The sequence below is a fragment of the Coffea arabica genome, chromosome 5e (assembly GCF_036785885.1).
Source record: "Coffea arabica cultivar ET-39 chromosome 5e, Coffea Arabica ET-39 HiFi, whole genome shotgun sequence".
NCBI lineage: Eukaryota > Viridiplantae > Streptophyta > Magnoliopsida > Gentianales > Rubiaceae > Coffea > Coffea arabica.
Genome location: NC_092318.1, coordinates 41264522 through 41336610, shown reverse-complemented (window position 1 = coordinate 41336610; position 72089 = coordinate 41264522). Strand labels below are relative to the sequence as shown.

The window sequence follows — 72089 nt, the reverse complement described above, 5'->3', positions numbered from 1 at the left end:
ACTTGCAAATTGGGCCAATATTATATGGGCTATTAAATCAAATTAAATTTGCAATGTCCATTTAAGTGGAAGTGAATTAATTGATTTATTAATTCACAATGGACTATTTGGGTTGGCTCATTATTTAAGCCCAAGTTAAATGGATTTCTTGAGTAACAAGTGATCCAAAATGCAGGAAGATTCTGAGGGTTTTCTTAAAAATTTAGCTTACATATTTTGGCTATAAATAAAGGTCTTCCCTCAAGGCAAAGACACAAAAAAAATCCCTAACTTTCGGAGAAACTCTGTCAAATTTTCTCAAGAGCTTTCTTCCTCAAATCCAAGTCCAAATCAAGTCAAACAAATCCTCCTGCTATCGGTGTTGAAGACTTGAAGTTCCAAGTGTTTGACACCATCATCAAATCAATCGTTTTTTACGCCGAAATTGTAGGAAACACTCTTTCGATTGGAGAACAAGTCTTTTCGACCCTTCAATTGAAGCTATCCGAAGAAAAGAATCAGGGGATTAATTTCTTTGATTCAAGAACTTTTAGAGATTATAACCCGCTTATTATTTAATTTAATAAATTTGATATTTATGCAAGTTTTCCTGTCTTTTATTTTAGGCAACAAAATTTGTGCTTACAAACTTATAAGGAATAGACCATTGAATTAGGATGTAATGTTGTGTAGTGTAGTGTGGCTATATTAAAATGTTGAATACTCTTTTACTTATGTTTCCGTTGGTTGAATGGGCTTGTGGGCCCAATCTGGATGCTATGTTATTTTCTTCATTTTAAATATGTATATGTATTTTAAGTGATATGATAATACTTGCTACAGTATTACTTGGTTATGAATGTTGCATTATATTCTCAAGAGTGTCTTTTAAGGATTCAGCGAATGTCTCACATCTGGCACATGCAGGTCAGGGGCGTGACAAACAAAAAGCCTTTAACCCTCAAAAATTTAAAATTTAAATTAACTACAAAGTGTTTATCTATATGAAATTTGCTCCCTCAAAATACATGTTCTAGTTTCGTCATCAATGTTGGATCTAGGGGTGCAAACGAGTTGAGCCGAATCGAACTTTGGCCTTATCGATTCGAGCCTCCAGTTAATTTCATGTAACTCAAACTCGAGCTCAAACTCGACGAGTTCAAAATGTCAAGCTCGTCGAGTTCGAGTTTAAAAAATAAAAAAATAATTATTTTTTTTAAAAATGAATAAAATAATAATTTTTAACAAATAATAAAATATTAGAAATATATATGTAATTTTACTATTAAAATAAAAAATATATATATATATATATATAATTTGGCTCACGAGCCAATGAGCTTAATGTTTTTGAGCTCGAACTCGACTTGATTAGTTCGAGCTCGACTCGAGTTCGAATTGATCGGGCTCGAGTCGAACTTTCATGAACAGCCCTAGTTGGATCACATGCACTACCAAGCACATTTGACAGTTTTGGTTCCCAGTTTATTGTATGCTGCAGCAAGATTGGTTCACATATATATAAAGTTGTAATATTTTTTTAATGATTATTAAATGATTTGAGCATTGGAGTTTTAACTTTCTCTTCGTTGTTGATTAGAACCAGATTACACAGCCACGGATTTAAGGGGGGGCCGGTGGGGGCTTAAGCCCCCCCCCCAACTTGTAAAGTTGATCCTATTGACAAATTTGCCTCTAACTTGTTTTCTCGTAAAACCAGTATTATACCATAGACCTACAACATATACATTAGGCTAACCAAGAGAGTTTATACACGAAGAGAATAGACACCAATTCAAGCCAAACATGCAATCCATACACGTATGTGCATGTACAGAGTTGCCTACAATGATGGAGCCAAGGGGGGACAGAGGGGGCCATGAGTTTTGAAAATTTTAATTCATAATATGTAAATATGTGTAAAATAAAATTGGCCCCCTCTAAATTTTTACAATTTTAGTTTATATTATGAGAGTTGAGATATATATATATATATATATATGAATTAGTCATCTTTGAATTACCTTTTTTCTTCAGAAAAAGTTATTTATTTTTTATTGTACTAATTATTTAACTTTCAAAAATTAAACATATAATTTGATGTTCCATAGTAAATTGACCCAATGTGATGTATTAGAATAAAAAGACCCAATTCATAATTGTTAATGGGCTAAATAGACCCAATTCATAATTGTTAAAAGCAAGAACTAGTACGTCTAAGAATAGAACTTCAATATTTTGAACTCGACATTCCAAATCATCATCAATTGCAAGAATTATCTGGTATTCATGAGTTATGTCAAGACTTGGTGAAGATAAGAAAATCAGTGATATATCCTCTTATTGAAAGATTTATTAGACTTGTTCTTACTCTTCCTATGTCAACTGCAACTACAGAGCGGGCATTTTCAATTATGAAAATAATCAAGATAAAGCTCCGAAACAAGATGGAAGATAGTTTCTTGAATGATTGTCTAACTGTGTATATGGAAAAGGAAGTTGTTGAAAAATTTAGCAGTGATTCAATCATAGATGAATTTAGTTCTATGAAAGAACGTAGAGCTCAATTTACTTCTAAGAAAAGATGTTGAAATTTCAAATTATGTTAACATAACTTTTATCTTTTTTCAATTGAAAATAGTTACATTTATATTACATGGTTATATATATATATATATTGCATAGGTGACATATTGGAGAGCATCTTCTCATAACGTGCAAATTGGATGGTTTGTGATGTTATAAGATATTTAATCAAAAGTTATCTTTTTTGTTAATTTTTGTTATGACTATACCGCATATTTATGAATAGACATACCTTTATAATTAAATTTAATATTTGATATTTTTAGATGTCATATATTTAAATAGAAGAAAGTTATTTTGAACATAATATATTAAGATAATTTTATTAGGAAAAAATTTTGGCCCCCCCCAAAAAAAATCCTGGCTCCGTCACTGATTACACATAACATACATGTCAAGAAAGTATGGAACTCTGGTCAGGGGAGGCACTTCCCCTTGCCAAGTCCGGGGATCATGCCCCATGCTTGACAATTTAGAGATGGGAACCCTTTACATGTAAGTGTACTTAGTAAATTCTATGAGCAAGAGATTACCAAGTAAGAAACTATTGATTGTAAGTCCTATGATTAGAGCTTTTTATATCCTAAAGTAAGATATCTTGGATTTGTTTGTCATCATCTTTTACTCACCGTTTTGTAATATGATTTTCCTCTATTCTTGGATCATATGCTATACATATGTTTATTTGTAATTAGGTATTAATATTAGTATACAAGAAGTTTGACCCATTGCGGATCAGTAGATCACTACCAAAGAATTCTTGCTTGCTTCAGTTCAGTCACTTTGTCTTTTAAAATTAATAGTAGATTCTTCTTCTTTCCTTCAGAAAACCAGGTTTAACATATTTATACAAGTTAACTGTTATAATGCACATACATATATACTAATCCTAAATTACCATCTCTCACAATTCTACATAATAATATAAGTAGTTAGCTTCATGTATCTTGACCAAATTGCACAATGTGTTATGTGTTTTGCAAGCTCTATTTGTTTTAAATATAGTCCCAATAACTCTTGCGCAAAAATCACGAATTTTAAATGGTTAATTCAAATTATTAATAGTCCGATATGCCTAGGACTTAAATTCCAAACTATTTTCCTTCATCCTACTGATGTGGAACAAAGACTTGGGGTATCACAAAAAGGCCCCTAATTATGGTACATGCTAACTTACATTAAAATGACGATTATGACGATAAAAATGAAGCTGATATCTCCTTTTTTTTTTGGTGGTAAGAATAATTGTATTCATCAATTGTGCTCCAATTTCGTAGTCAAGTTCATTAGAATAGTTACTTTAACTGCAGAAACCCTCCAGCATCTTACAAAGCAAAAAAGAGGAAGACAAAAGTAAATTCACCGCCCACAATGCTTATACAATTTGTATCCAATGGAGTTTGTTTGTCAACAAGCCTCATTTAAATGTCCAAATTAGTCTAAAAGAGGAAGTCGAAATCCCAAAAACCTGTTCGAAAGTACATTTACTGTTAACTTACTTTACAAATTGACGATTGTGATGATGGAAATAGAATTGATATTCTTTTTTCTGATAAGAGTACAGAATCATAATCAAAACTCACAATTAACTCTTGTTGTTCCTGATATTTTAATAGAGTTTAGATCACGTGAGTTGCAATGAATTTGCTCCAATATTAACATTTGAATTTGACTCGTTTAATTTAACAATTGAATTCAAATTCAAACTCAAACTATACAAATTAATGAGTCGAATTTGAAAATGGCGAATACCACTTATAGTACGTTTAATAAACGAATGAAGTCAAATCCTATTAAGCATTTAGCCCATGAAAAGCTGGAATTATTTAGCTCGTGAAGAGCTCTAGTCATGCTGGAATTATTTCAATAAAAGTGCTCATTTATTGGTGAGCAATCTTGGCCTCAAAATTTGAATCCTGCACGAAAATGGAGAGCCTGAAAGGAAATGTGCATGCTAAATAAATAATGAGCTCGACACAATCTTAAGCTGAATCCTGGTGCAGATGACCTTGAGATTAGGTGGAGACAGCCTTTCAGGGAAACATAAACGTTAACCAATGAAATTAAAATTGAGAGCAGGTGCTAAGTCTCTTTCAATAGTCAGTTTATAGTAACAAAAATATTTGTAGGTTGTAACTTGATAAGTCTTAGACTAAGGCCCTGTTGGCATTTGAATTTTTTGCCAAGTTTGTCTGATGTCCGTTTGGATTTGGTGTTTTTGGAATTGTTTTGAAAATACACATTTACTGTAACATTTGGAATGTAAAAAACAGTTTTTCAAAAACAGAAGCAAAAACAAGGAATCCAAACGGTTTTTAGAGTTGTTTTGGAAATACACATTTATTGTAGCATTTGGAATGTAAAAAACAGTTTTTAAAAAACAAAAGCAAAAATAGTTTTTTAAAAACTTTAGTTACAGTAACTTCAAAAAACTTTTTAAAGTTTTTAAACTATACATTTCAAACGATTCAAAAATTTATACACTTCAAAAAAATTTTAAAAAACTTTTACAGTAAGTTACAGTGAAATTTTAGACAAATATCTAAAAAATTCACTTGCCAAACAGGGCCTAAATCTATTGTTCATATATCCGTGCAATGTATGTGCTCTTTTCTAATTACCCCAAGTATCTTTCCACAGTCTGTAGTAAAACATTTTGTACAAAAAATTGAAGAGAATGAAAAACTTTTGGGATCATCTTTGGAAAAAGGGAAAGGCATTTCACCTAGATCAGCCTATTAGATACACAATTTTCGGCATTCCTCTCTTCTTCTGATGCATTTGCAATCCTTTTAGAGTTGAGCTCGATGGAAGTGGAAAGACTCGCACCAATTGTACATGAGTTCAATTTATACAAAAGGGCTTTCAATCAGAGTAATTGCTTCAAAATAGTCTGTTTACAATAACAACAATTTTGTTGGTTGTAACCTGATAAATCCTTGACTAAATCTATTGTTCATATACACGTGCAACGCACGTGGCTCATTTCTAATTACTACAAGTAACTTTTCACAGTCTCTAGTCAAACATTTTGTACAAAAAATTGAAGAGAATGAAGATCTTTTTTGGGATTATCTTTGGAACAAGGGAAAGGCATTTCACTCGGATCAGACTATCCGCTGGCAGCCGCCTGTCTGCGGTGAGTAATGCACAGTCCCCGGCATTCCTCTCTTCTTCTGATGCATTTTCGATCCTTTAAAGTTAGTTAAGCTCCATGACAGTAGAAACACTCGCACCAATTGTCCTTGAATTCAATTTTTGCGAAAAGGCTCTCTTGCATTTGAAAGATCCATCATCTAGCAAAACTGTGGCATGTGTATGTACTTATACTACCATTTTTGTTCATGTGTTTTGTGACTACTTCTACACATATGTAATGCTCATGTATATTTTTTTTGTTTTCATTTGATACCTGGAAATTAATGAAGGGGGGAAAGAATAACAATGATTATGGACTTGAACTTTATTACATTGGTGGTGTAAGCATGAGTTCAATTCTGTTTTAATGCATTGGTGGGATAGGGATCATATGCTATATGTTTATTTACAATAAGGTATTAATATCCGTATATAAGAAGTTGGACCTTTTGCAGATGACTACCAACGATTTCTTGCCTTAATAACATATATCTGCCTTAATTTGGAGTAATAAAAGCTAACTGCATTTTGCAATATCTGACTGTGTCTTCCAGCCATAGATGATGGCTTCTTACCTGGAAGTTAAAATAGGACTCATTACATGTCCTATTTCATCTCACCATCTTATAAGATTCGGCTGAGAAGTATATAAAAAAGAATACAATATTATTTTGTGTTATTGTTGGAACTTGGAACTAGGAAGACCAATTTTCTAGGCATGATCTCTCAATGATCTTGTCTCCTTGTTTTCTGAAAAGAATCTACACTTTGTGCCTCAGGCCGGCTGCTGCAGCACCAGAACTTGCGAAGAATATACATGTGCCAAACAAATTTTCGGTTCTCCATAGCCTTGGGGTTGATGAAATTAAGGACACGCTTGGATTACCTTTTTTTTTTTATATAGAGTTTTCATAAAAAAATAATATACTGCAACGATTTAATACATTTGAGATAAAAAGATAATTAAAAAATATATTTATGAAAAATATAAAAAATTTTCCTTAAAAAACTGCAAACCAAAGAAGGCCTAAATTTTCATGAAAATATACATGCGAAAACATCAACTAAAAGAGTAAGAGGAATGAACATTTTTCTTTTTCTTGTTTTACTGTTGTATGTCTGCCCCTGTTGTTAAGGCTTGAGTGTTTATCTGATCATATGAGTGTTTCTTAGCAAAAAAATCCCTTTCCACTTTATCAGCTCTATAATAATTTAGATAAAAATGGCGACAAATTCGATGAAAATCAAAAGCACCCCATGCCCAGATGTTGGTGATATTGATAGGATCAGTGCCCTTCCTGAATCTCTTATCTGCCACATTTTTTCGTTTCTCCCAACTAAATAATCTGTGGCAACCTCAGTTCTATCCACCAAGTGGAGATACCTTTTTTCTTTGGTTCCTGAAATTGATCTCAAATTTGATCCAACAGATGATATTGATCTAGAAAAAGATGTGCTTGGGTTTATTGATATTCCTCAGCTCTTTAACTTCTTGAATCTCAGTTTTAGAATACTTCAATTCCGAGACATGACTCCCATCAGAATATTCAAATTCAATATCAATTGGGTTTATGAAAAGTTTTCACTTTCTGCCACTCATGGACCCAATCATATTTGCGGCACTTAAAAAAATTAAATAAAAACTATATAATGAACAAAATTAAGTTATTGCTAGTTGTATAAAATATTTATTGTGTACAAAGAAATTAAAAGTTTATTGTACATTTTACAATTATAAAAACTCTAAAAATAGAAGATTATCATATTTAAACTAAATTGTTGGTATAACATTGACTAAGAAACCATATAATAAACAAAATTAATCAATTGGTAATTGTGGAAAATGTTTATTATATACAAAGCAATTAGAAGTTTATTTAACGCTCAAGTTGGAAGATTACCATATCTAAACTAAGTGACAATAAGAAGAGGAAATTTTCTATGTTGTGTCAAGCCAGTGTACACAATAAAACCTAAGCAAAGTACATACTAAAACATTATGACTTGGATACAACAAATTTTTATCAATTTAAGTAGTTGTAAACCTTTTTTGTAATTAACCATATTTTTTTGAAGTTTTCTTAGTCAACATGACATAACATAGTGAAATTAATCATCAATTTAACCTTTTATTTTCTCATTAACTGTTTATAACCTTTTGTCTTTTTATTAATCGTGATTTTCTTCCAAACCAATATGTATATAAAATATAGTTAGCTTTAATTATTGCACATAAGAATATAATAATTGGAGATAATTTTAACACATACAATAATTGAAGATGAAAAAAAGATTGATGAATATAGTTGTAAATGGACAGTTTTCAATTTTAATTACCAATACTTTTGAGATGTAATTTATTGAAACATTTAATTTTTCTTATTAGTGTTATGATTGAAATGCAACAATTCTAATTACAAGACATGAGGGTAATTTAGGCATAACAAAAATTAAAATCAAAATATGCTTACACTGACGCTCTCTATTGCCAAGATTCATCATACTTTTTACATAGTGATGACAATGATACATATATATATATATATATATATATATATATATATATATATATATATATACTTGCATTTAGAATAAATGCTGACCATCAAATCCTCTGCTTCATTCTTTGAGTTTTAGTAAACTTTCAAACAATAAAAAGGAAATTTAAAGACAAAAGGAATGATGATATGAACAATATTTTTGAAGACAAAAAGCGAGAGAAAATGAAGCATTATATTATTTTCAAGTCGAATATGGTAAATTCTTGTTCGTTCAATTTTATCGCCCTAATAAAATAGAGTCCATTTTTTCTCCACGACTCTTTTGAATCCGATTATTTTCTCCCCAGAAAAAAAATTAGAAATTTTTGCTTGTTGTCAGAGAATATCTTTTTTCCTGATGACAAACTTTCTGTAGATTGGTCAATATCTAATGAGGCAGAATTATCTAAACCTTGATCGATTGAAAAATTGATATCGGCTTGAAAACAAGAACTCCAATTGCTTGTCAAAAAAAATGGGGAGAAGCAATGACAAACTGTACCTGTCTATTGGGCCCAATGGATTGGAAAGTTGTTACAGACTGTGAGTACCTACTGGGCCCAATAGACTGAACCAGTGTATTTTCGCAAAACGTGATTTCAATATGAAGGGAAAGAAGCCCGTCAACTATGTCATCCTTCTTCTTCCGGAAACGGAATTTGACTAACTAAACCTCAATCCTAGAAGTCAACCCAAAAGCCGGCAACGTTTGAATTGCTCCCAGGACTTAACTACCCAAACCCCAAACCCCACACCCCCAGAAGTCATCCATTATCCCACTTTTGATGTGAGTTTCACGACGTGGCTATACAATGGACACAGACATTAAATAGATTTAAGAAAAAAAAAAAAAAGAGACGTCGATCACTATTTAATATATATTTTTAGTATAGAGTAGTGTGTTGTGTGCAAAAACATATTCCTTTTGATTCGTAGTGATTCCGGCACATGCTACATGCGTGCCAAAAAAAAATTGTGTGCAAGTACTAAAAACTACGGTTTTGTTTGAATTGTAATTTTTTGGATAAAAATTTTTATGTTTTTTGGTGAATATTTCTTTTCTATAATTTTTAATCATCTTTTTATCTCATATAAATAATATCCTAAAAATGGTATAGTAATTTTTTCCTAAAAAGTTTCCAAAAAATACAATCCAAATAGGCTCTATAGTTATTTGTGAAACACATAAATTGGTAAAAAACAAGGAGTATTACGCTATAAGTTGCCATTATCATCTCTAATGATTAAGGCATGATTTTGTGTATGCACGCGTGCAAGTAATTAAATATTCTTTTGCCAAATTATTTCATAGAAATTGGTTTTACACTTTGAAAACTGATTCGTTGGAAATTTTTATGAAACTATAATAAATGAGTAGTTATTTGGTAGTAATCTACAGTTATGAATAGTTATCAACATAATTAAAAACTTATAATAAACTACAAAAAAAAATAAATATTTTGAATTATGTTAGACCATTCAATACTTTATTGTAACGGTAAAAGAGGTAGTTCAGAAAATAACCAAAAAAATTAACATCATAAATTTCCTCTAGTTTAAATATAGATATTTTGCATATTTTTGTAGCTTTTAAGTCTTAGTTCCTTCCGTTTGCCTCTACTTTATGTTTTAGATGAAGCTCAATGGTTTTTACTATCAACAAGAAAAAGTGACTACACTATTGCGAGTTGTTTCTCTTTTTTCTTTTTTCTTTTTTTTTTGCAGAGGAAAAAATATCATTTATTAGTCAAGATATTGCTAGTACAAGCCTTATGCCTAGCCAGGATTTTTGTTTAAGTTGGGGCAAACAATCAAACACACGATAATGCAAAAGAATGGAGCAAAGAAAGGATAACCAATTTAACCTTTGGAGTTTGGAAAAATAAGAAAAATGTCATCATGAAATATTGGCATTGACTTGCAAAATGTACTTTGGACTTCGGAGTTTAGACAGCAGGCTGTCAGGAATCAACCTGATAATTTCGGAAGAAAAGGGGGAAGAGGGAAATGTTCATGAGCTGAGAGAGAAATGGGAAGAAATTTTATTGAAAAAACTGATTATGAATTCTTATCTCCCGCATTTCTTTTCCTTTTGCTATTTATAGAATTATTTACACTTCATCAGTAACTAACCAACTAATTCTTGCAACTGACTGAAACAAATTGTAACATATTCCTAACTAGCTTTTAGTGCAACGGCACCATTTTTTCAAAGACTCTAAACTCGCCCCAAAACTACGTCGCATTACTCATGATTTCTGACAATTCCCTTTCCTTCAGAGTATCCTTGTCCTCAAGGATGGAATCCTGGAAATTGGTGCTTGATGAAATCGTGATCCTCCTAAGTGGCTTCTTCAAATCCAAGATTAATCCATTTGATTAAAACTTGTGATACAGGTTGATGATTTCGCATTATGGCCCTTCTCTTGAGTACCATTTCTAGAGCAATCTGAATCTGGTCATCAGGACCAACTAATGGTAATGCAGGCATGACCACCTGAGAACCTCCTAACTTCTTCTTGAACATAGAAATGTGGAACACTGGATGAATCCTGGAACCCTGAGGCAACTCCAGTATGTAAGCTACTTCTCCAACTCGAGCAATGATAGGGAAAGGACCATAATAATTAGAAGCAAGTTTCAAGGAACGCCTCACTTCTACTGACTGTTGGCGGTAAGGTTGAAGTTTCAGATAAACCATGTCGCCAACTTCCAAAACTCTTTCACTCCTTTTCTTATCTGCAAAATACTTCATTCGCTGCTGCGCTTGAGCCAGGTTTTGGGGAAGAATCTGTAACACAATCTGTCTATCCCGGACAAGATCACTGGTTGCAGGAACAATAGTGTCAGAAATGTACCCCAATGGTAGCTGATTAGGTTTATAACCATAAAGAGCCTCAAATGGGGTCATTTTAAGGCTAGTGTGGTAGTTAGTGTTATACCACCATTCGGCCAAAGACAGCCATGACTTCCACTTCTGAGGTCGATCACTAGTCATACACCTCAAGTATGTTTCCACACACTGATTGACAAGCTCACTCTGACCATCTATTTGTGGATGGTAAGCTGAGCTGAGATTTAACCGAGTCCCAACCAGTTTAAACAGCTCTTGCCAAAAAAGACTGGTAAAAAGCTTGTCCCTATCTGAGACTATAACGTCTTGTAGCCCATGGAGCCTGAAAATGTGTGTTAAGAACAGTTTGGAAACTTCCACTACTGAGAAGGGATGTTTAAGGGGGATGAAATGGGAAAATTTTGTCAACCTGTCTACAACAACCAGTATAGTGTCAGAACCTTCAGAGATAGGTAAACTTTCTATGAAATCCATCCCAATCTGAGACCATGCTTGGTTAGGCATGGGCAAAGGCTACAATAAACCAGGGTAAGGAACATTCTCATGTTAGTTCCTCTGGCAGACATTATACTATTTGACAAATTTAGCTACATCCTTCCTCATCTGGGGCCAGTAGAAAACTGCAGCTAGCCTTTTTGGACACCCCAACTGGCCAGAATGGCCTCCTACTGCAGAAGAATGTTACTGTTGAATGATTTGGTGTCTCAGATTACCATGATTTCCAACATAAATTTTTCTTCTGAACCGTAGGATCCCATCTGCATACTCATAATCAACAACAAAAGTAGGGTCTGTTAGCAGTTGAGCAATTTTCTCTTGACATAATGAGTCATCTTCATAACTCTCAGAGACATCTACCAACCATTGTGGCCTTATTCAAGTGATGGCACAGGCTACTCCTGCAAAATCCTCCTCTTGGAACCCTTTTCTGGACAAAGCATCAGCAGCTTTGTTTTCAGCTCCCTTTTTGTATTGGAATTCATAATCCAAGCCTAAGAGCTTTGTCAAGCACTTATGCTGCAGTGGAGTATTCAGCTTTTGTTCTAGTAAAAACCTTAGACTCTGGTGATCAGTTCTTATGATAAAATGGTACCCCAGCAAGTAATGTTTCCATTTTGTCACTGCAATCACAACTGCTAATAAGTCCTTTTCATATATGGATAGTCCCAAGTTCTTAGGACTTAGGGCCTTGTTGAGATAGGCTATGGGTTGTCCCTCCTGCATTAACACAGCACCTATGCCTTTGCTACAAGCATCAGTCTCCACCACAAAAGGTTTAGAAAAGTCTGGCATTCTTAGCACAAGAGTAGTGCTCATGATATCCTTCAGCTTCTGAAAGGCTTTAACTGCTGATTCATTCCAACAAAAAGAATCCTTCCTCAACAATTCAGTCAAAGGCTTGCAGATTTGCCCATACCCTTGTACAAACCTCCTTAATACCCTGTAAGGCCCAAAAAACCTCTCAAGGCTTTAACAGTTTCAGGTACTGGCCAGGCTCTAATGCACTCCACCTTAGCAGCATCCATTTCAACCCCATTGTAGGATATGACATGGCCCAAGTATTCCACTCTCAACTGAGCAAACATGCACTTGGACATCTTTGCATACAACTGGTGAGATCTCAGAATTTTTAACATTGTTCTCAGATGGTTTGCATAGTACTGCAAGTCTGTGTTATAGACAAGTATGTCATCAAAGAAGACAAGGATAAATTTTCTAAGATAAGGCTGGAAGATCTCATTCATGAGGGCTTGGAAAGAGGTAGGGGCATTAGTTAAGTCAAAAGGCATAACTAGGAATTCATAGTGGCCTTGGTGAGTTTGAAATGTTGTTTTATGGATGTCACAAGCTTTGACCCTGATCTGAGGTCAATTTTGCTGAAGAACTTGGAGTCAAATAGTTCATCTAAGAGCTCCTCAATATTGGGTATAGGGTATCTATCTTTAATGGTATGGTCATTTAGATCCTATAATCTACACAGAAACGCTAGGTACCTTCCTTTTTTTTGACTACCAGGACAGGAGAAGAAAATGGGCTAGTACTAGGCTTAATGATCCCAGTTTGAAGCATGCTTGACACTTGATTTTCAATTTCTATTTTCTGGGAGTGTGGATACCTATAGGGTCTGAGTTTAAAAGGTTGAGCCCCTGGTTTCAAGGGTATGGTATGGTCATGTGCTCTTTCTGGTGGTAATTGTGTAGGTTCAGCAAACACATCAGAGAACTCATGTAATAATTCAGAGATTTCACTAGGGAGTGGACTTACCCCATCTGAGTTACTATTCTCAGATGCTGAGCAGATTGATGTCAAGGTTTTGTGTTTTTGCTGCATGAACTTCTTCACTGCCTTCCCTCTGATCAGCTTCATTGAGGGTTGCTTAGCTGCACCTTCCAACACCATCTCCCCTCCTTCTTCTGATACTCTGACCAACAACTGCTTGAAGTCAAAGGTGATGGGGCTGTACTGCACCATCCAATCTACCCCAAGTATCATATCCCACATTCCCAGTTCCATGATCACCAAGGGAAAACTAAAGTTATACCCCTGGATGCTCCATGTTACACTTGGACAAAACAGTTCACTGGAAATGGTGGTTCCATCAGCAATGGTGGCTCTTAGGGGTGTCATCTTAGCTATCCTTAATTCCATTGTCTTCAGTAATATAGCATTCAAAAAACTATTAGTGCTCCCAGTATCCACCAGAATAGATACAGTTTGCCCCTCTAATACCCCTTGCAACCTTAGAGTTTTTCTCTTGACAGAGGTTGTTAATGCATGTAAGGATACATCTACTGATTGCCCCAGGTGACCAGTATACTCATCATGCTCTCCAATTGCATCAAGAAATTCAGGTTCTTCATCTCCTTCTAGAATGAAATTCAAGTACCCGTATTTGCACTGATGACCGGGATAAACCTCTCCCCACATTTGAAACACAAATGATTGTTCTTTCTGCACAAGATTTCTTGGGGGGAAATCTTCCTACTTTCCCGGTTTGTGTTCTCAGAATTCACCTTTCTTTGGCCAACAACTTCTGAAGTTTTTCCTCCTGTATTAGTTACAGAAGAAACACTGGAGGACTTCGAATTTTCCCCAGGCTCCCAGTTTCTAGTGTTTCTGGTGTACCTCCTATTCAATGCCAGTGATTGCTCCTGCCACTCTGCAATCTCGAAAGCCTCTATTAAGGTAGTAGGCTTTAACATCTTAACCATAGGTTTGATTTCCTCTTTGATCCCACTGATGAAACTAGAAACAAAATAAGATTCAGAGAGATGAGGATCCCTTATCAACATCAAGGAACTCAGTTCTTCAAATTTCTCCTAGTAGTCCTTGACAGTGGTGGTTTGGTGAAGTTTGTTGAATTCTTCCACCTCATCCCTCCTTCCTCTATCTCCAAATCTCCTGGTCAATAGTTCGCAGAATCCTTCCCAAGAGGTTCTCCCCTTGCTCCTCTTGATCCCTTGAAACCATATCTCTGTTTTCCCTACTAGATACATCTCCACTACTTCCTATTTCTGGTCTTCAGAAAGTTGATGAACTAGAAACTATTTCTCACATTTCCTGATCCACTCCTGAGATCTGTCGATCCCCTTCAAAGAAATGAAGTTCTACTTTGGGAAGATTTGGAAATGTAACCTTACGCTCCTTGCTTGCTGTTGACTGATCACCTAATTCCCTGCATCTGACATATGGATTTGACAACAGTGGAGTCTTTTCTTGTGGAGGGGACTCTCCCATTTCAGCTGCTCAGTCTCTGTTGAGAGCCTGAAGAAATGAAGTCAACTTCGTCTCCATTCCCGCCATTAACGCATCAATCTTCTTATCGAGCTCCTCCATTCTGGTATCTACATGCATTCGAGCTTCATGTATCTTCGCTTGCAGGGAATCGACTTGAGACTGAACCCTAGTCTCAAGTTTCCTGAGTTGTTCATCCAAATTCTTGAGTCTAGTACCGTCTGCCATTGAAATTTACGCTGAATTTCACCGAGGATTGAAGGCTCTGATTACCACTTGTCAGGAATCAACTTGATAATTTCGGAAGAAAAGGGGGAAAAGGGAAATGCTCATGAGCTAAGAGAGAAATGGGAAGAAATTTTATTGAAAAAATTGATTATGAATTCTTATCTCCCACCTTTCTTTTCCTTTTGCTATTTATAGAATTATTTACACTTCATCAGTAACTAACCAACTAATTCTTGCAACTAACTAAAACAAATTGTAATAGATTCCTAACTAACTTTTAGTGCAACGGCACCGTTTTTGCAAAGATTCTGAACTCGCCCCAAAACTACGTCGCATTACTCATGATTTCTGACTAGGCCTTTTATGCCCAAAAGTAGCAGTGTTTGCACAAGAGCCTTCCCTATAGCAACTGGGATAGGAGCAGATAATGTGCAAATGGAAATTTTTTTTTTTTTTTTTTGAAAAAGCAAATGGAAAAGTTCAAGTAAAAGAAAACCCAAAGACAAATGTGTAAGGTTAAATAAACAAAGCAAGCAAGTGTGATGCGACAAAAAGTTTATATCTTATTATGTCTCAAAATATAATTATTATAAATGACTTTAATTTTTACAAATGATTATCTTAGGTTTCAAACAAACTAAGTTTGATATAATATTAAAGCAAGACAATACAATAAAAATTCATATACTATATTCTAATATTCTATGAAAGTTAAATATTAGGGTAAAAAATAAAAAAGCCCCCTGTGATAAACCTAATACACAGAAAAGCCCCCCATGGTTTCAAAATATACAACACAACCCCTCATGCTTTGAACTAAATTGTAAAGGTGACGGAATCCGTTAAACTTAACGGAAATGGTCAAAATGACCAAAATACCCTGATATAATTCAACAAAAAAATAGCTCAAAAAATCATTTATTTTATTTTCTAAGTAGAGAGAATTGAGAGTTAAGGGGTAGAATAGGTATATTTGATAAAAAATTAGGTATAAAAAAATTTTTTTAGGTTCCAATATGTCATTTCCGTTAAGTTTAACGGATTCCGTCACCTTTACAATTTAGTTCAAAGCATGAGGGGTCGTGTTGTATATTTTGAAACCATGGGGGGCTTTTCTGTGTATTAGGTTTATCACAGGGGGCTTTTTTGTTTTTAACCCTAAATATTATAAAGTATAATCATTTATGATGAGAATAGTTCTATAAATAATTAATTATGAAAATTCTATGGAAGAATTTATAAAGAAAAAAATAATAATGTATCATTTAAGAATCATATACTCTGAGGTATGCATTCATAGTGAATAGAATTTAACTTTCTCGTTCAAAAGTTTTTTTTTTTTTGGTTTGGGGCATTCTTGAAATGGTTATACTTTGATAAAATCTAAGCTATGCTTTCCGATATTACACACTGTGGATGATAAAAGAATATGTTTTTTAATATATAATCTATACTTTATGAGTTAAATCTTTTGCACAAATATCCAAGGACAGACCTAGAGAGGGCTCACCTCCCAAGTTTTAGAAAATTTGATTTGTCTCTCGTAAAAATAATTTAAAATTTTTAAAAATATTCTATAAAAATGTTAAGTTTTTGCATCTGCAAAAGTATAAAATTATTTTATTTTATATACTTAATTAAATTTAGATATATTAAGATTTGTCCCCTCAACGTGAATTTTGCTTTATACCCTTAGCATTGATATATATATATGTGTGTGTGAGTGCATGCATGCGTATGTGTAGGAAAATATTCACAATTTTTAACTTAGACCGCCATATTAAATTTAGGTTTTTTTAATTGTTGTAACTGAGTTCAGTCATGCCAATTTTTTTTTTTTTCCTCTTTGCCCTGTTTCATACTATACTTTCATATATCATGAACTAATGTCACAATACAAATGAGCACTTTTGCTAGGAACTCTTTTAACTGTACTAATTTTTAGTTTTAGTTCATAGTTACCAGTGTGATGCTGTTCAGTTTCTGCTGGAAATCGAAGCATTCCATTGTAACATGGAGTTGAGTAGTTTAAGTACATTGACTTTCATGTACAAGATAAATCGTTACTTATCAAGAAGAAACCATACCTTTTTCTCCCCATTTTTTTCCCTTTCCATCTCTGGCGTAAAAAATTTGCTCCATTGAAATTGGTAATTCCCAAAAAAATCCATACACGATGTTGGGAAAATAACAAAGAAAACCATTATTTAGGTCTTCTCTTAGGCATGTCATAATTTTTTTTCTAATACTAATTTTTTTTTTTTGTCTAGTACTCTATTCCATTACTGCAGCTAGGACACCTTAATATTTATACCCCTTACTCCAAACAAAAGCTGATGATAAAGCTCTTGCTCGAATAAGGTGGTGACGGTGAAGTTTTTAATATAGTTTTTGGATTTCATAATCCATAGATAATGTTTCTTTCATTTGCATGTTTCTAATTTCAGGAATTTCAACGGATAGCTAGCCAATAAAATGTTGTGTACCAAAATATTAAGACACGGATAGCCAATCAAATATTATCAAACCAAAACTTATTAGCATGTAAGCGATTTTTCATGTAGCTATCAACGAAAATCTTGAAACTTTTTTCTTTAATTGTATAACCTAGAAAAATGACAACAATTTCATTTTTTTTTTCATTTTGAGTAATTGACAAATGGGCTAGGAATTTCACCCCAAAAATCTTTTTTGTAATAAAGATTCTGTATTCCAAATTGTACTTGCACTGGTCCTGCACAAAGAGACCATCCGGTCACACCTTTGGCCCTAACTCTTAACATTTGTACCCATCTCCTTGAACCCTCCTTATCTTTTCAAAATTTGTCATGTAAGAATCATATATATGAGGTATGCGTTTAGAGTGAATAGAAATTATATTTTCACTGCATTTTGCCCCTGGGCCAAGATTTTCTTGTTCAATTTTTTTTTTTTTTTTTTGGTTTGGGGCATACTTGAACCTATGCTTTCCAAATCACAAACTATGAATGATAAAAGAATATGTTTTCTTTATAATTTACACTTTAGGCGTTAGACAGTTTCCACCAACGTCTATCTCATGTTTCTTTTTTCCTTTTTTTTTTCTTTCTCATACTATACTTTCATGCATCATAAACTAATGTCACAATATAAATGAGCACTTTTGCTGTGAACTGTTTTGATTGTGCTAAATTTTAATTAATACTTACCAATGTCATGATCCAGAGCAAGCCCAGAGTGCTATACAGTTTCTGCTTGAAACTGAAGTATTCCAAGGTGCCTTAGCTGGATTAATAGGGGTACTGGAGTAATCTAGATTTGAGTAGTCGTGATTGGCTAATATTTCTACTAGTTAAGTTGTGTCTTAAAAATATTATCGAAAACTGGTAATTTGAAAAACATCTATACACAATGCGGTCAGAAAAGAAAAAAGAATTAAATGGGAACCTTTTTTTGCTCAAGGGGAGGGTGGGGGTGGTGGTAGTAGCAAATTTATGTGTAATATGTGTAATGCATTTATCCGAATTCTTTTCAACTGAAAATCGATCAAAGGTTCTTCAGAACTTTGTTAATCATAATAAGATCCCTCCAATTTTCATGGCATAAACGCCTTATCACGTGCACTTTTATGGAATTACCTAATCAATTTTGACGAAGAACCTGTTAAAACAGAAACAAAGAACAAAAAACTATTCCAATTGATGAAACTTAAGAGGAGACATGAACCAAAGTAGCTGCTGAGATCACAGGCATGCATAAAAGATCACACTAAATATTAAAGACCTATCAAATGAAGTTATTCATAGTTTAGATGTTGTTGCGCTAAATCTAAATTGTTGGGTAAGATCCTTCCGGGATAAACAATTAAAAATGGAACAAGGAAGGAAATTAGTTGAATTCATGGAAACTACCATTTTTGGGGTTTTGTAGGATTTCTATGTCTCATTGATTTGGTAACCCGGCCTACAATGTTTTAGAAACAAGATCAGCACGAATGTAGCACATCAAAAATTCTACAATTTTGGTATAACACCATATCAAACAAGAGTATATTGTATCCTAACAGGGCTATAGAATCTTCTACGATCTCATAGATGCAATGGGCATAGCTACATATCTAGCTGTAGCATGGAGAAAAAATTTGCTTGTATGATCATGATTTTGCTGCTTCAGACAAGCAAACGAGACAATAAACAACTTTATGCAACATGCTTGCACCAGGAGTTCTAGCAAGTTGATCCACCATGCGAGTTAAAACTCGAAGGTATTGCCTTAAAAGGGAAAAAAAAAAAAAAGATCAGCATGGGAAGAGCAGCAATGGAGCCCCTTCTCTTGGATCAGAATTTTTGCAACTTTAAGGGTTGCAACCTATGCAAGTCTACATAACACAGAAAGAAATTTTCAAGGTTGAGATCAGAAGAGAAATTAATAAGACAGGAGGATGTATAATTTAGGAATATTCTACCTCCTCACATGCTGAAATTTTCTAATATAGACACGGACAACGTCAACAGTTTCTCACAAAAATGTGGCGCTCACAATTTACGTGAAACGGTTCATGCAGACTATGATCCATTATAGAAGGTCCCTTCCTCCACTACTTGTAATTGTTGTCTCAATTGAGTAGTAATTCACTTAGATTGCACATCTGATCTCTCATGTTTTGGTTCTTACAGATGTTACAACAAAAATTTTATGGGTAAAAAATAAAAAAGCCCCCTGTGGTAAACATAATACACAGAAAAGCCCCCCGTGGTTTCAAAATATACAACACGACTCCTCATACTTTGAACTAAATTGTAAAGGTAACGGAATCCGTTAAACTTAACGGAAATGGTCAAAATGACCAAAATACCCTGATATAATTAAGCAAAAGACAGCTCAAAAAAATCATTTGTTTTATTTTCTAAATAGAGAGAATTGAAGGTTAAGGGGTAAAATTGGTATATTTGATAAAAAATAGGTATAAAAATTTTTTTTAAGTTCCAATAAGTCATTTCCGTTAAGTTTAACGGATTCCGTCACTTTTACAATTTAGTTCAAAGCATGAGATGTCGTATTGTATATTTTAAAACTATAGGGGGCTTTTCTGTGTATTAGACTTACCACAGAGGGCTTTTTTGTTTTTAACCCAAATTTTATATATCTAAATGCTATCAGGACAATTGAAGATATACAGAAACAAATTGAAATTGACCATGTTTGAGCAACGAGGCACTTACTAAATTTTCCACACAATGTCAAATTTATGAGAAATATTCTATTGTGACCAACATACCATGTCAAGTTGTACCACTAGACCCATCCGCGGAGAATTGATTACAAACTCACATGTTACATCAGTTACATGCCAGTATGGAAATTTTGGTGAGTTATGGATATGAGCAAAACTTAGGATCCGTTTTGCATCCTTGTCTTTTGCATATTTTTAATAGACAAAGGGTTCATATGGATTACGTGTTTTTTGAGATGTTTTGCAAAAATTATACCATAGCATTATATATTTAAAAACTCACTGTAGATGTATTTTGAGGGTGTTTTTAAAATTTAAAATTTTGTTGGAATAGTTCAAAAAATTTGTATGATGCCCCTACCATAACCAGGTGCATCCATCACATCCACTGCCACCACCCACCACCCACCACCTCCACCCTTTTTGTTTGTTCCCTCTTCCTCTTTTCTTCTCCCCCTCTCTCCTCTTTCCCCTCCCTTTTCCTCCCTCCACCTCCCTCTCTCTCTTCTCTTCCCCTGTACCCCCTTCCCTCTCACTGGTCTCTCCGGCCATGACCAGATATGGTCATGGAAGATCAGAGGGATAGGAGAGATATGCAAGGGAGGGAAAGAAAGGAAAAGAAGAGGGAGGGGGAGGAAGAGAGAGAGAGAGAGAGAGAAGGAGAAGGAAGAGAGGGAGGAATGAGGGAAAAAAAGGGAGGAGAGAGAAGGATAGAGGGAGAAGGGGGCAGTGGAGGAGGAAAGGGAAAGGCTTGTGGCAGTGGTAAGTGGCTTGGTATGGTGGGTGGTGGTGGATAGAAGAAGAAAGAGATAGTAAGAATTATTTTATTTTTAAAATTTTTTGGCTTTTATTAGGTATAATTAAGATTGTATGATTTAAGTATTTTTTGTGGTGTTTTTGAATTATGTCACTATAGACTCAAAAAATAAAGCTCTAAAAACAAACGCACACCAATACAAATAAAGCCAAAATTTTTCTTCAGCTTTAGTTATAGTAACTTGTTAAAACATTCTAAATTTATAAAAAGAAAACCCCCAAAATATCTAAAAAAAGACCTAAAATGCAATTTGTGTTCCTCTTCCACCACTATTCTTCCTAACCATTTCCACTTCCATTGCCACCAGCCCTACCTCATCCTGCCGCTGTTGTCACCACCTCTAGGGATGGCAATCACGAGCACCTACCCGGCTGGGAGAGTGATGCGGCGGGAGGCAAGGCATGTGGGGTTTTCCTCCACCCACTCAAAAATGGGGTCCTGCCCCATCACGTGCCAAGTCTCCCAAATAAATAAATAAAATGCAAAACAAAAATTATGTATATATGCTATAATTAATAATTGAATATTATTAGTTATAATGATCATACATACATAATACATTCATATTATATATGTAATATAATTAATATTATTAGTCATACTGATAATTATACAAGCATAAGAATTAAGACATTCAAACAACCCTTACCCTAATTCCCTCAATCCCTCTTTTCTTCTCTTCCTTTTCTAGTTCTCTTATCCACCGCCAGCCGCTAGCCCCCCCCCTTGAGTTACTGTCCATCGATAGAAATGTCAGGCGATTCTTACCCTAATTCCCTCAGTCACTTTTTTCTTCTCTCTTTTTCTAGTTTCCTTATCCGCCACCCGCCCACTTCTTGAATCACTGCCGATCGACCAACCACCAGTATTCAGCCTCTCCACTCCTTCCTTTGATCTTGTCAATTGAGCATTCCTTCATTGCTAGAGCGCCATTGGAGCCTTCAATTTCTCAATCTTCCTGAACTTAAGTTCAAAGGTGCGATTGTCCACCAATTGAAAAGGATGCATTTTTGATATGTTGGTAACTTGTTAATCTATTCTAGTACTGGAATAGCAGTAGTATTTAAGAACTTGACATGTCCTATTTTAGCAGACATTTTAGCAATTTTAGCATCTTTTAGGATTTTTAGTATATGTTGATAACTTCTTCCCTTATTTTAGAATTTGAAAACTTGACCTGCTTTGACTTGTTGCATGTTTCTGCAGCTTCTGGTTTTTTAAGTCTTTTTAAGCAATTATTACATGGTTGAATTAAGGAATTTCTGGAAATCTACTTAGCTAACTAATATTTACCACTTAGCTAATTCTGGTTTTTTTCCCAACCATGGGTACTCGGGGGGAAGCAGGGTAGGACGGGTACGAGGTAGGAATAGGGGGAATTTTTAGCTAAAAAGATGGGTTCCCCCTTTCCCTGCCCCAAAACCACACCATTACCATCCCCACTCCATTGTCTGCCGCCACTTCCGCTGCTGTTGCCACCTCTCTTTTCTCCCCTCTCTCTCGTTCCTACTCTTATTTCACCTCTTTCCCCACCTCTATGCACCCACTCTCCCCTTCTACTTCCCTACCTCCACCAGCAACTCTCTTCCTTTCTCCCCTCCTCTCTTCCTTCTCCTCCCTCTCCTCTTTCATTACCACCTCTTTTCCTTTCCTTTCACCTACCCCCTCCTTCTGGTCGCAAGAGCAAATCTGGATGAGAGAAGGGAAAGGAAAGAAGAGAAAAAAGGAGAAAGGGGAGAAAGGAAAGGGATGGTGGGTAGTGATGGGGAAGAAGAGGGTAAGAGTGATCGGTGGTAGCAGATCTATCAACGGAACGGGTACCGGCCGGAATTGGACATTCCGGACCAAACCCATTATAATCTTCCCATTCCGGATTTGACCCGTCTACCCAATAGGTCTTGTACTTATAATCTTGGAATCGGGTTTGACGGGTGCAGAAACAAAACCCTACAAAATTTTGCACTTTTTATGCAATATTAGGGTAAAGAAGTACTATTGTATTAAGAAGTATTTATATATTATAATTATTAATCTATTTAAACGGGTTCGGGTTGGATACGAGTCGAAATCCTATATTTTGTATCCAATCTGTTTTTTTTTGTTAGAGTAAGCGGGTACAGATCTTGATCCGGATAACAAATTATATCTCAACCCGTACCTAAAAAAAATTGAGGGTCCAGACCCAGACCGTTGACAGGCTTAGGTGGTAGTGAGAAAGAAGAGGAGGAGGGTAGTAGGTGGTGGTAGAGAGGGGGGTGGTGGCTGCTAGAGAAGGAGGGAGAGAAATAGGAAGGGGTACTAATTGTTGCTAATGGGTGTGATGGTACTAGTTAGTGGCACGTGATGAGTGACAGAATTTTACAAATATTCTCCAAACACTTAAAATATATAAAACTTTTTGTGAAAACTTCACAGTAAGTTACATAAAATTTTAAACAAATTCCTGAAAAACATACCATCCAAATGAATAATTTTTTAATCATGAATAGCTACTATGCCAAATAATAGAATACAGAGTTGTACAGAAAAACTTTCCAAATTCATAGCCTTTCACCAGCCATTATTACTTTCCTATATTCTCAAAAAATTTCCATCAACATCTTAGGAAAGCTAATAAGTATCACCTTTAATTTGAATTCATTAGCTAACATTTTACACCTGAGTCAACAAAGTTTTTCCTCTTTATCTTCTAGGTTCTGTACATGTATGACACCTACATACCTTATAGAAAATAAATACAAAATGTTCTAGCAAGGCAAAAAATGCTTTTAGTCATCTGCAATAAGTAGTTTGTCTAACAAAATTCAAGGCCTCTTTTTTCTTTTATTTTTCCTCTATCATCCAAAAGTTTGTTTAACTTTTCTTGCTCCCCCTTATCACAGCTGCCTTTTCACAGTCTCTAGTCAAATGTTTTGCAGATAAAATTAAAGAGAATGGATAACTTTTTGGGATCATCTTTGGAAAAGACCAAAGGCATTTCGCCTAGATCAGGGTCATCCAGCAGCAACTACCCGTCCGTTGCAGGCAATACACAATCCCCGGCATACCTCTCTTCTTCGGATGCATTTTTTATTCCTTTAGAGTTAAGCTCCATGACAATGGAAAGACTCATACCAATTCTCGATGAGTTCAACTTATGTGAAAAGACTCTCTTGCATTTGAAAGATGCATCATCTAGCAAATCTGTGGCATGTGTATGTACTTCTATACCATTTTTGTTCCTGTGTTTGTGACTATTTCTATGCATATGTTATGCTCATGTATAGTTTTTGTTTTACTTTAATTAATTTTGACGTGTAATTTGATTGTAATATTGATTAATTGCATGGTAATTAGTGGAAAGGGAAAGGATAATAATGATTATGGACTTGAACTTTATTGCATTGGTGGGACTAGGATGGGTTCAACTCTATTTTATTAATTGTAATATTGAATAATATGAAAAACAATCTGGATAATACTCAGTGGTAGTGGTTCAATCAATTGGTTTCTACTAGTTTTGACTGGTTTAGTCAAATTTTGACCTGATTGACTAACTTTATATTTTAGGGTTTAATATAGAATTGGACCGATGACATATGGGTTTGTGGTTCAATCAATTCTAACCATTTGATCTATAGTTTGATTGGTTGAACCGATTAATTCGTATTCAACTCCATTAAATTAGACAGTTCAATGTAGTTTTCAAAACACTACTTGATTGATTTTATTGTGAAAATGTTACACTACAATTTGAAGATTCTTCTATTTTTTATCATTAGATGGAATATAGAAACATGATACATAACATCCACTATTCTTTTTTTGGTCTACTTACAAATGTGGCATGTAAACGGGAAAAAACTATTGACATTCTCTGTGAATAATTAATTATATTTTATGCACATAGATTTATTCAGCATAGATACTATGCATTTGTATCTACGCAAGCATCCTAAACCGTAAAAAATGCACAAATCAAGGTTTTCTGTTGTTGAAATAATTGGACTTGGATGCCAACTGTATTATAAGACATAGAGTAACCAAAAAATAATCTATTCACTTAAATGCATGAAATGTCCACCCTATATCATCGGATCCAGATAGACATTATGGATCAAATCAACTGTCGTGTTCATGAAGGAAAGAGAGCATCATTCCACAATAGTGTTCCATCTTAGACCAAACTTTAGTAAGTAATATTCATACCCTTTGCCTAATAAGATTATGTCCAAATTCTCCTTTAGTAGTCTCTCATTTGTAGGCTAACTTTAGTTTATCTTTGCTTATAGTTTCTGTTACTACAGAATTAACTATTGCGTGTAATGCTCCAAAAAATATATTGTGTGTAATACATTTAATTTCTGTCTGAAGGCATTTAAATGGAATAGTGTATCTACTTTTCTAATCTTTTAACATGCGCAACTCGAATCGTTTCGATTTGACAATTGGAAGACATTATCCTTGTCTTTCAATCAAGTTTTATGTTTCTTGGTAACTTCCTTTTTTTCATAATGTATTTGTACAATTCGAACTTTATATATTTATACTTTAGAGCTGAAGATGCAATTTTATTGCATTGTGCTTTAAGAAATTGTCAACTGTAGACATGCTTTGTTCTTGAAAATCCATTATAAGTGTATAGCATCATGCAGGCTTATACATGCTAGAAAATTATATCAACTCCTTTAAAGGGTTTAACCAGTTAAGTATTTTCTTCCTGGCCAAGAAATTCACTACTGTTAGTTGCGTATACGGAGTTGGAAGCCGCATAGTTGGAGATCTTGACAATAATCAAAACACGTGCTATTAGTTCTTTTGGCAACTTCTATAATAATATTTCCTTTTCTTTTAAAAGGAAACAACCTCGTCTGAAAGGGCACTTGTTACTGTCGATAGGTTTTAGTCGATTGGCCGAGGTAGAAGTTGTAGTGCTGTGCAGCAATTTTGTACAACCATGCTTTTTGTGTGGAACCAACTTTGCAACCTTAGTTTTTATTGGCATAGACCTTCCGGCATCCAGTGGTCTTACTGGGCTCAAACAAATTCAGAATCAAGTACTGTCGAAGTCCTTTTGGGTAAGGACTTTTCAGACGTTATTTTCTTCATCTATAAGACTCAAATCCCATACCTTTTTTAAGGGTTATCAAACTCTTTACCATTTAACCCAATAATAGTTGGTATCAACTATAGTTTTATCAAAATTACCTGGAAAACTTAAGATAAACGAACATAAGTATCTACGTAATCCCTGAGATCCTGGAATTCCACAAAAGAAAAAAAAAAAGTTTGGTTAAGTACTTAACGAGTTACTCAAACTAACCAAACCAAACTATACCTAACCTACAAGTTTTAATGGGCAAAAATTTGACTTGTGTTAGAAGCTTTTTCTATTGCGCCAGTGACATCCCTAAAAAACAAAAAACCTAAACATAAATAATCTTATCGTTCTATGTTTAGAAAACTAGATCGAATTGCACATAAGGAAGTTCATAGGAACACCTCTAGTAAAATAGACCGAACCCGTTTATTTTTCTCTCCCAGTTGGAAGCTCTATAGCGACGAGACCCTTTAGTAGGCGATGCCACCCATGGGTTTAGTTTCAGGCCGCATCAATGTTTGCTAGCAGCAGCAGCAGCAGCTTTGCAAAAATTTGTACTTCCTCTCGAATGTTCAATTTAAGCTGGAATTTCTTTATTTCCCATACACTGCACAAAACCATGGTTGCAATTTTTGTGGTCAATACTTAACTAATTACTCAGATTTCTTGGAAATCATATGTTACGATGCAGTGGCTAAAGTTGTTTGTTTTTCAGGGCTAGGTCATCATCGACCCACCCGTCCCTTCTCTAGCTTATTCCTTCGCTAAGACATTATGAAAATAAATAAATAAAGGTTCTTCAAATTATTTGTTGCCGAATTAGACATTATGAGCAAGTTTTCATCTAGTAGTTAAGGTTCAAGTGCATGAATTAGACATTCTGAATTCAAATTCTTGTTTCTCCTCCTTGCTTCTTAAATTCCAATCCTTTTAAAAAAAAGATTTTTTTTTAAACAGGTTATAAGTTGGATTACATGCAGTTTTAACTGTTTTGGTTCGCAATTTGTAGTATTCTTGAGTGAGATTGCTTATACCATGTTTTAAATATATATTGCAGTATTTTTTTTTTTTTTTGGTGATCGTTGATTTGTGCAATGGAATATTAATTTTGTTTTCCTTGTTTGATACTTTTATTAGAGCCGGATGTCACATAACGTAGATGTCAAGAAAGTGTGGGATTCTCCCGGAACTGCATTCAAACTCTTGGAGGTTTCTTTCCTGCTCTACTCTTAGATTTTCAATTCTTTGTATGCAGTTGTACTCAGTAAACTGTGAGCATGGGATTATAATGTTGGAAACTTTTTAATAAATCAAAGTCCTATATTTAAAGGTTAATTTCAAGTTATATTTATATACTAAGGAAGGTATCCTGTACCCTTTTTGCCATCATCTTAGTCACTATTTCGTAATATAGTCTCTTGTGTTCTTATTTCTGGATTCATATGTTAGGTTTTATTGATTTTTAGGTATTAATATCAGTATACAAGAAGTTGGACCCATTGCAGATTACCAACCACGAATTTGGTCGAATTTGTGGCGTTCTTGCCTTGTTTCAGGTTGGTTCTTTTATTTTTCAAGAATTCTAATCCCTTAACATATATGGGAAAATTACGTGTTGATATATATGTACTTTTGTTAGAATGACCAGCTCGCACAATTATCTTGTAAACCAAATAAGCAGCTTCATTTATCCTTAAAGCAAGACGAAATTATTTTGGATTAAAAGTAAAATATATTTTGACTGATCTAACCACTTTATTGTACTTATTTTTTTTTTTTTTCCTTCAAGTAGATGATGGCTTCTCATCCAGAAGTGAAAATGGGACTCATTAGAGGTATTTCTTATGCTCTTTTCCTCTTTATTTATTTATTTGGCAATGGGATTTGGGAAAGTGGTGTAGGCAGTTGCAGAGTCAAGGCCTCTAAAGTTAGAGGGGTCAAACTCTGATAGCATAAGAATTGTGTAATGGTAGAGTTTAAAATAAATAAAAATGTCTATCTTAAACATTCCATTTTTCCTATGTCAAATATGCTTTCAAATCTAAATTGTGCTTCAAATTTGTAGTGAAAATTACTTTGAATTAACATCCATATTAAACTTTTGGTAGGTTTAATACTCTTGTGAAGAGTAATGATTATGAACTTTCAATTATTTAGGGAGGCAATGTATAATAGGAAATAGAATTCTAAAAATTTTAGGGGGGCAATTAAGAAACAATTCTGAAAATTTCTAACATTTCTAAACTTAAAACATAAACTTTTTTTTTTTTTAAATTGAGGAGGTGCAATTTCACCACCTCAACTGCACGTGGCTCTGTCACTGGGTGTGGGGGTCAAACTTAGTTTGATTAGTTGGTAAACCAATTTCGAATAAACTCTTACCAAACTGAATTTGATTCGAGTATTAAATAGTTTGGTTCATCTTTCAACCCTAATAATAGACGTGCATTAACAACACATAGTGGTACTCCTCCTTATCTATTGTATGCATAATGAGAACTCTACAGAATTACTTGTTCCTGTTCAATAATTTTTTCTTTTATTTCCTAATAAGTTCCTCAACACGTCTGACTTATTATCTTGCTTCAATTCTCCATCATAAAATCATTTATTTCATTTAAGTTACAGAGCTCTAAGTATTCTTATATCTTTTTTCTTTGGCATGTCATAAATATTTCTGATATTATAATTTTCTTTTATCTAATACTGAGTTTCATTATTGCAGCTAACATACCATATTATTTATACCCATTTCTTCAAGCAAAAGCTGATGACAAAGCGCTTGCTCAGATAAGGCTCAGTAGCTTGGCTGTCCTCTGCGCCTTTGTAATGGTAATTTTTTTAATATAGTTTTTGATTTCATAATTGTTACTCAATATTCCTTTAATTTCCATGTTTCTATTTCAGTCATTCTCAAAAAACTAAAGTATAAATAGACGATAAAATCTCATAAACCCAAAATTTATTAGCATGAGAAGATGTATGTTACTTCACATTCATTGTGACTTTTGTTGCCAAAGCAAGATTTTCTGCGTCAAAAAAAAAAATTTTTTTTTTGGCTTTTTTGGGGCATTGCTGAAACGTTTATATGATGATGAACTCTGAAATCATGCTGTCAAATATTACAATCTACGAATCATTGCATGAATTTTTTGTACACACAATTCATGCTGTTATGTGATTAATATATCTCTGTGTCTACACAAATTTCATACTGTCATGTGGAGGAAAATACCCACAATTGTTAACTTAGTGTACCAAATTAAAATCCAATTTTTCTTTTTCTTTTCTTCTTTTTATTTTATGTCAAAGTATACTTTTTTATTGTGGCACAATTGCACAAATACATGTAGGAAAATATCCACAGTTGTTAACTTAGTGTACCAAGTTAAAATCAACTTTTTCTTTTTCTTTTCTTCTTTTTATTTTATGTCAAAGTATACGTTTTTATTGTGGGATAATTGCACAAAGCGTGCACTTTTAATTTTTCCTTTTCTCTTTTTCTCTTTTACTGTATGGCTTCTGGTATCATTAATGATTTTCACAATATAAATGAGCACTTCTATTGTGTACTATCTTGTTACTTTTACTAATTCTGAATAAAATACCAGTGTGAAGATCCTGTGCAAGCCCAAAGTGTTGTTCACTTTCTGCTTGAATCCGAAGCATTTCCATTGTGCCTGAGCTGGATGGATAAGGGAACTGGACGTACCCAGGAGGTGAGTTCTTCATGTACATTTATATTTATGTATCCTACTTGTCAAGAAAAAATTTGTTGTGTTGGGTACTGTTTTTCATCATTGGAAGCATTCTGTTTGGATTGGAGATTATTTGAAAAAAAAAATTTAGAATAATACTTTTAATAATGTGATATATGTGAGACAAAATGTTGATTAAAAAACTAAAAACGTGATCACAAACCATGTTTATGATGCAAACAAAAAAATTTTTGCAAAAAAATTACAAATGGAGGATAATAACCATGGAAAAACATGATTTTATTATAGTCATTAGCACTTTATGTCTTGTTATTAGAATTGCGCTTACTCGAATTCACATTCATGTCAATCCAGAGTTCTTATTTCAATCTAAGATTTTGAAAAAGCTGACTCAAATTGGTAATTTATTTTGTGCCCCAAGTGGTAGGATAAGAAATGGGTCGAATATCAGTTTCTCCCACCAAAGTAGTGAAGTTATTTTACTTCAGTGTTGTACTATAGGAGTGGATGGCAAATTTAGAGTTTTCATGTTAAACTCAAACCCCCCCCCCCCCTATGTAAAAAAAAAGAACCTTTATATATAGTATTGCAGATAGTACGTGTGTTTTTTCTTTTAAAAAAAATGAAGGTATAATAGTATCTTTTTATCCTTAATTGTTGCAAGGGTAAAATTGCGAGTTCAAAAGGTGACAAAAAGTTTCAACATTGAATCCTCTTCTTTGGCTTTATATCCTAGTATTAGTATACTAGCACGTATCATGCACTAAGGATGCACAGATTATCCTGTCTTAGTAATTTTTCTGTTGATCTCAATCTTGAAAATTTCTGAGTGTGCTACTTGAACTTGCACAGCTTGCAACCCTTATAGTTGCAAAAATTTTGATGCAAGAGAAGGGGCTCCATTATTGCTCTTCACGTGCTGACCGGCTTTTTGTGACGCTTCAAGTTTTGACTGGCATGGTGGATCAGCTTGCTAGAAGTCCAAGTGCAAGCATGTTGCACAAGGTTGTTTACTGTCTCGTTAGATTGTCTGCAGCAGCAAGATCAGACGAGTAAAGTTCTTCAAATTCTACTTGCTACCTTTAGTGATGTGTACACCTTTAGTGATGTGTACACCTTTGCTCATTGCACCTATGAGATTTTCTTTTTTTTAATAGAGCATTTTGGACAGATTTTTGCTGATTTTGATTCTTGAAATACTAAAAAATTTCAGGCTTACTGAATCAATGAGGTCTACCATCACTGCAAAGCTAAGAGATGATAGTTTCCGTGAAATCTATCAGGTGAGTTCATATCATCTAGCCGTCCTTAGTTTCGTGCAACATAACATGTTATAACTACTTGATGCTTCAGAACCTTTGGAGCAATCAAAATCTCATTACAAAAAGTTTGTATTTGCTGATATGGAACTAAATTTTGCATTAATTACTTGCATATTGATCAGTGTAACTTGACTAGCAAAATGCATTGAAAGAAAAGAGATGTGGATTTTTAATGGTTTCAAGAATGTGAAAAAAAAAAAAAAAGAAATACGTGCAATCTTTGGTCTTGTACTGGATACCCGTCCTCACCTTATCCCTTCAGTGACTTGAGATGATCAAGTAGTCTGGAACTCTCATCCTTTAAGAGTCTAAATTGCTAGATCAGCTTTGCAGAAGTTAAAAGTCCGGTCTGATAAAGTTCATTGTTGTAAGGTTTTGTGGGGGAATATACAGATGCGTGCTCAAAATTTCAGTTATTTTGATGTTGTCGTGTTAAAACTTAAAAGTGAGTGAAAATTAAGGACAGATTAATCCGATGTTGGAATGGCATTACATCCTCTTCACCTATCCCTTATCCCTTGTACAGAATGGCTGGAAACTGGGATTCTGAACTCCTATTGGCATAGCAGCATTTTGTTGGGCAATCTTTTGTCTGCACTGTGTGTAGGATGGTCTTGCTGCCATGGTTTACTAGCTGTCGAGTTCTAGAATCTTGTAAGCTTTTACAAACCTGCTGCAGGATATGCCAAATGTTGTTAGTAGTTTGAGAAGTGTACCAAGGTCTCAAGAGAATTTGAATTTGTGCATTAAATTGGGCTCGTTTACCTCTTTGAATGCATACAATCTGTCATTGAGATAAGCAGCATTTAGTATTGACATCAGAATTTGGAATCCCTACAAAACTAAATGATGCCAACTCTTCTTTCGCAGGGAAATCCAGAGATCTCAAGTCTGGTGCAGCAACTTGCTCGCAACCTGACTCCGGGATTCAGGCCTAATCCATAGAGAGCTTAGCTTCAGAAATGGTTGAAGATTATCAGTCTGTTTGGACGATAATCATGTATCTGTTCTGTAGAATATTATGGGGATGAACTAATCATTTTGATGTAGAATGTATTATTGTTGAATCCATTTTTCTGTGTTCGAAATAAATGATTAAAAACTCTACAACTAATCGTTTGATTTAAAATATATTATGCTTGAATCCAATTTTCCCTATGTTAGAAACAAATGATTAAAAACTCTCAAATTTTTGAACATCTATTGACTTTTATATATTACTCGTAACAACTCACGTGCTTTGGACGTGAATATTATGGGGATCAACTAATCGTTTTGATTTGTATTATGCTTGAATCCAATTTTCTCTGTGTTAGAAACAAATGATTAAAATTCTCAATTTCTTGGACATCTATTAACTTTTATATATTACTCGTAATAACTCTCGCACATGAATATATTTTTTCAAGATATAAAACCTTTAATATACTAAATTTTAGTGTAAAATTTTGATTATTGGCTTAATATAAACTAAAAAACTATATAATGAATAAAATTAAACAATTGGTAGTTGTACAAAACGTTTATTGTATACAAAGCAATTAAAAGTTTATTGTGCAATCTATAATTAAAAGTTTGTTGTATACAAAGCAATTATAATTTTTTATAATTATCGATAACTTTTTTGGGAGCTTTCTTAATCAATATGACATAATATAGTGAATTTAATCATCAATTTAATCTTTTATTTTCTCATTAACTATTTATAACCTTTTGTCTTCTTATTAATTGTGATTTTCTTCTAACCAATATAATAGTTGGAGATAATTTTAACACATGCAATAATTGGTAATGAGGGAAATGATTGGTGAATATAGTTCTAAATGGATAAGTTTAATTTTAATTACCGACATTTTTGAGATGTAATTTATTGAAACGTTTTATTTTTCTTATTAGTTTCATGATTGGAATGCATGAACTCTAATTAAAAGACATGAGGGTAATTTAATCATAATAAAAACGAAGATTAAATATGCTTACATTCTTACACTCCCTATTGCAAAAACTCATCAAACTTTTTATATAGTACTAATAATGATAATAATATGGTTTCAATTTCATATTATTCTTATGCCAAATCATAACCTTTGATCTGAGGCAGACGCAAGAGTAGACTTTTGGGTGGCAAGACCTGTGTAGATATATATTTGGAGGGGAAAATTAGGAGGTAAAAGTAATTTTATCCGAGGACACAGCTGAAAACTTCAAAATTTCCAAAGGAAAATGAAAGTAACTTCTAAAAGATCCACGGGAAAAGAATAGCAATAAGCAATTGTTTGGCTATAATTCAACCATAAAAACTTTGTTAAGGGCCTTTTTAAAAATTATAGCACACTTTTTGGCTATAATTAAGCTTCTTCCATCCCATTATGTTTTTCTTCCTATCAAGTGTAGTTAGATGTAGCAATTGGTTCTAGTATCAGACGACCTTGGATATCATCACGTAGTTGCATCTCTCTGTATTACAGTATTAGAGCTCAGTTAAATTCTCTAAATACATTTTTGTCCACGATTTCGGTTTACCAACTCTACAAGCCAAATTCTTGTGCCCTTATATTACGTTTCCAGCTAAAAAAGAAAAAAGTGTACAAAGGCAGGGATGCAGCTGTACAAATCAACTTACCGGACGAGTTGATCAATAACACCTACACAACTCGCTCAGAAGGAGGACATTCCTCTTGCTGTGAATACTAAAGTTTGACAAAGTATCATGGCCAAAATAAATTTTGTGAGTCCCCATTTGGAACATGTACCAATTTTCTTATGTTCTTACGTCCATCCAGCTTCAAAACAACATGCCAGTTTTCCTGTAGCTCACAGTTATCCAGCTCCAAGCAGCAGCCCTCACAGTGGTTACAAGCAAATTACACCAAATGTACAATCAATTGACAAGAAAAGATCATTATTTCTGGCTGTCAACAAAACATAGACATCGCAGAAGGCAACTAAACTTCAGACACTGCGATCAAAATATATGCAGGTTGAAATGAAAAGAATGAAGTACATCAGTCCATGGTTGAGCAAGTCGCGTAAACCAACTCAGAGCTAGAACATTTTGGAATTGGCAGGAGGATATCAAGCAGGAGACAATCAACTGTTTCCAGTCGAGATTGGTAAAACACACGCCAAAGATCCACCAGCACCCCCAATGCATGAAACGGTCCTCAGTACAATGATGGTGTATATTATGGCAAATGGAGAACTAATTTATGTCCAGGGAAATGTATAATCTATAACGGCTACTTCCTTAATGATCAAAAGAATAGCTGTAAGATACAAGAAATATCTGTTTTTTTAAAGCAGGATCACTCAAAAGGTACATGTATTTCTAAAACTCAAATACATGTGCACAAAACACAACGCAAGTTACAAAAGAAACCCATGATGAAGTTTAACTTCATGGAAAAGAATTAACACCTTCAGATTTTGCTGGGACTGAAAGCTTATCCTCTAGCATGAAAGAAAGATCATGCATCTGTGACAACAGCATTTCCACGTCTTCCTTGGTTTGGGTGGAAGCAATGTGGACATCTCCAATAGTGTCAGGTGCTGCCGAACCTTCACCCAAGTCACTTTTGGTGTCAATTACCCTAATGATGAAGTAGAAGGCACGTGAATTCCACAAGTAGAGCATATGTAGGCAAGTAAGACATATGCAAGTTTAGTGTATCAAATTGTAACCTCTATTAGAGCTACAAGCAAGTATAATTTTTTTTTTCCAACCCACCATCAGAACATGCTGAATGATTGAAATATGCCAAACCACCATCAGAACAACTTTCTCCAATGTTGATTGAAGGATTTCCAGCAATCTTAGAGATTACTAAGAAAGACAATAGGATCATGGGACTATATCAGAAGTAGCACCTCACATACAAGATCCCAACAGGATCTTCTGGGCAGCCAAGTGGGGAGGTTATGGAAGGTGAGGGGGGAAATACCCAAGGGGCATCTCCTTGAAGATCTAACTGCAATCTCTCTAAGGCTTCTTCTAACAATCAATTTAAAGTATATTGCGACTATCACCAACAAAGCAGATGGACTCTAGACCACTACTTCTTGCGACTCAACTATGAATACCCTGTTAGGGTCAAACTAGACAAAGCCTTAAAGACAATCCAAAATTAGAAATTTATTAAGCCTCTCACCAATCACTTCCTCAAGTCTCTTGTTCACCCAGGTTACTTGTAACCCTCAAAAGTCCACTTCCTCTCTCTTTTAATATTCCTCCATGTATCCACACCAGTATACTACTTGGTGTTGTTTCTACTGTTAAAAAATTTTTGGCTATCATCTTTAAGTGATGATATATTAGGTATCTTGAAGTGATTTGATTCCCTATTCTCTAAACCATAATTAACTGTTGACCTAAAAACTTCCCCAGAAAGGATACCACTATCATGGCCTCAAACATGCTCTCTTATAAAGGCTATGATATTGCACAACTAGGACAAGCATATGTTCAAAGTTTCATCAGACAGAAGTATCTATTGATACACTGGTTCTGGGTAAAGGGATGGCATGGAAATCTTCATAACTGTTTCCTATGTAGTTGCACAACTTGATACCAGGGAAAAATTTTCTTCAAAGTGTAATCCAGTTACCCTTCGTAGGTGCCATAATGCAGTAACTTTAAGCAATGATGAGGTGAAAAGAAAGTTAAGACATTCTAGAACTTCACCGACCAGTATGTGATCATCAAAAGAGCCAAACAGAGAAGAGGGAGGTGAATGCATAGCTACACCAACTACCAGGGATGTCATACAAACATTTCCCACCTATTATGTACCTGGTCAAAGTAAATAGAAAATTTTCTTCCACTGCACATAGATAGATAAGCTTCCAACAATGTTTGTACTTCTTTACAGTAGGGACATCAAGTTATACAAAAGACTATTTACAGATACAGATATTTCTTATAAAGTAGCCCAACTAGCAGATGTATTCATCGACCATTATCAATCAAATAGAATACATCTCCTGCACCATATCCCCAACTCAGTTATCACCTCCACTAGCAATCTCTATAACAGAGTTTTTGAAATTATGAGAACAGACTATGGAGAGTCTCCACACACCGAAACCAAATTCATGGTAAGCATCCAACTTCTGGAGGACATTACATCCAGCTACAGAATCTATGTTTTTTATATGTATAACAAAGCAAGCACATAGCATAGAAGATATTAACAATTGAAATGATAATTTGGAACAAGAATGTACAAGTACCTGTCAGAAGCAGAAACTTCTAATCTGATGTTATTCACTTCTGCGGAAAGACCCCCTTTGCTAGATGAGCTCGGTAAAAGATTTGCTTGTGAAAAGCTACCAAAGTCCATTTCTTCCAAATCTTTGTCTGAGCTGAATACATTCAGTTCTGAAGTGCTTTCAGAAGCAGATTGCTCATGACTTTGTGTTGGAGCAGTTTGAGAATCTTGAACGTGAGTTGAGCTTGTGAAATCATTCCAATCATCAAATAAAACTACATCACCGCTCTTCATGTTATTTGCAGGTGTACTTGCATCACTTTGCCATTTGTCAACCTGAAACCAATCAAAACTTGTTGAAGGATTGCTCATATGCTGTTGTGGAGAAATATCCTTCAGTTCGATGGTTGCGTCATGCTGCTCAGTCTGAGCAGCGGCATCTTTATTTAAATTATTCCACAGGTCATTGGAAGTCCAGTCACCAATTGAGGGAGAAGTTTCCAAATCAACCTTTTGATTTCCATCTTTGGACTCTTTTACAGGTCCAAAAACAGAGTCCAGTTGCAAAGATAAATCAACATTGGTCAGGTTGTCTTGTGGCTGAGCATCCTTCACTCTGATAGTTGGATCAGGCTGCTCATTCTGCACAGATGCCTCCAGTTTTGAGTTGTTCCACAGGTAGTCAGAAGTCCAGTGACCAATTGATGGAGAAGCTGCTGAACTATCCTCTAATCTTCCATCTTTTGACTCTTTCTTGGTTCCAAAAACTGAGTCTAGATGGGAAGAAATATCAACTTCAGATCCACCAAAAGGTTCAGGAGGTTTTGGACTCTCATGGTGAATAGTTGCAGCTGCAGAATCTGCACTAGGGTCAAATGAGTTGGAAGCACCAAACCGATCTCCAAAATTAGCAGACTGGAAATCTGCCTCCCATCCAGAAAAGGCATCATTTTTTTGGTATGTAGAGGACTGAACAGCTAACTCAGAAGGCTTAGAATTCTCAAAGAAACTAAGATTATCATGAGTTGCACCTCCTTTAGGTTTTGCAGTAACAACATTATTGCTTGTAACAGAGTGCTCCTCGGGAGCATTGGAAGCATCTATCCTTCTTGAATCGTGGAAAAAATTATCCAGGTCAATTCCAGTCAATTTCAAATAACTTCTCTCAACTGGATTCTGATTTGATAAATTTATCTCTCCTTTTGCTTCCTCAGCCGGCCAGCTTATTTTAAAATCTAAGAGCTCAGACAAGGAAATCTCAACCTTTGGTGCACTTTGCCCTCTGTTTAAATCACCTATTTCCAATGGTGGTCCAACAGTTTCCTGCAATATCGTAGACTAAATTCATTAGAAAGATGAATTGCCAAATGTTGTAGAATACACTGAGCTGCAAAAGGAAAAAGATTAGTCTGTAGACTCTTCCCCACATTTCCACCTCTGCACTCCTGGAGTACTAAGTACTCCCTCCGTCCCACTTTGATAGTCCTAGTTCTTTTTTCACACAGTTTAAAAAAAAGTAGTTAACTTTGTTGGAACAATCAATTTAGGTAGCTATTTTCCTAAAATACCCTCACATTAATTAGAGTACAACTTTATGGGAACTTGAGTTGATGGTAAAAAAAGAATAAACTCTCATTGAATGGGGTAGGTTTATAGTAACAATAACTTACATTGAATAAGGGTATTTTAGGAAAATTAAAATACAACTACATTCTTCAATTGGAAAGTAGACTACAATTTGGGACAGACGAAAAAAGAAAACAGGACTATCAAAGTGAGACGGAGGGAGTATATTATGGTTACAAATTTTATGTTCACATATTTTATGCTAACATGCATGATAGTCAATGCAAAAAGTGGAGATAAAAAATTTCTTTTCACCAGCCAGTATAGATTGGATCAAAGCATTAGAACTGAAAGTGCAATGAAATCAAGAATTCTTGACACTGAAAGTCTTCATTATAGAAAACTGCGCAATACCATGGTCTAGTTTATGCAGTAACAAAAGTCTAAGAGTAAAAAGAACTTCTTAATTTATCAAATGTAGGGCTCTCAAATGGAAAAGGAAATATCCAGAACCATACAAATTCTTACTTTACAACCTTGCCCTGTATTTGGCATGCTTCAAACAAGTGAAACAGTATAAGTTTTGGTGCAGCATCCGCAACAAGAACAATGGGGATTTCAAGAATTTCACCTCAAGATGAATTTTTAGGCTGTCAGCAGTTTTTTCTGTCTGGTTTTAATGTATTAAGGTTAAATTTTCTAAAGAATTTTTTGTTTGATTTTATGAAATTCCAATTGATATGTTCATCATTGCCGAAATAGGCCACAAAAGTCCTTATGTGGACTTATGTTATGCAACAGAAGCGGGCGTGATTACATTTATAACCAACATGCAAATATTTGCAACTATATACCAACATGTACCTTCAGAAAAGTAGCAAACATGTATGCAAAAAGATAATATCTCTAAAAGATTTCCCTCATCTCTCCCATTTTGTGGACACATGGCGTTCACTTTTCTCTTCTAAGACATAAGTAGCTAAAAGCACTGTTCTTGACTTCTACCTAGTGCGATCAATTTTCACAATGACTGACTAACAAAAAAATTAGACCTTAGCCATTAACATTGTATTCACCAAATCCACTGTTATTCACTCAACTGAGCTACTTAAAAGAAGACCAAGTAATTGCTTGCACTGTATTATCAACAAACTTTCCAATGTAGTTCAAATATTTTTCAACAGTGCTTTAAATTACCACACTTCAATTACTATACTAATGAACCATTTCCCTATATCCCATTTTACGCATGATACCTTATACTCTTCAAAGTCTAACGCTTTTCCTCGGATTCGCCTACTACAATTTACTTCATATTTGACTAAAATAACACAATGAATCACAATACCCCTATCAGCAATTATTCTTGTACATTTCCAACTATTCAAAAGATCCCATTTGTATCCAAACCCTATTCTATAAACTCACAAAACTTCAATATAACTGATTATTCACCTTCAATTTCATCAAATATTTACACCCTTTTCACTAAATTAACCCCCCAAAAAAATCACATCAGAACAAACAAAAATCAGCATAATCCAACTCAAATTATTCTAAAAAATTAATTAAATTTCGAAAAATAAATAAACTCAATTTTAAAATTGGAAAATTGAGCATACTGATCCATCAAGGTTGAGGGACTCGAGCAACCAGCGGTAGGCAAAAGTGTCCTTAAACGAAATGCAGTCCGGAACAATGTCGTTTGGGCGGCCACAGTATATACAAAGAAGTGATTGCACCCCACGAAGAAGTCTTCCATTACAATTCTTGCAGCGGAGATAAGGCGGTGATGGGTCGAAAGTCGATACGGATTCAGATATTGAAGGCAAGGGCGGGAAGGATTTCTGGGTCGGGTCGTAGTGGGATAGTCCAGCTTCTGCTCGGGTCGCCCGTTTGAGTTGTTGGATCAGATCCGTCGGAAGCTCGTAGGCCATTGATTTCGGAGTTTGGGGAGCTTTGGGGGGGAACTAAAATGGAGAGTAGAATTTGCCAAAGCAAAATAAAGCAGACGAGGAAAGGAGCTTCAAATGCTTGTACATTGAATTTTATTCGTTAAAGATTTGTACATCTCCGTGCAATGGGTTTATAAGGCCGATCAAACCGGTTAAACCGATATAAACCAATTAAAAGAACATATTTTTTGGGTTGTTTTTCAAAAACTCAATGAAAAACTTTTACTGTAGATTTTTTTGGATTATTTTTAGAGGTATTTTTGAAACATATTTTGAGTATTTTTAGAATATTATAATTTTTATATTTTTATATAAATATACATTTATGCATTTATAATACATTTATAGATATTTATAAATAAATATATTTATATATTCATATAAAAATATATAAATGTATTATATTATATATAATACATAATATATTTATATTTATAAATGTATAAGTGTATATTATTATAAATGTATAAATTATAAATGAATATTATAAATATATTATAAATTATAAGTGTATATTATTATAAATGTATAAATTAGTATATTATAAATATATTATAAATTATAAGTGTATATTATAAATGTATAAATTAGTATATTATAAATATATATTAATATTATGTAGAAATGTATTTATATAATTAATATAAATGTATATATGTATTGATATTATGTATAAATGTAAAATTAATATTATGTATATTAATATAAATGTATAAATGTATTATATTATATATAATACATAATATAAATATATTTATAAATGTATAAGTGTATATTATTATAAATGTATAAATTATAAATGAATATTATAAATATATTATAAATTATAAGTGTATATTATTATAAATGTATAAATTAGTATATTATAAATATATTATAAATTATAAGTGTATATTATAAATGTATAAATTAGTATATTATAAATATATATTAATATTATGTAGAAATGTATTTATATAATTAATATAAATGTATATATGTATTGATATTATGTATAAATGTAAAATTAATATTATGTATATTAATATAAATGTATAAATGTATTATATTATATATAATACATAATATAAATGTATATTTAAATGTATAAGTGTATATTATTAAAAATGTATAAATTATAAATGAATATTATATAAATGTATAAATTAATAAATTATAAATATATATTAATATTATGTAGAAATGTATTAATATAATTAATATAAATATATACATGTATTAATATTATGTATAAATGTAAAATTAATATTATGTATATTAATATAAATATATAAATGTATTATATTATGTATTATACATAATATAAATGTATATTATAAATATACATAAATATTTATATATTATGTATAAATGTATAATATATTATATATTATATTATATATAATTTATATAACATATAATATTTATGTAAATATATTATAAATATATAAAAATATATTATAAATAAAATAAAATATTTATAATATGTATGTATAAATATATAATATTAGAAATGTATAATATATATAATATACATTATTATTAATATAATTTATGTATAATATACATAATTGAAATATACATATTAATATATATTAGTATATATTATAAAACAAAATTGAATAAATATATTTATAAATTTATATATAAATAAATGTATTTATATAAATATATAATATTTATTTCAATTGATATATTATATATAATATTATACATAATTGAAATAAATATATTTATATTAATATAATATATATAATATACATAATTGAAATATACATATTAAAATACATAATTGAAATATACATATTAAAATATATTAAAATATAATTGAAATATACATATTAAAATACATAATTAAAATATACAAATTGAAATATACTTATTAAAATATACAAATTAAATATACATAATTGAAATATATTTGGAGTTGTTTTTGATATATTGTTTGGATATATTAGTTTTCGATTTAGATCAAAACCAAGAATTTGGGAGGTTTCTATTTATTTTCCTAGATTTGCTTATATATCAATTATCAAGTTTTAAAACTTTCAGGGAAAATTTTTTATTTGAATCCGGAAACAAAATACAAACGAACAAGGAATTTAAATTAACTCTCAGATAAAAAGTCATATATAAAACTAGAAAACATATGTAGTGAAACAGGATGGGGGAAAGTGCAAATATTCTTTTTCTTTTTTTAAGATTATGATAATAGACAAAATAAAATGCTGGATAAGGTATAAAAAATCAACGGCTCTCAATTCTTGGACTTGTAGGCATGATTCTAATAGTTGAGTAAGTAGGGAATTGAATTATGTTTAATAAAACTTTTTCTCTATTATACAAGTGTTTCGTTTTAGTTTTATAATAGATATAATTTATGAATAAGTTTTTTTATACAATGTCAGTATACATTTTTTTTAAACTAACAAGTTTAAATGGTTATCATATAACATGAATTCAAATTTGAAATTCAAATAATATACATGTGATGTGCATCCATAACTGTTATTGTAAAAAAAAAAAAAAAAAACACTACATTGTCAGTATATAAAAAGTTATACCATAATTTACATCATGCCTAGATGTTTAAAATCAAATCTATACTTTCTTATCATCTTGTCGAATAAAAAATACAAGAAAAACATGGTGCATCTTTAGAAGTTGACCACATATTTCATTGTCCATCAACTTCAGTCGGCCAACTCTTCGAGTGGCTTAAAATATTTTCCATCAATGAGATAGGTACCAATGCTAAGGCGAACAGCCCATACATCTTTGGGCTTCCTTGAGACAATCCTGCAAACATGTAAAGTAGTTTAAGTATATAAGAGTTAGTAACAAAAATTCACATGGAAGTTTCAGTAAAATTGGCTAATTTACATTGCTAAGTAAGATTATATCCATGCAAAATTTTGCAAAAGCGATTGTTGATTTACCTTGTATTTTGCATTGTTGCCAATGAGAAGTTAATAGAGTAGAGGAGACAATCATGACTACGAAATTGTAGATCAAGTTGAATAGTTTTCACTTGTTGATTGAAATTGTATCCTTGTCGGACAATTTGTTTGCTAATTTTTAGTCGTATTTGGCTTGTCATAATACTGATTTTATCATTTCTAGGAAAGCTTTTATGTTTTTGTGATTTTTTCTACCACATTTGAAGTAATTAAAACACAAAGTTAGGACAATTCCTTTGGGCTATCTCAATAGTTTAATGAGCCTTCTTCCTCTGTAACTATTTACTTACTTCGGATCTCCATTTATATCAATAAAAAGTGCAACTCAAAATCAATAAAAATCAACATGACTCAGTCTTTGGAACTGTGCTTTTGTCTCATAATTCAAGTTAGTTCATTTCTAGCAATTGATGGTTAATTATGAAATCTTTGAACTAAGCTAACACACAGAATTTTAAACAAAATACATGCAGAAAGTTAGTAAATGATTATGAAAAAAACTTATTTGAGCGTGTAATGAACTCTCCAATCTTTGGAGCATATCATCTGTAGAATTTTTTATGCAAGCTACATTTCATGAAATCACATGTCTACAAATTATATGCCCCAAGGATTGGAAAATTCATTACATGTTCAAATAAATTGTTCATAATCGTTTAGTTCACCGAGTTACAACTATTATATTAATCAAATGGCATGGACAATTGGAGCAATAGGGATGAGATGTTGAAGGGTGTTAGTGAAAGCTCAATATTTCTTAGAAAAGATGAAGCCTATTTTAGACTTGGTTTATGGTTCCAGAATCGCCAGTTCCAATATAAAAGCCGATGATTTCGGTTCTTCTTAAAGGTGGAACTAAACCAACCCCTTATAGGGATGGTTACGATTACTGTTACAGTTCTTGAATATCCAATTTTACTCTGGTTTGTGTTTCAATTTTATTTCAATTACGGTTCCGATTTCTTTCCGTTGCAGTTTCGGTTTGTTTAGTTATGCTTAAACATTTTTATTACAAAATTAATTTTGAGAAAATATAACAATGAATGTAGGAAAAAAAATTATGAAAAGTACCTCATTGTTAATTGGAGTGAATTGGTCTTGGACTTTGGTGCGTGTAATGAAACTGAAGTCTAAAAAATTGAAAATTGAAATCTAAATTCTGAATTCATTAAGTTATTTAATTATTAAATATTAAATTAAATACATTTGAGTATATATCATATTCAGTGATAAATGAATAACTTATCACTTATTTTTGGGAACAAGTTTTGCCTAAAAAATTCAATACAATTTAATTAATTCAGATGTTCAAGTTTTGGTTATCAAATACATTTGAACATATGAAGATTTGAATAAATTAAGTTTAAGTGCTGAATTAGGTTATTAAATAGGATCTTAAATTTGTTATAGGATCTAAGCTTACTAATGAGATGGGACAATGAGTTGTCGGTCTAAGATTGGAGCTGTTGGTATTTTATTGATATAAAACTCTAAATTGGCCAAATAGGTTTAGATAGTAAGCGTTGTTTTAGATGGTTTAAACTGATCCTAAACCGTCGATTTAGGTATCAATTCAATTTTTTGGTGAATCTAAACCTAAACCGTTAGTCATGGTTATGATTCCGGTTCTAATTTGATTGCAGTTCCAATTCAATTTTTTTGTTTTCAACCCAAAAATTAATGTTAACTCTAAGAGTGGAAAATGAAATTAGTTCCAATTTTGTTATGCAACAAATCAATTATAAATGATACATTGATGGTGGATAATGCATGTGATTTTCATCTTCTAGGCACTCATAATTTGGCATGTTGCATTAGATCCTTAACAAAATAACAAAATATGTACGTCCCTCTTCATAGAAAAGTCCTAGTGGAAGGTAGCTCTAAATCTTGAATTACTACCATTTTAAATCCTCAAATATAACGCAAATGAATTATAATCCTATCTTAAATTTTGTTTTGCAAAGCTCAAATTAAAATGACACTGATGATTAAAATTTAAGAACTTTAGGGAAAGAAGATTCAAACTTGAAGGAGTAGAATAAAAGTTTCTTTTGATAATAAAACATAAATCAGGGCCTACAATGATTGTCATTCATATAAACAAAAACTACAGAGGACCTAAATACTATGTATAAGAAATTTAAGCATTATTATATCTTGAAGCTTTTTTTTTTTTGAAAAAAATTTATCTTGAAACTTTGAGAGCTTCTCCGATAATTTCGTTAGTTATAACCTAAAGTGGAAATTATTTTGTATTAAAAAGGCCAAAAAAAAAAGGACTTGTTTGCAATGTCATATTATTGCTTTCTTGGACCCAAAGCATATATACATGGTCAGGATAGAGCATTTGAGATTATTATATTGGTGCCTAATTAACTTAGTCCTGTAATAATTAATAATTGTAATGGAACACAATGAAACATACTTGTTTATGAAAAAAAATGAGAGAAAGATACAAATATATGAAAAACTTGTTTATCAAGTGGCTCAAACAAATTTGTTTTGAAGTTAATGCTTTTTAGATAGAAGAATGATGATTAATTAGTTCTCCAATTTTTAGAACATTTTAGCTCGCCTAATTATTTCTTAGTTTAATTCTTTTCTATAACTCCAAAACTGTAAAACCCTCCTCCTTCAGTAATATTCTAAAAAACCTGATAGAAAGTCTAATTCCAACATCTTCTTGTATGAGTTTTTAAAAAAATATGGTATACAATTTTAGCTTAATAAAAATTTTTGTGAAGAGGCAACCTTAAGCACAAGCAAATAATCACTCGAAACAACTATTTTTATGGTTCCTCTAGGAAATTTAGAGATTTTGTTTTGAAAGATTTTATGTGGGTAATTAATGATTCCTAGCAAAAGATGAAAAATAAAAATAAAAATTGAGATTAAAAATTAATATGAGTCCTTACATTAACTATCAATATTTTCACACAAACATTATATACACAAACATGTGAAAATCGAACTAAGCAAGAGGAGGGAGATATTACCTTCCTACATCACCAGGCTTGACTAGCCCTGCATTCACTCGAAGACACGGTACAGAAGCTGCAGTTTTAATCATCTTTGGAGCCTCAACTACTACAATAGGAGAACCAATTCCAAGTTTTGAGCCCTTTGAAGCCGAACCAATTCCAAGTTTTGAGCCCTTTGAAGCCAACTTCATCTCTTTTGATGGTTCTTGATCCAATTCGCACTTGGTAGCTAGACACTGGATTTTGATGCTTATGTACTGGGATGGTGATGAAGCAATGGTATTTGTGCTAGAATAAGGATATTTTGGCATGGAGGAAATGGAAAATGCCATTGATGAGGCTGTTTAGAGCAGTGTGGAAACTGGATATTGTGCTTGTGGTTCTTGATGCTTTTGTCAGTTCATATCATTTTGCAAAGAATGAAACCACTAGAGACAAGTTGCTGCTAAATTATGGACTACGCGTATTGGTCTGGAAACAACACATAAACCTTGTTAATATTTTAATTACAAAATGCCACCAAAGAGTATATATTCTCACTTTATACCCTCATACTTTTATTGATTGTTAATATTTTGGGTAAAATACATAAAACCCTCCTGTGGTTAAGGAAATTGACACGAAACTTCCTCATTGTTTAGAAACACCCACTTAACCCCCTGTACTTTGGACTTTTTAGGATTTTACCTGCTAACCAACTGGGAAGCCAGTAACAATATGAAATACCAAAGATACCCTCATTTATAATATCTGAAAAGGTACAGATGCAATTAGTAAATCTTGAGAGTACTTCATGTGTAGAGAGAGAAACCCTAAATCTACAACTAAGAAAGAGGTGTTTCTATGTAGATCGGTCTGAGTTATAGTGAAGATGAGTCGGCGTCTCTGTGCAGATTGGTTGAGGGTTGCAACGAATCGAGCATAGCTATTAACCAGGTAATCTCATATTTGAACCCTAAATTTCAGAGGAGTTGATTTGTTTGATGGCAGGTGTTTTCGTAGTAAATTGTTGTGGATATTTTGAAATTTGGTAAAAGAAGTATTCTTTGAAAAAAAAAATGGGATATTTTGAACCCCAGTCGCACCTGCAGATGGATTCCCAGAGAGCGTCGAAGTGAGTAAGAGACCTCAATCTTCTGCAAGTCATACCAAAGCAGAGGATTGAGTCTATTGGAAGACGCAACAAGATGGAGAAGAGGTGGTCATCCGGTATTCTGCACACGGTCGCTGCTGTTGCACCTGATGATGATGATGATTCATTGCTGCTGCCGCTGCTTCTTCTTCTTTCAGCCATGGGTGGGAGGCAAGAGGGACCATCGGAGCGACTATCGGAGCAACCTGATTGCTGTCTGTCTGCAACCCTTTCCCCTTTCTTTACTGCCACCTGCTGGGCTACTGATTGGTCTGTCTCTTTACTCTTGTTTTGGTGGTGGTGGGGGGCCACTGCAGTGCCCACTGGGACTCTCTTGGGTGCGGGCAGAGGAGAGGGCTCTCTAGTTTTTTCTTTCTTTCTTCTTCCTCCTTTGATACCATAACTACTGTAAATTGTCTCTTCTTCGTCTTGCTTTGTTCATTCATTTTATGAATCAGCTGGCCACTGATTGGTCTCCACTTGTATCCGGGAGATTTTGTTAATCTACTTCACCGGTAGTAATTCTGGTTAGTACAACATTACCGCCATTTGGATGAAGAAAGGAGGAATACTCTTTTTTTTTTTTTTTAAGAGGCAGGTAAAGTAGTTAGTTAGTTGTTGTTCTTTCCTTACAGTTGCTGCCGCCATTCTAGCAATCACTACCTCAATCTGGAGCTTGCTAACACCATTTCTTTTTTTCTTTTTTTTTTGTGCAAAGTCCAAACTTGGTGTGCTCAAAATTTGCCAATTCAGTCTTGCGTTTTTTTCAAACTCTGACGTTTTTTTGTCTTAGTTTTGTATTTTTCTGTCCATTTTTTCCATTTGCAGAACTACAACTATGGTGGGTTTCATTTGTAAGAGACATGGAGGGCAAAATTGGAATGAAAACGAGTTTCTTCTAGTCACAGGTGACCATTAGGTCGCGTCAATATCACTCGCTAGCTTTCCAGCCGGTTAGCAGGTAAAATCCTAAGAAGTCCAAAGCACGAGGGGGTTAAGTGGGTATTTCTAAACAATGAGGAAGTTTCGTGTTAATTTCCTTTAACACAGGGGGATTTTATGTATTTTACCCTAATATTTTTAGTGCCACACAATTAACCATTTTAGTAGCAGATATTGCATGAAAATGGCATACATGTCCTCAATGAATTCAATAAGGAGAGGAACTTGTAATTCGACATGTTAAAAATAGAAAGACAAATATGTACTCCAACAAAGTTTTGATTTGTGGACAAAAACCCTCTTATATATAATCAATTTGTCCAAATTTACGAATTAATGATTTTGTTGAAGACATATTTCTCCTTTCCTTGCAGCATGTGCACAGCAAATGATGAAATCAATTTCCATTGAAAAATTGTTAGGATGATTGTGTTATGATGAAAAATAAAAAAAAGCAGATATTTAGAAGGTAGGAATACAATTGGTTCATATCGACAATGAACAAGATGTGTAAAAGATCAATTATGCATTCTTTAAAGGGCATTATATAATTAAATAAAATAAAAGTATAGTATAAGACTACAATTTTTATTCACGTGAAACATTCTTGATAAATATTAGCCTTTGGAAATCCTAATATATCATCTTTTAATATTCATTGGCCCAGTAAAAATTGAATCTTGCTGGATATTGAAAAAATCACACAAATAATTCCTCGGGCCAGTACATAAATTCCCAATTTGTACTGTTCCAGTGCTTAACATATTAAATGATGCATTTTAATTCCTTATACATTAAAAAAGCATTGCATTTTAGCCCCAAACTTTATTTGGGATCCACTTTTTTCAAGAAAATTTATGAACACATCATATAACTACAAAATTATGAGGGGAAAGAAAAAGAAGCATAGTTGGAGACAATAATGTAATGTGGCCCTTCATAGGAACAAAAAAAATTCATCTGATGCTTTCCTTTTGCCTAAAAAATACACATATCCCGTAACTAATATGGTATTAAGTGAAAAAGCAATGCATGTTGTAGGCAAAGTGATAGATGCTTTGTAGGTTAACTTTGAAGGAAAAGAATCTTAGTGCTGTTTCTTAATTTGTCCATGACACATTAATTGCCATTTAAACTTGGTGCATTTTTCAAGCACAATATGGATTGGAAGTGGTCCGAGTGGAGCTTTGGATGAACATGTTGCAAATTTAATAATTGAGGCAATAAAAACTTACTTATATGTAAGAATATAAATTCAGAATGTAATGGATTATATATATGATTTTTCCTCGTATATATTTGATCCACAATTTAAAATATTGTGGTAAAAACTAAGACAACACAAAACATATGTGCCACTAATCTGAATAAAAAAAGCTGATGGACTCCATTCAAATTTCATAAATTTCAAGAAGTCCTGCAATCGCCCGTGTCGGTAGTCGAAGGACTCCATTCAATCCCGGTCTCCTTCCTTTCACACTTGCTCGATCTCACTCCTCTAAAATTCGACCACTTTTTCAGCCCAAATCAAAGAATCCCAGAAAAACCCACATTTTATAAATCCCTCTTAGATTAGAAAAAGAGGGACTGAGAAAAATATGGCATTAAATCCAAGAATATTGAAGGCAGGATTGGGGCTATTGGCAGTTTGTTTGGCAGCCTATATTTTAGGTCCACCATTATATTGGCAATTTAAGGAAGGTTTAGCATCTGTCAAGCGTTCATCATCATCTTCTTCTGCATCTCCTTACACTACCTCATCTGCGATTTCTTGCCCTCCATGCCACTGCGATTGTTCTGCTCAGTCGCTTCCCTCCATTCCCCAAGGCAAGCATTTTAATGAGTTCTTTAGATCTCTTGATTTTAGTTGTTTATTATGGATATTAAGTTGATTTGTTTGGTAAAAGAATTGATTTTGTGTTTGACCCATTACTGGAAATTAGCATATTTAGTTAATTGGGTGAAAAGGAACGAATTTTTTAGTGATTTTTGGATGACCAATTGTTTTTGTGCTCATTTATCCATCTGGGTATTTAAGTTTGGGTGAAAATTTTGACCTGTTAACTAAGTATAGTTCACTTATGTAAAGGAGTGATATTTTTTGTGAATGTGGATTCGTCAGCCATTTGGGTATTCATATCTTGCAAGAAAATTAGCTATGTTTGATGAATTTACTGTTTTTAATCAGTAGATGAAACTTTTTACACTTCCCGCCAAATGGGGATTTGTAATTCACTAAAGTTTTCCAGCAGGGGAGGGGTTGGGGGTTAGAGGTATTTGAACCCAGGACCTCTAATTCCTGGGCCTCAACCTTAAAGGTCATAATATTCTTTAGTTAGCCAGATATTACAATATTGTTGTACCTGTATGAGTGTGCTTGCAACTTGCAAAGTCACTTCCATTGAGTTTACCAAGTCACTGTGTTCCAGTTATGTCAAATCCTTTCCATAGTTAAGCTGATAGGGTGTAAGAGAATCAAGCTGCTCGACTTGAACTGCAAGCAGCTTGGTCAACTACTATCGGTGTTGACCGAGCTCGAGTTGAGTTCGAGCTGCTCATTTATATATTTGAGCCGAGCTTGAACAGGAAAATAGGGAGGTCTATTGCTTGACGGGCTCAATCGAGTGTTGCCTTCTTACGTATATATATATGGGTATCAGCTTTGTTGAGAATTACATGAAGACCTCATTGATGATGAGCTAATTAGTACGGGCTAAAAAGTCTTTTTAGTGCCCAAAAAAATAATAACCCAACAAAACACGCTCTTCTCTCCATTGTGTTGTTCGATCCCACTACCTCTCATCTCACTTTAGAAACCCTCTTTTTCTCCCTCTGTAAATTTTAGATCATCTGACCTCACGGAAGCCACCTTTGATTCAATAGTCTTTTTCAAGTCATTTTGTGGATTTAGAAGATTGGGCTTAACAAAAAATTGGGGAATAAAAAATTGTGGGTTTGATTACATGAACTAGATACTCCAAACATTGATTTTCTGGAATGGAACTTTGTAATTTTTTGATAATTTTCTGTTTTGGTGGTTGCTTTGGCCAACTGATGGTAACCTCGATCTTGCTTCAGTAGCTTTAGTAGTTGAATTAAAGTTTAGATAGCTTCCATTTTATTATTCTGGGGATTGAAAATTATTGGTATTTGGTGTTCCTTCAAGCTTGGAAATCTCCTGTATTTGTTGATTGTTTGATCTGCAAGTTGGTGATGGTAATGAGCTTGAACATCTTTTTTTTTTTTTTTTTTAATTTGGACTGCAAGCTGCTGGAAAATGGTTGTGGCATTAGAGTGCTCGATCGAGCTCGAGTATGCCCTGAGTCGAGCTTGGGTTAAGAAAATGTATACTCGACAAGCTCGAGTATGCCTGTTGAGGATCGAGTTGGAGCTCGAGTATGGTGATACTCGAGCTTGACTCGATTCGATTTCTCACCTTTTGGCTTTGGAAGACATAGATAACATTTATTCATCCACTTGCTTAGTTTTTTTTTTTTGGGGGGGGGGGGGGGGACACGGGAAAAGTTTAGTCTGCTATTTGGTCTTGTTTGGTTCAGAACTGCATGCATTTAGTTTGTGACATTTTTTTTTAAAAAATTTTCCCCCCTTTCTGGGAGAAGCCCCGCGACAAGTGTAAGTTGGCAGGTGAGAGAACACGGGAAAAGTTTAGTCTTGCATTTGGTCTTGTTTGGTTCAGAACTGCATGCATTTAGTTTGCGACATTTTTTAAAAAAAATTTTCCCCCTTCTGGGAGAAGCCCCATTACTAAACTGATTAGTGTCGGAAATGATTTCAACAGGAGATGATATGTATGATTACTAAACTGCATCACATTGATGTAGTCTTCCTTCTGGTCTTGTTTGGTTTGAATTGCATTTAGTTTCCGAGTATCTGTTTCAAGCACCATAACAAGTGTAGGACGTAGAAATTTTAAACTTTGTCAACCAGTAATGGAAAGTATTCAACCGGAGATGATATATGTCAAAATTAAAGGTACATCTACTAGCACTTGATTTAGCAGAAAACCAATTGCAGAAGATAGAGTGGACAAGGGAAAGGAGGGTGGGGGTTTGTGGATTCGCAAGAAATTATTACGTTCAGTCTAGTTCTGCGTGTAGAGATTTACTTACAGTTCTTCCAAAGTGTTTGGCTTTATTTTGCCTCAAATCATAGCTTTTTGTGGTTCTTGTTAGATGGTTAGGTTTCTTAGAACTTTAAAATGTAAAAGAGTGCTTTATATTGGAGAAAACTGCTAGAAACGGGAAAATGAGGGTAAGCAGAAAGTTGTCAGAGTATCTGAGGAAGATTTTTGTCTTTTTGTCAAATTTATCTTGGGGATGATGGATAACTAAATTTTCCATTCTTTGGTCATTTTCTGTAACCTACTCATCTTGCATTCTTATAATTTTTTGCTTTTAGAAATTTTGATAGTAGTAATCTAATTGCTATGTCCTGACATGTGAAGGTTGATTGAGCTTTAAATTTTCACTCAAGACTTATATATTTGTTAAGGAGTTCCTGCATATGGTATCTGTCTTCCTTTTTTTGGTTTTCCATGGTATTCTTTTCCTTCTTTCTTTATTGTTCATGGGTGTCTGCTTCATGTAACCATTTGGATTGAGTAAACTCTTGCCATTTAGTTTCTGATCAGTCACTTGATCTTGTACATTAAACAGTTTCTAATGTTGATAATCTGTCTTTACTTCGTGCAGGTTTGAGCAATAATTCCTTTGCAGGTCAGTGCTCAGATGCTCTCTCTCTTCTTTCTGTTTGGCTTTTATGTATATGTGCCTCTCTTTATGGTTCTAGAAAATGCTTAAGCTATGAATATGTGTACCCTCTTTTGTTTTTTTTGAGTTTTGTGGGAGGCATGTTTAACTTTAATGCTGATTCTGAATGTCTAGTATATTTTCACTTCGAAATGAGACATGGGTTTGGCATCGTAATTCTTGTTGTAATGTCCTTCTATAAAAATTAAAGAGTGCCTGACACTTAGTGCAGGATGTTTTGAAGTTCTGGGTGTTTATAAAGCCAGTGCAATTCTTGTTGTAATGTCCTTCTATAAAAATTAAAGAGTGCCTGACACTTAGTGCAGGATGTTTTGAAGTTCTGGGCTGTTTATAATGCCATGGACTTTTAGGAAGAGCGACAGAATAAGTTTTCAGCTGCAGTCACAGCTAAAAGGGTAGACATGAGCAATTTAGCATCTATTTTGCCTAGGTGGGGGGATTTTTGGTAGAACATGCTCCTGGTTTTAGATTCAATGCCTTCTGAAGGAGCCCTTATGCTGTTTCTTGTGAAACCTCTGAGCCTGACACTGTTAACTTATTATAATTCTTATATCATTTACTATCTAATTGCATGATTTGGCATGATTACTCAAGAATGTTTCTTTTTGTTTAAATGCAAAAATAACCTACACTTTTATATTGGGGATTCCTTTGTCACGTGGTGGTTGTTGAATATTTGCATATTGATATGCTTGGCTGCTATTTTTGCAGAATTACATCATACTTTTTGTTGGGGATAGTTCAATGTTTGAAGCATTTTTATTTTTAGAATTTGGTTGACTTGTTTGAAAATGGTATATTTTCTACATTTTGTTATCCACAATCACATGCTAAATGTGTTCAGTTACATATTTATGTTTCTGAATACCTAGAATTTAACTACCTACCTAACCTAATGCCAGATCTGGCTATAGATGAGGAATGGTTGTCCAATAACACTGCTGCTTTAATGCATAGATATTTACATATTATTGTTCTATATGGCACAATTCTTTTCCTTGAGATTTGTTTTTGTGCATTGGTCATACATAATGTAAAGAACTTCTTGAGGGGGAAAACAAAAAATGATGAACTTGAATTTTGAATTATCGTTGTTTCCGAGCTCCGTTTCTTTGCAGGGCTTCTCTTACCCTGCATCAATTGTTTCTGCTGTTGTTATGTTCACAGATTGTGCAAAACACGATCCAGATGTTAGTGAAGACACAGAAAAGAATTTTGTAGAACTTTTGTCTGAGGAATTAAAGCTGCGAGAAACTGAAGCATTGGAAAATCAGCAACGTGCTGATATGCAATTGCTTGAGGCCAAGAAGATGACCTCCCAATATCAAAAAGAGGCAGACAAGTGCAATAGTGGAATGGAGACCTGTGAAGCGGCAAGGGAAAAATCTGAAGCAGCTTTAGCGGCGCAGAAGAAACTCACTGCCATGTGGGAGATGAGAGCTCGGCAGAAAGGATGGAAAGAAGGCGCTGCAAAGTCTCGCACACAAGAAAATGTACAGGCTATGTAACTCTAGTGGCCGTGGGTATTGTTGTTAGTTGGATAACTCGCATGGAATTCATCTTCTTAGGGTGGAAGTTCTCCATATTCAGAGGCCTGAGCTCGAAGTGAGCATTAGGTTGATGAATTTCCACCCAGTGTATTTTACAGTATTAGGTCTCTTACACAAAGCATACTGGTCTTCTGAAGCTGACCACCATTTGTGCTGCTGTGAACTGTGAAGCAAGCGATATAGATTTGACGCCATACCTTATAGTAATGTTGATTTCCAATTGTAGGATGCTTTGGGAAGTTTGTGATCCTGTTACTACCACTTCTACCTTCTGGGAAAGTTTTGGATTGTCAAATCAGCAATTTATTGGTTTTGTGATGATTATTTTTCAATCTTCAACTGTGGTTATATCTTGACAGCTTGAAGTTACTGGATTTAGATGCAACAGTAAAACTGAATGGTATTTCCTCTCGTAGGAACAGGAAAGGAACTGAAATTGAAAAAGGGTGGTAAACACCTCTGAAATGGCAAGGAACTGAATAGTGTCTCATCTGTTATGTTGACCATGTTTGTTTAAAATTTCGAACACATACCCTTCAATCATCTTTTTATTTTCCATGTACATTTAATAACAAATGTGTTGCAATAAATTTTTCTAAAATTACCAAAAAAGAAAAAAAAGAGCTAGACTAAATTGATCTTTGAATTAGGTTCTTCCAAACAAGGCCAAGTTTTAAGCCAACAGCCTCTTGAGCTGTTGGTCATCACCAAGACTTTAAAGTTTTAGTGGTGTTGGTGAGCGGTTAAGGTGGGAGGCAAGGGTTCTTGTCACTTAATTATGGCTATACTTTTAAATGGTTTCCTCCAATGGGTTCTCTGTCGGTTAGACTCCTTCATCTCTTAGACTAGGCTAGAATAGTTATATAAATGTTTTCGTTGCGATCCAAAAAAAAAAAAAACCAAGGCCAAGTTCAAATGACAAAGCAAAAAACCTATTGATTTAGTAAACTTTCGTTATAAAGATTTGGGTCAAATTGAGATGGACTAAAAAGTTGAGGATGTGAAGTCTAAAGCGTCTACAATAGATTTTGGTTGCAAAATCAGAATTAACAATAGACTTAGAGGCGCAATGTGAAATTTGTTTAGTAATCAGTACGGAATATATAGAAAGTGTGATTTTATCAGTGAAAACACTGAGCCAAGGGAGATTGACTCTTCTAAATTCTTTGCAGTAAAACAAGACCAATTCTTCCAATTTCATCTAATTTTGGTCTTTCCCTATGGAGGGGCTCTTTTCCTAGTTTTATTTCATTTGTTTAAATAAATTCTCTCCTAAGATTTTCTAGTGAGAGATTGTTCTCTCTTAGGATTTTTTAGTGAGATATTCTTCTCCCCTAAATTTTTCGAGTGAGAATTTTGTTTTCTCCTAGAGTATCCTTGTAAGAGTGTTTTTCATTTTTCATCTTTTTTTTTTTAGTTGGTGAAATTAAAGATTTAGTAGATCTCAAAGTGGTTGTGACTTGTGTCATGGCCATTTCTTCTTTTTGATAGTAAATGTCATTTCATTCAATAAATCTTCACTAATAACATAAATTACATCAAATAAACATGATATAGATATATATAGATCCCAAATCAATAGATATAGTAGATCTAAGAAATCAATACAAATAAGATAATATTGATGCTTCTATATATCTTCCATTGGAATGAATTATTGTAACCCAATACATTTGTGCATGTTGTGACAACTTCTAAAATATATAATAATCATTATCATTATTATTATTATTATTATATAAAAAGTATGACGAGTCTTGACAATAAGGTGTGTGAGTGTAAGCATATTTTGATCTTAGTTTTTGTTATACCTAAATTACCCTTATGTCTTTTAATTAGAGTTATTGCATTTCAATCATGATACTAATAAGAAAAATGAAAAATTTCAATAAATTACATCTGCAAAATGTTGGAAATTAAAATTAAAACTACCTATCTACAACTATATTCACCAATCATCTTCTTCATCTCCAATTATTGTATATGTTAAAATTATCTTTAATTATTATATTCTTATGCGTGATAATTAAAGCTAACTATATATATATATATATATATATATATATATATATATATATATATATATATATATATATATATTGGTTTAGAAGAAAACCACAATTAATAAGAAGACAAATGTTATAAATAGTTAATGTGAAAATAAAAGGTTAAATTGATTATTAAATTCACTATATTATGTCATATTGACTAAGAAAACTTCAAAAAGTATCAATAATTATTAAAAATATAACAGAAAAGGTTTACAACTACTGAAATTGATAAAAATTTGTTGTATCCAAATCATATTGTTTTAGTATGTATTTTGCGTAGGTTTTGTTATACACACTGGTTTGACACAACATAGAAAGTTTCTTCTTCTTACCATCACAATCCAAGTAAAATATGCAACAACTTAGTTTAGATATGATAATCTTCCATCTTTAGAGTTCGATAAACTTTTTATTACTTGGTATATAATAAACATTTTCTACAACTAGCAATTGCTTAATTTTGTTTATTATATCGTTTCTTAGTCAATATTATACCAACAACGTAACTTAAATATGATAATCTTCCATCTTTAGAGTTTTTATAGCTGCAGAATGAACAATAAATTTTTAATTTCTTTGCACACAATAAATATTTTGTACAATTACCAATTGTTTAATTTTGTTCATTTTATAGTTTCTTTGTTTATATTATGCCAATAATCCAAGTTTTGCACAGAAATTTAATATATTAAAGATTTTATATCTTGGAAAAATATATTCATGTGTAAAGTACGTGAATTGTTACTAGTGTCAATATAAATGATTTTTTTAAATAGTACTAGCTAGTCTATCTACATACAATATATACAAAAATAAAAGTTTAATTTGGAAAGAGATTGCATTATCCAGACCCGCTAGTATACCAAAAAATGTTTACAGTGCCTGTGTCGAATAGACCAATGCTAAATGCTCAGCAGTTTCATGAATATTTATTGCTCTGTTATAGACAAATTTCTTTTGGCAAAGATGATCAAACCTGAATTAAATAACTTATCTTGAACAGATAGTTTCTTATCTTTGTCAGAAGAAGTATGTAGAGCACGAAGATATACTCAATGAAGAAGAACAAACACTTCTCTGAGTACTTATTGCAGTTTTCAAGAAAAAAAATTTTAATACAAAAATAGATGTTTCTGACATCTTGTAAGAATGCCGAGATAAAATTTTCATTGACACTTCAATAAACCTTCGGTCCAGATTCCATGCCTTATCCTTTGCAACCTAACTTTTCTATATACAAACAAAGATAATCATCCAATTCAGAAAAATGTAGGACCCTAAGTACCATCCCCCATTCCCCTAACCACCCGCCTTTGGGCTGGTGATCGCTTAGTGGGGTGGGAGGTTAAGGTTTCAATTGCCACAATAAGTGGCTCTTCTAAAAAATTTAGACGGGTGCGTTGTGCACCTGTTTGATCCGGTGGTGGTTTAGTTTTCACCTGTCTCCCATAGGCCCAGTTGGACCTCCTCTTAGATAGATTAGGATAGAGTAGGATATAAATAAAATAGCGACGAATGAAAAAAAAAAAGAGAAGAAGTACCATTCCCCTGACTTTTATTTTGTATTTTTTTTGGTGAAACATAAGTACCATCCATCTTATATCTTCCTGATTGATGATTAGTCCAGTTGCACCAACCTTTTAATCACTATCTACCCTCTTTTATTATTCTTATTGAGAAAAGCGAAAAACACAACAATGATCACCTAATAGGAGGACCAAGGCCCTAGCTGGCACAATCTAAAAGCTTAAACCTATTGTTTCAAAAATGCATATTCTTCATTTTAACCTCTGCCTTATTCTAGAAGACAAACATATTGTAACCTGTCTTATAATTAGGTAAAATTACACAAGTACAAGAAATATGGGCATGTTTAGAGTAGTAAAACTTTCTAAATTATAGATTAATCTTTTCTACATTATTAGTGTATGTTTAATTAATCTTAGGATTAATAGAGTGTGAACTTCATGGAAGTAACAAACCAATTCGAAAAAAAGAAAAGACTTACATAATTATGCAAAAGAACCACCTTCATAACGTGATAATATTTGTAAAACTGATCCTTCTGAATCGGAATATTGCACACAAGTTGATCAATTAGCATTTTTTACAGCAGTAATTGATCCTGAAGAAATGGTAATTGAATCATATCTTTGAAACATGTCAGCCAAAAACAAAGATGCTGTGAGAGTCACATAGTCTTTAGCAGCACACTGTTTGTTGGATTCACTTGGTGACCCTGTCTGTGGTCCATTAGACCAAAAAAGATAATTCAATAACTCCTGACCCTTTTCTTCAGTAAATCTTCCAGGCTCAAAATTTTCAGGATTATCGAACACCTTTGAATCCTTCATCACCAATGGTTGATAGCCACAAAGAAGCTCACCTTTCTTGATCTCGTACACTGAATCATATGAAGTCAACTTGAAGTCTTTCCTAGCTCTTGCATATTGCAAAGGAACTGGAGGGTTAAGTCTCAAAGCTTCATAAACGAAAGATTGGACCAGCTCCAATTCTTTGATGGCTTCAAAACTAAGCTTTGATGAATCTGTTCCAATTTTTTCTCTAACTTCATTTCTGAGTTTTTCTTGAATCCCTGGATTCTGGTCATCTCCCAGAGCATTGACAAGAGCAAGGAAAAGTAATGAGAAGCCACCATAAGCATTGAACCCTAGCATGAACAAAAGATTGTGAACCGTTTCTTTTGCAGTTAGATTGAACTCTTTTTCACCCCTTTGTATTACTTCTGTGCCTTCTTCTTCAATGAATTTGACGAGCTTGTTATAGCCACCTTGGACAAGCCAAAATGGGTATTGAAAGGAGTGGAGGAAGATTTCTTCTAAAGGTTGTAGAATGCCAACTTTGACAGTTGGGAGGAGCTGCAATCCAAGCCATGTATCAATCAGGGCGAAACCCGCTTTCGATATCTCCGGGGAAGTTGAGGGATCAGCTCCAGTTATGCAAATAGTGAGGAAATTGAAGAGAAATTGTTGCAAAGGAGGGATGATGTTGGATGAGCCAGATTTGGAGATGTCTGATTCAATTGTTGCCCACATGGTGTCCAGCTTGCTCACCATTGTTTTCACCCATATAGCTGAGCTCCTTTTTAGGATATCCATTGAAAATTTCTTGAGCTATCATAATGATCAAACAAATCTTGAAAATTAAACACCTTTAGAGAAAACAATTTACTGATAAATGTAGGTATCAGTTGAGAATTTCATCAGAATTGTTATTAGATTGTTACATATTACCATGAACATCGTATTGGTTACATCATTGGATTAATTTTTCAATACAATGACAATGTATATACTACTAGCGAGGTTAGATGCGTGCCATATATGCAAAATTTGAGATTTAAATTTAAATTCAAATGACTTGTCATGTATATAAATCCAACGATATATACACTGTGAATGAATAGAAGATTAATCATACATTATTAGGAAAATTGAAGACTAAGGAACAATACATGATTTAGCTAAAACAGATCAGTAAAAGGGTATGCATTAGAATTTTCATATATACCATTTGATATCAAAGTAACACATCAGATTTATATGGTTTTAGAAATCTAAAAAACCTTAAAACCGAATAAGTACCACAAATTCAATTATGGAACTTCTCAGTCAACATAATTTCATTTTGTTCCAAATTGATTAACATATTCCTTTTACTTTTCAACAATTTATAATTAGATAAAATGAAACAAATAACGATATCAGTAACAATTTCATGAAGCATTCATTACATATTACAACAAATTCGTCAAGGTTTTATACATTGCCACAGTCCCATAACAGCTTACAAACTTCCTTTATCATGACAGGTATTACTTTCTTGAGTATCATTTCAATAAGAGAAAATCATATTGGCTGATATTTGTTGATGCAATTAAAAAAAAAAAAAAGAAAGAAAAGAGAAGAGAATTGGAAGAAAATGTATGTGTACGTAAGTCGAGGTGATTTTGGCCCAATTGGTTTAGACTTTAATCTCTCTTTTCCATCCTAACATTCGAAATCTCACTCGTGTCTTGTTTTATAAAAAAAAAAAAAAAAAATTATGTGTATATGCAATAATCCAAAGTTCCACTACCCTACCGAGATGATACAGGACCAACATAACAGACAAAAGAAAAAGGAAAAATCAAAAACCAGTGGACAGTTCCAAGTTACCGATTGACACATGGCATGAAGCAGCAAGATATTTATAAAGTGATATGAATTCTTGTGGATAAGGTGGGCTGTACCAGCTTAGCAATAATGGCGACCTATTAAAGTCTTCATTTCCGTATGGTTCACAATAACCATGGAGTCTCCATCTAATGGTCAAGAAGAGCCCGTTTAAAACTCTCTCGTTCATTAGATTGGACTCGAAAATCAGCCTAATGCATCGCAAGAGAGCAAGCATAGATCTTCCTTGTTCTTAAAGGATTGGCAAGCATCTTATCCTAAAAAATGCCCGACACTTTAGTTGCCCCCTTCAGTTTTTACTTGTCTGAACTAATCAATATCATAACAAGCGGCTAGAGATGTGCATTGTCCCAAAATAAGCTTTAAGCCACACAAGTTTCATCTTACATTCTTATCTTCTAAGCCTTTCACAGTCCTGCATTAGTCAGTGCCAAATCTAAGCGACTGGTAATTACTGCTATGCTACATGGTTAAAATTATTAAGCTAATATACCCAAGATTAGCTATCTCAGCCGAGCCCGATACGACTTGACCGAGTCATAACCAGAATAGAAGGGGTCGGTACGATATCGATCTTTAAATCGTTAATAATTTCATGTCCGCGACAACTCACTCTGACTCGACAGATATTGGCTAATTCAAACCCGTGATTCATGAAATCGGCCAAAATCTCCGAGTCAACTCAAAACCAACTCGAACATTTTGTTTTGATTGTGCTTTTTATGACATTTTTTTATTTTTAGTAATTTTGAAAGATGTTTTGAAAATTTATATATGTTATAATGTGCGTATCACCTGATATTCAACCGACATATCGCAATGAATGTGGAACAATCGTAACTACGGTGCTACCGCGGCCGCGACGGTGAACCACGAATATACCCACAAGTCATGCAGATAGAAAAAGAGACGAGGGACCAGTGCAGCTGCATTGCAGCATGCTCTTTTACAATCTAGATCGAATTACGTCAACGATCTGATCTGAACCGTATAACGTAATTTACAACTATGGAGGTCACGGATCCTAGGACAAGGGTAAAAAAGGCAACCAATTTTCAAGATGTGAACATGTGAGAAAATATCATACCAGTTTTGTCTTTGTTGGCCATAACCTTTCAACAAATTGTCACTTCAGATTAAGGAGGCACACAATATAGAAATTCTTATTATTCATGAAAATTCCTAAAAATTAAAATGAGACTAAAAAGATTTTCAAAATTAAGAAAAATGTTGCAAATTAAGCAATTGACTGGCTAAAAACCATATAAATGTTTCCTACTGCGACTAAATTTGAAGAAAATATAGCAATGATGCACGATGAAATTAACAATTTTAAGCCAGAAAATGTGAATTCACTTAGTAAAGGCTTGATCTAGTGGTAAAAGAAAAAACTTTAATGAAGAGTTCGTGTTCAATTGCATGATCTTATAGGATGTACCTATCGTAGATAGAAAAATAAAATTTGTACAATTAAGTGATCCATTCTTTGGTTTAGAAGGTAGGAAAACAAGAATAGCAATCTCCATATCCAGGAAAATGAATGATACCTGAGTGTGTTTTGCTTCAGAAGTATCAAGATATGCACAGACACGCATATCACCAGTGTATTTAGTGCTTGGCATCCAATCGCCAACAAGAACATTGGCCTTCTCCACAATCTCCATATCAAAGAGGTGAGAAAAGGACTTGACATCAAGAACAGCAATCACATTGGGGTTGACACCAACGAAAAAAGGAAAAGTAGGAGGCACATTTGTTCTGAAAACTGTGCTCTTGTTCTTCTCTATTCTTTTCTTGAAAAATGTTTCTGGACCCTGGAACCAAAAGTAGTCCAATCTGTCTGATATTGGCCCTAGCAATGGCCAGCCATAGCTTCCGGGGATCTTCCGGACAGGCAGAGAAGAAGGTCGTGAGGGTATTGATGGTGTTGATGCTATAGATGGTGGTGATGAAGAAGATGATGACGATGATGTTCCAGGTGATGCTCCCATCATGCTGGCCATCATGGCAGACATAGTTATCAGGTGAAGCTCTCACTCTTACTGTGTGTCTCTGTGTGTGTTTGTTTTGTTGAAAGGACAGTGAGTTTGAAGTTGTGTACAGGGGAGAAGGATAATTGTGGGGAGAGAACTTGTTCCTTTCATTGCTATATATAATAGTGGGTTTTTTTGGACACATAGCAAGTGAATGTAGTCGATGTGTATATTATACCACACTTTATATGTACGTCTACGATAGTATAGTATTGCACTCTAAATACATGGAATACTTGTTTTTATCAGTGTTACTAAACACCGTGGCGTGAAGGTGTATTATGAGATATTGTTATTAGCAAATTAGGAGCGTGGTATTTGTTAGATTGAGAGCATAGAGAAATAATTAAAGCACAAATTAAGAATGGAAATCATATTGAGGAGGGAGTATAAAAATAATAACAGTGAAAACATGAGAGTCATATTCTATCCTATCATATCATATCTTATCTATTTACAATGTAATCGTATAATCGTAATTGCTTTATTAATCATTATTTAGTTCCTATACACTAATTCATGCAACATAACAACAGCGTATTATTGTAAACCCAACCTTTCACCAATAAAACAGCTGCAGGTTTTGGAAAAAAAAAATTAATGCTGCACTTGTCCTTAAGTCTAATTTTTAGTTTAGAGGAGGGTTGGATTGGATGGTACGGGGAGAGAGAGTGTAAGTAAGAGATCTCGGGTTCGAATCGTCCTCCCGCTTACACCAAAAAAAAAAAAATTATTATAAAAAAAAAGTGTTTCTTGTATATTTATAACTATAAAAAAAAGTCTAATTTTTAGCTCTAAGAGGCGATAAGATTCATTTTGAGTGTGCTTGACTATCGACAAAGGCCAAAATTTGGATACACCGATGTTCAAAAATCTAATGATCCACTTTATACCACACCACTTGATTAAATTATGTGACATAATTCGGATCATCAACTCTTTGGAAGCGATCCTATCCGAGTGTGAATCATCGGCAAAACTATTTTGCCATACACTAAAAGTCGTGTTGAACTGTTCAGTGGTCCACATGGCACAATTTGTTTTGTGCTATGAGAAAAATCATTCATGATGACACATACCATTTTTCTGGAGCAGTCGGGGTCCGTTCACTAATGGCCCCAACGCGGATCCGTCCCCATTGAACCATATTATTATCTTACCGAATTACAACCTAAGGGCCACGGCAAACCTTAGGAAGAATACAATAGGACCGACCTTTAATGTCCAGGCATAGTTATTAAGGAAAACTGTAGTTTTTTTTTTTTTTTTCTTTTGAAGCCCAAAGAGCTTACATCAATTTTTACAAACCTAAATCCCGAGAAAACCCCAAAAGCCGGTATCCTTTGAGGTCCCACAAGAGACTTATAACTACCAACCCAAACCCTCCCAACCCCGATGTGGGATACATCTAAGGGGACGACACCCCAAACCCCAACACAAAGAGGAAAACTGTAGTTTTGATCCGCAAACTTTGACATAGTAGCTATTCTAGTTCCTAAAGTCTAAACCAAGGTAAATTTAATCCCTAATGTTTTCGGTTTGAATCATTAGGACAATTGAGTGATTTTTTTTTCAATTCTCAATGAGATGGAGCTACATGAGGCCATGTGACCTTTGTTAGAAATTTTGGTTTTACGTTTTCTTTTCAAGGAGGAGGAAAAAAAACATGAGTTGGAGATTAATTGTGAGATGTCCGAATGTATAGACTTGTGTTTTTAGTAATTTCTCTTTTTTTCCTTTTAATTACACACGTGTGGTTATATAAGTAATGAATCCTTAGTATCATGATTTATTTTCTTTTTTAATTTTAGACAAAGGTCAAATGACTCCATGCTGATAAGAATTGAAAAAAAAATAGTCAATTGTCCTAAATGTGCTTCACTATTTTCACTAGGTAATATAAATGCATAAAAATGTCGAAGATTTGAAATTAGGCTCCGTAATATAAGTCTTTTGAGAAAATGGTAGTTTTCATTCCTAAACTTTAGGCCATGAACTTATTTCGTTCTCAAACTTTCTGGCATAACACATTTAGCACCTAAACTGTCAATTTTTGATTAATTTCATCCTCAAACAGGAAATTAATCAATTTAAATAGAAATTGGGTAGGTGATTGGCATGAGCCCATTAAGTAAGAAGCCTTCGATGACTTAAAATCAACACGCGATGAGCATGAACTCGTTAGTAAAAAGTCTTGCATGACTCATAGTAGAATAGAACAGCTATATTCACTTTCCCAACTCTAATTTCTTTCTTTTCAACTCCAATTTCCGTTCAAATTAATTAATTTCTCATTTTAGGATAAATTTTGTCAAACATTGATAGTTTAGATACTAAATGTATTACACCAAAAAGTTTGAGAATGAAATGTATCAATAACCCAAATTTAGGGATGAAAACTGGTATTTTTTCAAGCCTTTCTGCTGAAATTTTCAACTTTTTAATATTTTATCTAAATTTACTGGAGTTCAAGTTATCTTATCTTGATAATAAGTCTAATGACTAGTTAAAAACCTGACCAATCTACTTTTTAAAATAGATTATTTAAAAATAATAGAAGGTTGAGAGCTATTTAGTGGTCCAGATGGCAAAACATTTTTTTTTTCTTTTGGAAAGAATCTCTTTGCACAGTATAGCAATTCTATTTTTAACAACTGATTGATCATTGTGCCTATACTCTAAGACAGGTCAAGTGCACTAAAAGGGACCTTGTAGTTAGACAACTGAACTGGGGATTCTAGGAACTATAATTGTGATTACTATGTGGCTAATTAAGTCAGTGAACTGATTGTACCGGCAAGGATTTCTAAGCCGGCATTTGGTTCGCATGTTGGAATCAGGTTCGGATTCGGAATCATTCATCCTGGATTTGGAATGGAATTAATCATTACAATACATTTATTTGGTTCAGTGCCAGGAATGTATATCATTACTATAGTTGATGTTTGGTTCGTTGGGTCTTTGTAAATGGGATATAAGAAATTTTCACTAATTAAATATATTAGTATAAATGTATTAGTAAATTTAGTATAACTAATTAGTAATTTCTATTAGTAAACATGTATAATTATTAGTATAATTAATAATATCAATTATATTACATAGATTAATATATATTATATAATACATATAACTAATAATATTATTATTATAAGTTTGTAACTAGTTAAATTAAATATTATATATATAATTAAATATAAATATATAAATATATAAATGTTATAATATAAATATAAATATATAATTATATAATACATACAAATATTAATTATACAAATATTTTATATAAATATAATATATATTACATATTAAATATAGTTATTATTATATATTATTATATTTAAAATAATAATTATAATTATAATTATATAATTTATTAATATTATATACATGTTTATATTATAATTATATGCACATATAATATACATTTATAAATATACATATATAATATAAATATATTATTATATAATATTAATAAATTTATAATATATATTCTATAAATATAATTACATTTAACCAAATAATTATAATATATAATTATATAATATAATAATATCATTATTATAAGTTTGAAACTAATTAAATTAAATATTATATATAATTAATTATAATTATACAAATGTTATAATATAAATATAAATATAAATATTAATTATACTAATATTTTATATAAATATAATGTATATTACATATTAAACATAGTTATTATTATATTTAAAATAATAAATATAATTATAATTATATAATTTATTAATATTATATACATGTATATATTATAATTATATGCACATATAATATACATTATAAATATACATATATATTATAAATATATTATTATATAATATTAATAAATTTATATTTAACTAAATAATTATAATATATATTTATATAATATACTAATATTATAATAAAATATATAATTATAATAAAATATTATAATTATTATATGCACACATAATATACATTATAAATATACATATATATTATAAATATATTATTATATAATATTAATAAATTTATAATATATATTATATAAATATAATTATATTTAACTAAATAATTATAATATATATTTATATAATATACTAATATTATAATAAAATATATAATTATAATATAATATATATGTATATATTATAATATAAATATATATATATATAATATATATATAGTATATATAAATATTAATTATACTAAATATTATGTAATTATAAGATTTGGGAATCACGCTTGGGTTTTGGACAAAACCCACCAACTTACTAACGAATGGTGGAATGCTAAATTTTTAGACATCATTCTAAAATTTCAATTCCGATAGTAGTGAAACAAACATGAATCAGGGGTTTATTTCAATTCCCCATTCCGAAACCCTCTTACCAAACGGCACCTTAATTTTATTGCAATAGTGTAATTAGTTTGGATAAATTTTTAAATGTAATGGGTACAATAAATTTAAATGTGTACATTCATATAATCAGTTAGGTATAATTTAAATGCGTCGTCTGAATATAACTGAGCATGTGTTAAAAAATTCTTTTTATAGTATACATAAAATCTCATGGATTTACCAATGGGACCTGCAGTGCTGGTGGATACAGCTTTTGAATATTCAGACATTCATCAATCCCCAGTCGTACACCAAAGAGAGCAACTCTAGAGATTTTGGCTATCAATTGTATCTCTAAGAACCAATAACAATGACTACACGTATGATAAGATAATATGCACATTGTCACATTGTCTAATAATGGAGACAAAAGCCACAAAACCATTTGGCCATCGTTCTTTGTTTTGTTTGGGATAGTAGATTATTTGTCAAATTTAATTTATTTATATTATTGACATATTTTTTAATTAATTTTTTTATTTCATATACATCATATTAAAAAGTTATTATAATAATTTTTTTAAAAAAATTATCCCAACCATCGTAATGGCAGCTGAGTTATTATAATAATTTTTTTATATTGACATATTTTTTAATTAATTTTTTTATTTCATATACATCATATTAAAAAGTTATTATAATAATTTTTTTAAAAAAATTATCCCAACCATCGTAATGGCAGCTGAGTTATTATAATAATTTTTTTAAAAAAATTATCCCAACCATCGTAATGGCAGCTGATTATTCATTCAATTTTTTTTTCTTTTGAATAGATCCTGATCGGATTTGCCTTTTGACATAACGTGTTTATGTACACATTTCAGTCAAAAGCATCACTTTTCCAATCTTGATTGATTAGGATATTTTTATGTTAATACAAATTTCACCTATTATTTCTTGAGTCTAATTTTTCGCGCAACAAGCTTATGATTAAAAGTGTTGAGAACAGATATGTCAAAACATTTCAAGCATTACGTTTGAGAACAAAACATTGTCTCCAAAATCAATGAAACGGATTACTTGAAACCACTTTTTCGTTGTCTAGCCGGATAAAGGTGTGAGATTGGAAGAAGATTTATATTGAGAAAAAGACAGTTACATGAAAAGTACTTGTAGATATTTTACGTAAATATGCTGCAATCAATTTAGGGGAAAAAAAAATAAAGTTGCCACAATCAATTGATGAAGATGTTGGTGAAAAATATCTTTGGCAAAGGGACAACATGCTTTAATAATTCAGCAAACTCCAATACAACTTTGACATGCCCTATTTTTTTTTTTTTTTTTTATCAATTGTCATCATCTATACCTATTCTCATTTCCACTCTAACCTATTCTCTATTCTAGGGAGTAACCCAACAGAGTTACGGAGAACTGATGGAAACTGAACAATCATCGGACAGCACCCATATGAATCTAAGAGAAACTATATTAAGTGGCAACTTTTATAGGAGGCAAGGTTTGAACCCTTAATCTCCTATCTCACAAGACTTATGGTAGCTGCAAGACATGACATGCCTTATCCGACGTGCTAAATTGAGCGTCCTCTCTCTGTTAGTAGAAGAAAACAAGAAAGTGTGGCTAAATATTTTGACTGAGAAACTAGAAAGTATTACATTAGGCAATTAAATGGATTGCTATGAAGCATTTTTTCCCCTGTCTTAAATACAAGGCTATGAAATTAGAAGGAGATTTGCACCTACAAATGGGCTCAACTGGTACCCCAAAAAAAAAGGGCTAACTAACTATAGAATTTTTTTGTTCCATTCTCAAATATTGTGCTTTATGTTTTTTCTTCTTTGTAAAACCTAAAGTCTTTCTTAAACCAAAAAAATAAAAAGATTGAATAAACAATACACGTTAAAAGTGTATTTAACGTGCCAGAAACCCAAAAATGCTGCAATGAGTGCAAGGTCGTGTCCGTGAATAATATCTTGGCAAAAGGACAACATTCATGCTTTAATAATTCATCCAGTATCAGTCAAACATGTGCGACATTAGATTGTACAACTGAACAAAAGAGGAAAAAAATTAAAAAGGTTTGGTGAAGAGACTGCCTCAATTGCAGGAGCAATTTCATTGTACAATTGATGTTCCATATAAGGTAAATTTGAAATTAGATGAATGAGATTGATTGTTACATGCAACATTTTAATAAGATTAAAAGTTTCTTGTGTTAATCAACTTCCTTTAGAAGAGTTGGCCATCACATATATTATGGGTGGGAGGTCAAGGGTTCAAAACTTACATCCCATCAATGTAGTTTGATGATGGTTCAGTTCCCATTGATTCTCTCGACTCAGTTGGGTCTTCTCTCCTAGAGTAGGCTAGAATAGGAGTAGGAGTAGGCTAGCTCAGTTAAGCCATCCCTCCTAGAGTATGGTAGAGTAGGAGTAGAAGTAGGTTAGGTTAGATGTGTCATTACGAAAAAAAAGTTTCTTGTATTTATTATATGTGTTATTTTGGCGTCAATATTTAATATTTTAGTTTCTATCTTTATTGTTTTGGTTATTAGATTATATGGTGTAGGTGGTTTTTATTTTATTTTATTTTTTGATAAAACAGAAATCAATATTATCGATAAATTAGTTGGAAATCGTCTAATGCGATTTGCTTGACGAAGATAGCTACACTAATAGCAGAAAATGCATAGAACATATTATAGATATATCTGATCTAGAAAATCATTAGATTTAACAGAATTATAAAATATAAAAAATTACACTGTGAATCACAAACTATCAAATCTGACCAATTACACGAGCTACGGATACTCTATAAATATCTATGCATGTCTATTATTTCAGATCTGCTATCCAATTGATATTGAGATCTAACAAGAAAACCCAAAAAATTTCAGATATAGCATATGGATGTAAAAAAACTTTTAGATGTGAGAAAAAAAATAACAAAAAGCTAAACAAAACTCCCACTAGGATAACCTAAGAGAAGAAAAAACTCTCACTAGTAAATATCAAGAGAGAGAAAGCTCTCACTAGAATACCATAGGAGAAACTTTATTAAATGTAAAACAAAAATAACAGAGAAAGATGAAAGGAGATCCTGGTTTCACGCCAAGATCTCCCTTCTATGGATGAAGAAGGGTGGAAAGAAGGTTGAGAATTGTTGGCACGAAAAATCACACACATCGAATGCAATTCTAACACATAAAAATATATGAAAAGAGGAGGAAAATAAACACACGACAACCAATGTTTTCAGAACCGGACCGGACCGGCCGGTTGGACCGCGAACCGGCCATGTCACCGGTCCGGTCTAATGCTAAAGCCGGAAGTTCATGGAGAATCGTTGAAACCCGGACGAACCGTGAACCGGCGGTTTTTTAAATTTTTCAACAAAATATCAAGAATGGTGTAGCTAAAATTCGAACCTGAGTCTCCAAGTTTGGATATGACAATCTCACCGTTAGACTATAGTTAAGTTTGTTGAGAATTCTACTTGACTAAAAAATATATTAAAACATCAAGTTCTTCTCTTATTTTTTTTTTCAATTTTTTCTTCTTAACCATTTTTAACCCAAATATCCACAACAAGATTTTCTCAAGTCTTCACCATTATTATCAGGTTATTATCTTTAGCAAATTGTAAACAAGTTGAAAATTTCAACTTTTCTTGTTTTCCAACATCTTAGTAAGTTTAATTTTTTTCTTTTCAAGGTTTTTTTTTCTATATTATTATCTTTAGTTGATTTTTTGCATTTTCTTCTTTTTCCCCTCAATTTTCATATGTTTCCCTCATTTTTGTTTTATTTTTATTCGATTAATTAAGGATGAAATTTTTGCAAAAGTAGTGCACATCCGTGTAGGAATTGGGTAGGAATTACAAATAATAACATTGGGCTGGTCAAAAATATGGTAGTTGGCACATAATCGAAGCTATTGATAATTGAATTTAAAATAATTAATGGTATAGGATCATTGAATTTAATATAACATGTTAATTAGTAATGTTTAGTAGCAATTAATTTTTTATGTGTTTAACTGTATATTTGTTTTTCAAAAATTTTTAGTTTTTTTTAGTTTGAGCAATTAGATTTATATTTTTATAATAAAATTTTAACTTTTTCAGCTTAAGTTGATGAAATTGTGAAGGTGGTGTGGTTGCTTATCATGCCACTGATAAAAGTTTGCTATTCAAATAGTTTGTCTTAACTTGAACTCTTTTATGGATTTTTTTAAGGGTTGTAAAAGAATTTCAATATTTAATTTATTTATTTTTTGTGTTTTTATTTGTGATAATTGGTGAACATTTGGATTGTATCTATTTATGTTTATAATGAATTTATGAAAACTTATGGTGAATTATGATATTTTAATTATATTTATCATTCCATGTTTTATGTATAACTTTTAGAAAATTTATTATTATCATAACTTAAATTAAGTTATGTTGGTAAAGTTCAAGTGTAGAATGAAACCTGCTTAGTACTTAACACTTAAAAAAAAAAAAAACAGTGAACCTTTGAACCGGCCGGTTGGACCGGTCGGACCGGTCGAACCGCGAACCGGCCACCTCTCCGGTTCACTGACCGGTCCGAGTTTAAAAACATTGACGACAACAACTCAATAATTTATTAACCGAATATCCAATAAGAGCAATACCAAGTCAAACTTTTCGCTCGCAACGACTTACAAATTTCAGCTATGAAATTTTTCCTAATACACTCTCAAAAGTCAACTCAATATAACTCAACTCTTTAAAACTATACTTTCTCAACTCTCTTTTCAAGAAAACAATGATACATGATTCGCAATTTATAGAGGTATCCTACTGACTCAAAATTATAAAGGAATAGGAAACTTGCTAAACCAATTACTATCGTGACTAGTCTTATTAAGGTTTAGCTGACTAGAACATGTAAATGGAAATCAACTAGAATTTCAAACTGACTAAAAGCAAATAGGAAACTTCTTTGAAAATACTTAGTCTGCTAACATCAACCAAGATTGGAACTTGCGTGATGGCTCACATGAAGCAATTTTATTCGGCTTTAACTTCGAGTAATTTGGTAATATAATTAAGTTTGGTTTAATTTTCTTCAAGTGTAAAGAGAAGGTAAAGGGTACGGATAGGATTGGTGTATTTGTTTAGTACACTAGTGATTGCAGATGCACTGATCCAAACTC

General features: G+C 33.0%; 6 protein-coding genes and 1 long non-coding RNA gene across 7 annotated transcripts; 3 read left to right on the top strand and 4 right to left on the bottom strand.

Moving 5' to 3' along the window:
• Window positions 1–11973: 11973 nt before the first annotated feature.
• Window positions 11974–14835, bottom strand: LOC140007023 (uncharacterized). Its single transcript, XM_072049708.1, has 5 exons — window positions 14654–14835; window positions 14112–14343; window positions 13092–14049; window positions 12589–12766; window positions 11974–12538 (listed from the first exon to the last, which is right to left on the bottom strand). The coding sequence occupies exons 1-5, from the start codon at window positions 14833–14835 to the stop codon at window positions 11974–11976; spliced, it is 2115 nt and encodes a 704-aa protein (XP_071905809.1).
• Window positions 14836–27964: 13129 nt separating this feature from the next.
• On the top strand, window positions 27965–32155 carry LOC113687366 (uncharacterized). Its single transcript, XM_027204988.2, has 6 exons — window positions 27965–28004; window positions 28895–29001; window positions 29781–29888; window positions 30741–30940; window positions 31102–31171; window positions 32081–32155. The coding sequence occupies exons 1-6, from the start codon at window positions 27965–27967 to the stop codon at window positions 32153–32155; spliced, it is 600 nt and encodes a 199-aa protein (XP_027060789.2).
• A 2277-nt stretch (window positions 32156–34432) lies between these two features.
• LOC113743411 (uncharacterized) lies at window positions 34433–40004 on the bottom strand. The gene is made up of 3 exons (XM_027271408.2): window positions 39606–40004; window positions 36440–37740; window positions 34433–34800 (listed from the first exon to the last, which is right to left on the bottom strand). The coding sequence occupies exons 1-3, from the start codon at window positions 39918–39920 to the stop codon at window positions 34608–34610; spliced, it is 1809 nt and encodes a 602-aa protein (XP_027127209.2). The 5' UTR covers window positions 39921–40004; the 3' UTR covers window positions 34433–34607.
• A 2402-nt stretch (window positions 40005–42406) lies between these two features.
• LOC113688144 (uncharacterized) lies at window positions 42407–46300 on the bottom strand. Its single transcript, XM_027205825.2, has 2 exons — window positions 45877–46300; window positions 42407–42716 (listed from the first exon to the last, which is right to left on the bottom strand). Exons 1-2 carry the CDS (start codon window positions 46191–46193, stop codon window positions 42611–42613), a joined length of 423 nt encoding a protein of 140 aa, XP_027061626.2. The 5' UTR covers window positions 46194–46300; the 3' UTR covers window positions 42407–42610.
• A 216-nt stretch (window positions 46301–46516) lies between these two features.
• LOC140006281 (uncharacterized) lies at window positions 46517–47470 on the top strand. Its single transcript, XR_011813921.1, has 2 exons — window positions 46517–46797; window positions 46953–47470. It is a non-coding gene; the product is annotated as an uncharacterized lncRNA (long non-coding RNA).
• A 1899-nt stretch (window positions 47471–49369) lies between these two features.
• Window positions 49370–54607, top strand: LOC113688143 (uncharacterized). The gene is made up of 3 exons (XM_027205823.2): window positions 49370–49762; window positions 52648–52671; window positions 53893–54607. The coding sequence occupies exons 1-3, from the start codon at window positions 49534–49536 to the stop codon at window positions 54231–54233; spliced, it is 594 nt and encodes a 197-aa protein (XP_027061624.1). The 5' UTR covers window positions 49370–49533; the 3' UTR covers window positions 54234–54607.
• Window positions 54608–58338: 3731 nt separating this feature from the next.
• Window positions 58339–62711, bottom strand: LOC113688131 (fatty acid hydroperoxide lyase, chloroplastic-like). Its single transcript, XM_072048667.1, has 2 exons — window positions 62070–62711; window positions 58339–59460 (listed from the first exon to the last, which is right to left on the bottom strand). Exons 1-2 carry the CDS (start codon window positions 62535–62537, stop codon window positions 58420–58422), a joined length of 1509 nt encoding a protein of 502 aa, XP_071904768.1. The 5' UTR covers window positions 62538–62711; the 3' UTR covers window positions 58339–58419.
• Between the last annotated feature and the right edge of the window lie 9378 nt (window positions 62712–72089).

Coding starts and splice junctions, on each gene's coding strand:
- LOC140007023 (XM_072049708.1), bottom strand. CDS start 14,835: ATGGGAGAGTCCCCTCCACAAGAAAAGACTCCACTGTTGTCAAATCCA. Junction 14,344..14,653: donor TCAGGAGTGGATCAGGAAAT/GTGAGAAATAGT, acceptor TTTTGTTTCTAG/TTTCATCAGTGGGATCAAAG. Junction 14,050..14,111: donor AAGTTGTTGGCCAAAGAAAG/GTGAATTCTGAG, acceptor AATCTTGTGCAG/AAAGAACAATCATTTGTGTT.
- LOC113687366 (XM_027204988.2), top strand. CDS start 27,965: ATGGCTTCTCATCCAGAAGTGAAAATGGGACTCATTAGAG. Junction 28,005..28,894: donor GAAAATGGGACTCATTAGAG/GTATTTCTTATG, acceptor TCATTATTGCAG/CTAACATACCATATTATTTA. Junction 29,889..30,740: donor GAACTGGACGTACCCAGGAG/GTGAGTTCTTCA, acceptor GAACTTGCACAG/CTTGCAACCCTTATAGTTGC.
- LOC113743411 (XM_027271408.2), bottom strand. CDS start 39,920: ATGGCCTACGAGCTTCCGACGGATCTGATCCAACAACTCAAACGGGCG. Junction 37,741..39,605: donor CCCTCAACCTTGATGGATCA/GTATGCTCAATT, acceptor ACGATATTGCAG/GAAACTGTTGGACCACCATT. Junction 34,801..36,439: donor GAAGTTTCTGCTTCTGACAG/GTACTTGTACAT, acceptor CTTCATCATTAG/GGTAATTGACACCAAAAGTG.
- LOC113688144 (XM_027205825.2), bottom strand. CDS start 46,193: ATGGCATTTTCCATTTCCTCCATGCCAAAATATCCTTATTCTAGCACA. Junction 42,717..45,876: donor AAGCCTGGTGATGTAGGAAG/GTAATATCTCCC, acceptor ACATGTTTGCAG/GATTGTCTCAAGGAAGCCCA.
- LOC113688143 (XM_027205823.2), top strand. CDS start 49,534: ATGGCATTAAATCCAAGAATATTGAAGGCAGGATTGGGGCTATTGGCA. Junction 49,763..52,647: donor GCTTCCCTCCATTCCCCAAG/GCAAGCATTTTA, acceptor TACTTCGTGCAG/GTTTGAGCAATAATTCCTTT. Junction 52,672..53,892: donor GAGCAATAATTCCTTTGCAG/GTCAGTGCTCAG, acceptor TTATGTTCACAG/ATTGTGCAAAACACGATCCA.
- LOC113688131 (XM_072048667.1), bottom strand. CDS start 62,537: ATGTCTGCCATGATGGCCAGCATGATGGGAGCATCACCTGGAACATCA. Junction 59,461..62,069: donor CTGAAGCAAAACACACTCAG/GTATCATTCATT, acceptor TCATTATGATAG/CTCAAGAAATTTTCAATGGA.